Source organism: Ascaphus truei, chromosome 2 (genome assembly GCF_040206685.1).
Source record: "Ascaphus truei isolate aAscTru1 chromosome 2, aAscTru1.hap1, whole genome shotgun sequence".
NCBI lineage: Eukaryota > Metazoa > Chordata > Amphibia > Anura > Ascaphidae > Ascaphus > Ascaphus truei.
Window position 1 is genome coordinate 102,479,094 of NC_134484.1, and position 72,089 is coordinate 102,551,182.

Here is a 72,089-nt window from a genome sequence, read left to right on the forward strand (position 1 = left end):
GCAGGTGAATCCATTTACACAGCAGAACGGAGGAGACTGCGCAGGTGCACGGGTGCGCACTGCGCAATGGTGGTGACGTCACCGCGCGAGCGAAGCCTGGAGGCGGGACCAGCGGAAACGGCATTTAGTGCAGAGTGAGGTCCGTGAGCGCCCCTAGAAGGTACGTTGGTAATGGCTGGTCTGCGACATGTGCTGCAGAAGGCAGCAGAGGCAGGACACCCGTTCGCGGGTCTGGGTAAGCTGGGAGCACGTCGGAAGGAGTGCGGATGACGGATCCTTATAGTACCCCCCATTCAGGAGCAACCTCCGGGCGACTCCGGGAAGGCTTGTCAGGATATCTCAGATGAAAGAGACGGAGGAGTCTGGGTGCATGGAGACGATGATGAGGAATCCAAGACCTTTATTCGGCTCCGAAGCCTTTCCAGTTCACCAGGTACTGGGTTGATCCTCTGGAGGACATGGAATCCAGGATAGATTGTACCTCATACTCCTGTTGGCCTTGTACGAGGCAAGGAAGAGGAGGTGAAGACGAGTCGGGAGAATAAGAGTTCAGGGTAATCGGCTTCAGGAGGGAGACGTGAAATACGGAAGGTATTCTCATAAACGTGGGAGACCTAGCTGTTAAGTGACCGGGTTAACTTTCTCTGTAATAGCGAATGGTCCAATAAATCTAGGTGCCAGTTTCAGCGTAGGGGCCTTAAGTTTGATGTTTTTAGCTGACAACCACACCGTGTCTCCTTGTTTAAACTCTTGGATCCTTCTTTGGTGACGATCCGCCTGCGCCTTTTGTTTGGTAGTTGCCGTCTTGAGGTTCTCTTGAATCCTTCTCCACAGCTTTTGAAGATTCTTGATACTGTCGTCTGCTGCTGGTACCCCGGAAGTGGAGATGGGTAGAAGTAATGGGTGAAATCCATAATTAATGAAGGGCGACTATGTGGTGGATTCGTTGCGCAAATTGTTATGCGCGAACTCGGCCCAGGAAGGAGCTCAGACCAGTCGTCCTGATTATCAGAAACTGATACTGCTCCAGGGACAGATTGGTTCGCTCGGTCTGGCCATTGGTTTGGGGATAATACCCTGAAGAAAAATGTAGCTGAGTGCTATGTGCAGGCTTACAAGCTTGTTAGAATGTCTTTCTCCTGGTAAAGGGGAGAGCTGGTTGCTCACATGGAGTGATATATGTGAAAAGAAAAAATATATAATAGAATAGCCAATTAAAATAAAGGCCCTATCTGTAATACAGGCATACCCCGGTTTAAGGACACTCACTTTAAGTACACTCACGAGTAAGGACATTATCGCCCAATAGGCAAACGGCAGCTCGCGCATGCGCCTGTCAGTACGTCCTGAACAGCAATACCAGCTCCCTACCTGTACCGAAGCTGTGCGCAAGCGGGGAGACTATAGAGCCTGTTACACATGCGTTTGTTTACATCAGTTATGCACGTATATGACGATTGCAGTATAGTACATGCATCGATAAGTGGGAAAAAATGGAGTGCTTCACTTTAAGTACATTTTTGCTTTACATACATGCTCCGGTCCCATTGCTTACGTTAATGCGGGGTATGCCTGTACAGCGATGGTCTCACTCACAGACTAGATGAAGAGTAAAGCGTAAATCAGAGATTATTCTCTCTCTGATAAGAGCCCTTTATGAATCCTCACACGTGGAGTTCTGCATGTAGGTCAGTGTTCTTATATCCCTCAGGTGGTGATCCACTGGAAATAAAAGGTAGAGAGAACCCCAATAGTATAATATTTCTACAACAGCAGATGTATTTAAAAGATATATAAATATTGCACTCACATTTGTAAAGAAATAAGGTATATGGGAGAGAACAAACTAGGAGATGCCGCTCGTGTATCGGGTCATACCGCCACTTCACTTCCTCATACGTCACTACCGGTGACGTCTCGTTCTCGGGCGGAAGTGTCCTCTGTGATTACTGCGGTGTCCTCAGTTCCCAGCTCTCTGCGTCTCACGTCTTGTGTCTCGCATCTCAATCTCCAATCTCCCTGGTCCTCCCAGAAACCCAGCTGATCCGATTCAACGCGTTTCACACTTGCTTCCTCAGGAATCGTCAAAATAAATGATGTGCCCCATGTGAGTGTAACGCATGTATGCCCGCAGACCTGGCCAGTCCCCAGTACTGAGGTGGGTAAGGGTATAACACGCACCCACAGCAGTGAGGACATGCCCGGAGTGTGGTAAGATGCGTTGCCGGGCCTGGTGAGAAAAGGGTTAACGATATACTTGCTGAGTCCGGGGTGCCAGAAGTCGGAGGGTTAATGTCCAAGAGCCTAGGGTCAGGGGCAGGAGAAAGCAGCGTAGTGAGGTCCAAAGCAGAGTCCAGGGGTAGAGAGGTACACGTAGTCAAGCCGAGCCGAGATCAATCCAAGGGAATCCAAACAGGGGCAGGGACAGGAACAAGAGCTGTACCAGAGAGCAGAGCTTGGCAAGACACTGCACACAGGAGCCACAGAGACGCTATGCTGAGCGATGATGGAGAGGGCAGACTGGGGTTATAAAGGAAGGAGGACCAATGGTAGCAAGGGGTGGACGGAGGCCTGGCTGAGTGGTTGCAGTGATAGGTCCAGGTAAGCAGGAAGGGAGACAGGGGAGTGATACCTGGTAATAGCCTGCAGCCGATGAGGGGCGGCGCCAGCAGCACGGGAGGGCAGGTAAGAGGATCGGGTGCGCGCGCCTTCTGTAAGGCAGGTAAGCACGCCCCGATCGCGTGCATGCATATGCGGCATGCGCCGCGGAGGAACGGCTCGGCGTGGAGGAGGTAAGCTGTAGAGGGAGCGGAGAAATAGGGCAGGAAGCTGCCGTGGGGCTAGAGGTGAAGGGGACCCGCTGAGAGGCGCGTGTCCCCTGATCCGTTACAGTGAGCTTGTTATAACCCTGTTTTCTTATGGTGGTAGGTGGATGAAGGATGGTGTGTTGAGAAGACGTTGGTATGAATAAAAAGCATGACAGAACATTGAGTTTGATACATACTAATTCCTCTGACAACTACTTCAGCCTTCAACAATAGAAGATTAGATAATTTCATTAAATGATTTATTAATATAAACCTGTGACGGGAGGGTGTAACCAGGCTACACAATAAAGGTTTAAGCCCATCAGGTTACCCCTGAAACCGTGGGGTCCTTGGCAGCTACTTAGCACCATAAACCAGGGACCTGAGATTATACATGTAAAAAATAAAGTGACCCCTGCTTTTCCTGTTTACATGTTCCCTTTGCCCTAGAAACAATAAACTTCTTGTGTGTGAGTTTTATGTGGGATATTTGGTTCGAAATAGCAATTATTTTGTTTGCAGGTGTTCGGTGGCCGAAGATACTAATAGTCCCCTAATTCTCCCCGACGTGCAGGCACTATTTGCCGGTACGCGAGTGGAATTACACCGGGGCTGCCCAGTGTCCCCCAGACTCCTGGTTTTCAAGCCCAGATATTCCAGATCCATCTCCCGCACAGATATGGGTCTCCCCAAGAGTTATTATGTAATAATAAGTTGTGCATTTACTATAAACGTCTATTCAGCCAGCCCGGGCATATACCAAGGTGCCGGGATGTCAGAATAGACATCGTAGTTCAAAGAGGAGATGGGATGTTGAGAGGTGTCAGGGTGCTAAGTGGCCGGGGCAGGGCGGAGTACTGAGTCCGGAGAACAGAGACCCCCTGTGGGGAGGACACTCTGGTCTGCCAGACTCAGTGGAGCCTGCCCAGTAGGTGGCAATGGGTTGACTGGGGAAGCGGCAGAATGTCGGCGCGTTTCCCATTGGTCAATTGATATGTCCCACCCACGGGGCATCCCGACCCATCTTGGTACGCCCCCTCCTCTGACATCAGCCAAAGGACGAGCCCCTATTCCTATTGGCTGGTGGGAATTCCCACGGTCTGATTGTCTGCTCCTCCTTCCTCCATGCTGAACCTAGCTCAGCGGAGGCTATGTATGGAGAAGCCCCAGAGAACCAGGCCATCCAGTGATTTATGTCGAAGAAGCTAGGGCGGGTTTTTCAAAGTTGCTCTGTTACAAATAGCAGAGCAACTGGCTTCCTTTTGAAGCTAGGAAAGTCTGCCTCGCAGAGATTAATGCCGTATTTTGCGGCCAAGTTCTACAAATTGAAAGTAGCGGTCGCGGTCAGGATTTTTTTTACCAAAATCAGTTCCAGGACGATCAGGACAAGGTCCCGGTTAGGATTTTCTGACGAATTTCATTCCAGGACATCCGGGACGCAGTCCCAGTCCAGGTAAGCCCTTGCAAGCGGGTGCCCTACACCTAGGAAAGGCTAGATCTCAACCCCCAGACCCAGATCAGTAAGTGCATATATTTCTTTCTTTTGTATTTCTGCTGTGTTTTTTTATTTTTATCCAAATAGACCCCATTTTATTTCTCTACTGTGTTTTGCCTATTGAATGATCCCGGTATAAATTTGTTAAAAGACGTGGTCTTCTGTGACAGAAAACCAAACAGCCATTTTGCTACGTTGGGGACGCTATTGGACAAATATCATTAAATTTATGTTTAAGTGATGTCATTTGTTTTAGAAATCATTCTGTAGTGCGTCCCGTTTTTTACTTTTTACAATCTAGTCACCTCAGGTTGATGGCGCTGAAAGCAAATGTTTCTCCCCTGCATTTAAAGCTTATATTGTCGTTGCAGAGGTAAAAGTTATTAACTACATACTTTACTGAGGAAAAGGCTATTAAATGTTCTTTTTGACATTATTTCAAATTCATACTTAATGAGTTTCATGTTTTTGTAACTCTGAACTGTGACTAATCAGGCAGTTAATGAGATTTTCAATAGAAATATCAAGACGTTCCAAGTCAGGAGGTGCATTTAGTGAGTTTTTGCCCAAAATGCAACACAACAAAATGAAACACAAAAATATTAATGACACATGTACGTGTGCTGTACTTTTTGATTGTCTCACTTTTATATGTGCGATTTCAGTCATCTTTAAAACTTTATTTTTCTGAGTGACCATGAACCCTCCCGACCCAAAGGCACCTCTACACACGCAGCTGCCCACACCAAACATGGCGGCTGCTGGCTCTGCCACGTGACTGCCGGGGGGGGGCTGTTTCTGGCAGCCGCCCGTGCAGCCAATCACCGCCGTCTTTAGATCGAGGCCGACGATTGGTTGCCAGAGGAACGTTAACGACTGGCGAATAAGAGAGTGGATATGCGTGAGGTGCCGGGGCCGCGGCAGCAGAGGCCGGGGATCGGAGCTCGGTGAGTGTCTCCGTGTCTGGTCTCACCCGCTCTCCCGGGGGACGTGTCAATGTCTTTCCCGGCTGACGCTGTCCGTAACATCCAGGCATTCCGAGACATGCCGCTGTATCCTGTCGCACGGGCACGGCTTTGAGCCCCGGGGTGCACATATCGTCCTGTGTCTCAGGCCGGGCAGCTCCCGCACATAGGTGCTGATGGGAGATCATGTGTAACCTCGCTGCTGTCAGACAGACTTGCTGTGTATGTGTGTCTGTGTCTCAGGCCGGGCAGCTCCCGCACATAGGTGCTGATGGGAGATGATGTGTAACCTCGTCGCTGCCAGACAGACTTGCAGTGTGTGGCTGGCTCCTCTCTCTGGCAGCGAAGAGGTTAAGTGATGTCGTAGACCCCTAATATATGAAAACGCGGTACATTGCAGCTCTCTCCCCTCACAGGGAGTGTGGGGGAAACGGGGGTCCTCCTTGCTGAGACATAATGAAAAGGAGGGCGAGGGCTAAGATGAGGCGCAAACCTGCCCCTAGCAATGAAGTGGCTAACGGGTAGCAGCCAAAGGGGTTAAAACGGGTCATGGGAGCGGGTTGTAACTGGGCTTCTTTTGTTGAGGTTGAATTAGTTGTATTTTATTTCTAATCGTGGGATCTGTAGCTCTTTTCCTCCAATGAGAAATGGGGAAACAAACTAAAGTGGATCACTCGGGACGCATGGAAACAATAGTGAAAGGTGGAAAGGGGTCGTCGTCTGCTCCCATTGGCAATGCAGGGGTTAACATTGGGAATTACCCTCCCCCCCTCTCCCAGTTTATGGCAGCAGAGATTCCAGGACTTCTCCCTCCAGGCAGGGATGTGGTTAAAATGTTCAGCTTCTATTCAGGTAGACCTATGTCATGACTTATTGGACCACATAATGACCGCTTTTTTTGAAAACAGGTCAATTTTTGTCGTCATTGCTTTATAATCGTAGTTTAAGCAACACAGACACCTGTAACCTGCGAAATTGGTTGGCCGGTAAGGTCAGGGGTTAATTAATATAGCGACAACAATGTATACAGATCTTTATAAAATTACAGTACAAGGCAAAATACATTACAAACAATGGGGATCAGTGCAAAAGGTAAATGGCAACATAAGGCAAAGGGAGACCCTGAACTGATGGACTAAAAATCTAAGCGGTATGTTGGGAGTCTAACAGACACAGTAGGAGTAAAAGTGCATTCAGGGGGGTCAAGTGCACTTTGAGTTTGTAGTAGAGGTGTTCATCATTTAATGAAATAATTCTTTTAAGAGACATTTTTAGCTGGGCTATGTATGGGTAAAGTTAAGGTGCTTGATGAATGTTGAGTGGAAGAGGGGAGAGATGAATGAAAAAGGTTTAAATTGGGAGAGGACTGTAGATTGTTTGGTTGTTGTTTGTGAAGCGCCAACATATTCTGCAGTACAATGGGGTACAGAGTTATGTATATTACAAAAACCTAAACAATTTATATACGAATGTGCAGGGTGAAATTGAATCACGCTACGTCACTTGGAGCAGGTGGACCGGCCCAAGTGCAGCAAAACGCCTCACAGCCCAGCATAGGGGGAGTGTCCCAGAAGGATTAATGCAGCCGGGGTCTCTGCTTCTGAATGGGACTCCTGCTGCGTTAATCCTACCGGGCCACTACCAGTCTGGAAGAGCTGTGCCGAGAGAAGTGGTCCCTCTCTCCGTCTCTCACCACAAAGCTCTTGACCAGGACATTTAAAATTACAAGAGATACTGGCACCCGATACAGAGGCCTGTACCTCAGGAAGGAGCGGGTTCCCGGGCCTGACGGTAATGCCGTCCAGCTCTGGAGACCCCCTGCTTCAATCCTAATCTTAATATATAAATTTGAAATTTGTATGGTTGTTGTTAGATGTGGTGAATCTGATTGGACCTCAGCCTCTGGCCAATCAGATTGATGGCTCTATGACGTCACCCAACTGCCCGCCACACACACACACACACACCACCAGGTAAGTAAGTAAATGGCCCTGCGCCTCCAGCCTCCCCTCCCAGCTCACACCCCTGCCTTCGGCCCGCCGCCTCAAACCCCTGCGCCTCCCCTCCCAGCTCACACCCCTGCAGCCGGGGCCTCAAACCCCTGCGCCTCCAGCCTGTGTTCCCGCCTTGCCTCCCAGCTCACCTCATACCCCGGCGCCTCCCGCCTCAACCGGGCGGGACCAAGCGGTGGAATGGACGGCCGGGAGAGGGAGGGGGCAGCCTGAGGGAGCGCGAGCTGAGGGCCGCGTGCACGGGAGCGGCGGTAACGGACGGCCGGAAGGGGGAGGGGGCAGCCTGAGGGAGCGCGAGCTGAGGGCCGCATGCACGGGAGCGGCAGTAACGGACGACCGGGAGGGGGCAGCCTGAGGGAGCGCGAGCTGAGGGCCGCGTGCACGGGAGCGGTGGAACGGACGGCCGGGAGAGCTGAGAGACCCGGCGTTGCCCTGAGTTAAATTTCCTGCTCCCTCCTCTCCCCCTATTTCTGTGCTCCCCCTCTCCCACCCCCCAGAGGGAGGGAGGGACAGTGGACAGGAGGGGACGACGACAGTGGATAGAAGGGGGGGGACAGACCGTGGATAGGAGGGGGGGGGTGGACAGTGTGACACACAGTGTCGCACACAGTGTCACACACACACACACGCTGTCACACACACACACACACACACTGTCTCACACACACTCACACTCTCCCATACAGACACAGTGGACAGGAAGAGGGGGTGGGAGGATAGGGAGAGTGGAACGTGCTCCCTCAGGTGCAGGCTCCCGTGCACGCGGCCCTCAGCTCGCGCTCCCTCAGGCTGCCCCCTCCCTGCCGTCCATTCCGCCGCTTGGTCCCGCCCGGTTGAGGCGGGAGGCGCCGGGGTGTGAGGTGAGCTGGGAGGCAAGGCGGGAACACAATGTAGACAAGGGAATATCCCTAATTGGGTGCTCTATATCCTTAGTGTTGCCTATGAGCATAACAGTAATAATGCACAGACCAGGTTACATCCTCTTAAGGCATAAATCAATCCCATCATCCCAGCGTGGAGTGAGCAATAAATATAATAATCCATGCAGTGAGGGGAGAAGCCATCTAACCTGTTCCCGGTGAGTATGTTGCTCCACCCGGCGGTCCCCCTCTGGGCGGGCTTTTCAAATCTCTCGTTGTCTCACTGACTGTGAGCACATTTACTCACGGTTGGTAGTAAAACTCTTTTCCACTTCTCCGGCTGGTGTATTGAGGTAGCTCCTGGTCCGCTGCGTGCCTCTCGTTCCAAGGTAAAGTAGAATAGGAAAAATTGGTGGGACGGGCACAGCAAGTCAAAATAGGCTGGAGGCAAAGTGCTATAGGAAAAAGTACTTTATTGCGGCATAATAGCCAATTTAAAAAGACATAAGGAGGGTCCTCTGACGCGTTTCGTCCCTTGCGGGAACTTTATCAAAGATAATCACTCTTTGATAAAGTCCCCGCAAGGGACGAAACGCGTCAGAGGACCCTCCTTATGTCTTTTTAAATTGGCTATTATGCCGCAATAAAGTACTTTTTTCTATAGCACTTTGCCTCCAGCCTATTTTGACTTGTAGTGCCCGTCCCACCAATTTTTCCTAAGGCGGGAACACAGGCTGGAGGCACAGGTGTTTGAGGCCCCGGCGGCAGGGGTGTGAGCTGGGAGGGGAGGCGCAGGGGTTTGAGGCGGCGGGCCGCCGCCAGGGGAGTGATTGGCGGTGGCTCCCTCTGCAGGGTGTCGCCATGGTGGTGTGCGCGCACGTGCAGCGGAACGCCAAGAGTTGCGATGACCATTATCAAGGTCCGCAATGGAGCACTCGGAGGCAATAGACAGAGGCTCCGCAAGGGACTACAAGCCCCATGGTGCATAGGGGCATATGACCACATGGGCTGCAGCAGCCAATAGCATAACCAGGTTCCCCTGCTCACTGTTGGTTACATTTGGCACGTTTTGAGAGACAAGTCAGTCGGTGCTGGGACAGGATAGGGGTAAGAGGTATGTATGCAGGGGTCAGTTACCCTCTGCACTAGGCCCCGACTCCCCTCGGGCAGGCGGGACCAAGCGGCAGAATGGACGGCCGGGAGGGGGAGGGGGCAGCCTGAGGGAGCGCGAGCTGAGGGCCGCGTGCACAGGAGCGGCGGTAACGGACGGTCGGGAGGGGGAGGGGGCAGCCTGAGGGAGCGCGAGCTGAGGGCCGCGTGCACAGGAGCGGCGGTAACGGACGGTCGGGAGGGGGAGGGGGCAGCCTGAGGGAGCGCGAGCTGAGGGCCACGTGCACGGGAGCGGCGGAATGGGCGGCCGGGAGGAGGAGGGGGCGAGAGAGAATAAATAGGGCAATAAATGGATGAAAGGGACAGTGAGACACAGGACCATCCATCAGCAGTGTGCAGGGGGTAGAGAGGGATAATTGTAAAATTCACAGAGGCAAGGAGAAATATTACAATTATGGTAGTGGGTTAAAAACCTAATATCTGGCTAATAGTGCTTTTTCCCATTCAAAAGCAATCAATAGCCACCCTATATTAAATAAAAGTAGTACTTACCATGCCTGGCTGAAGGCCGACCTCAGTGGCACCAACATGTAAAATACGATCTACTGGCCAGTAACCTCTTAATTACCGTGGTGCGTAGTAACCGCTATGGTAATTAAGGGGTTAACCCCTCCTGCAACCCAACTTGGAGGCCTAACCACCCTCCCTAGGGCAACTACACACTGACCTACCCCCATCACCACACACAGACATGGGCAATATCCATATTGGCCAAATACAGATAGTAGTCCATTTGTGACGCATAAAAAAAACCCCCCATAAATTAAAAAAAAATACACCTTGCAATACAATAAATCCATTGGTGGTCACTGGTTATCTATGCCCTCAATGGGGGAACATATTGGCAATCATTGGCCACCCTTCAACCACCATCACCCACCCCTCTGTCCCCAACAAAACACACACAGTAATGGCAATAACCCTATTAGCCATATATGGTTAATAGGCACTTTTGCTCAATTGTGAAGCATCAAAAAAACATTGTAATACAATAAAAACAAACAGTAACCAATAAGTCCATTGATTTGTCACTGTGGTTACCTATGTCCTCAACGGGGGCACAGATTGCCAATGTGGCTATCATTTGGCACCCGATAGTCAATTAATGTGTAACTTGCCCTTGCCGAGATGAAGGCTCATACTCCTCATTGAACTGCGGCACCAATCAACTCTTGACCCTCGAAGGAATGATCCTCCCTGGACCCGAAGGTTAATGCACAGAAGTCCAGGATCTTCCGTTGCTTGAAGAGATGTAACGGTGAGTAGATCTTTTCTTCTTTCTTCTACAGGTACAGCAAATGTTGCCTTGCCATCTCCTTGTCAAATGAGATGTGACAGGCCTTGTATAAGGCCTGTGACGTCACATTTGACAGACACATGGTACATCCACGAATCCGATTGGTGGATGTACTTTGTGATGACTTCCTTTTTTGGGTGATGTGACATCACCTTAAAGGGATGGAAGCATATGGTACCTGATTGGATGACATCCCTCCCTTAAGATAACTTCCCCCAATCACCCCAAAAAGGAAGGCATCACATGGTACATCCCCCAATTGGGTTGGTGGATGTACCTTGTTATTCCATGAAGTTTGGTAGAGAAGTCATTGTCTGCCAAACATGATGCCTGCGCACATGGTACAATCGTATTGGTGGATATACCATGTATCTGTCAAATGTGACGTCACAGGCCTTGTATAAGGGCTGCCACGTCTCATTTGACAGGAAGGAGACGGCGACGCAACATCTACTGTACCTGTAGAAGAAAAGATCTACTCACCAGTGACTTCTCTTAAAGCAATGGAGGATCCTGGACTTCAAGCTGAGGATCATTGCTTCGTGGATCAAGAGTTGATTGGTGCGGCAGTTAGATGAGGAGGATGAGCCTTCATCCCTGCAAGGGTAAGATACACATTTGACTATAGGGTGCCCATTGATTGCCAGTGTAGCTATCTGTGCTCCCGTTCAGGACATAGATAACCACATTGACAATCAATGGATTAAATGGCTAGTGTTTGTTTTGATTGTATTGTAATTTGTATTTTTTAATGTGCAGTACTGTGTACTTAAATGGGCAAAAGCGCTTTTAGCAATATTTGGCTAATAGGGCTTTTGCCTATTCCTGCGGGGAGAGGGGGGGTGGTTGTGTGAAGGGTGTAGTTGCCACAGGGTTGGTGGTTGGGCAGTTGGAGGGGTTAACGCCAGAATTACCTTAACCGTTACTACCGCTAAGGTAATTAAGATGTTACTGTTGTGTGTGTTTTAAAAAAAAAAAAAAAAAATTATTTGTAGTCCACACTTTTTTAAACAATTAACATGTACATTACAGTACAATACAACTCAAAAACAAAAAACATATCAGAAAACAAAATAGTTTTACACTCTACCCTTCATACTCAGCAATACTAGGGCAATTTTAGGTCTTAATCTTGAATCAACATAAGAAACAATGCTACAGAACTCTGCATCGCTTCCCCATAATCAATCGGATCATAAGAGTGGACAATATTGCATAATATAGCATAGAGAGTGAGTTATACAGTAGAATACATACTGACAATTTTTAAATAATACAAAATACAATCACAAAATTAAAAAAATGAAATCTAGAAACAAGTCAAACCCATATTTAATCTCCATTGTCCCTATTATTCCTACTTTGGCAGATGTTTCCTCTTTCAAATCTTTTCACAGTGTTCTATTACCAGTGAACTCTGACCATGGCCGCCAGAGAAGCTCAAATTGTAACCTTGTGTCTGTGGTTATATACAATAGTTGTTCCATCCTCATAACCTCCCATATTCTCGATTTCCCATTGTTCAATAGTGGGTGCCTCCCGCTTTTTACAGTTGGCAGCGATGGCACATCTTGCTGCGCTTAGCATGTGTAGTAATAGAGATTTCCTAATTCTATGTCTTTTGATCCCTTCTCTGTTTAGCAGTGTAATACTCAGGTCTTTTGGAATTCTAATGCTGGTAATATTGAAAATCTGTTCCACTATCATATTCCAAAAACACTTTTTTTTATTTTCTTACACTTCCACCAAATATGAAGCATTGTTGCCCCCCCCCCCCCCTCACAACCTTATTAGACGTTCCTGGATAAGATTCTTTCAGTTTTTGTGGTATATAATACCACCTGTACATTATCTTATGTGTTTTCTAAAATATTCGTTGACATCGGGAAGAGCCAGCAATGCTCCACATTTGTGTCCAGTACTCCCTGCCCATCTTTTTTTCCCAGGCTAATACAAACCCTATGTGCATATATTGCCATCTCTCCCCTTCTTTAAAATCAAACCGGTCCTAAAAGTGTTTAAAACATCTAGTCTCTACCACTTCCTTCAGATCTCCTAGTCTAATTAGACCCGGTTGAATCCACTTTTTAAATATTGTTTAAACCAACCCTGGGGAAAGTCAGGTTCCCACACATTGGAGTGAGAGGGGATGGGAAAGTGAAAACTCTCTCGTCTTTACATATTTCATCCCATGCACATAGTGCTGCGCCGATAGTAGGGTGTTCGTAAAGACCTTTTAGGGCGATCCGTCTTCCTGAGCCATGGAGCCTTATTTGTGTCTTTCTTTGCAATAATTATTTTCAATTTCCACCCAGAGTTTATTTTTAAAACCATGAAACCCCTCAAAAAGAGGTTCACTTGTGTGGAAAGATAGTACTTGTTGATATTTGGCAGACCAAGTCCACCGTGTGATTTTATGTCTGCAATGTTTTAATGTTGGGCCTCGTTTTTTTTTTTTTTTTTTTAATTCCCAAATGTATTAATTTTACTTTGGAGCGTAGTAATATACTGCTTGGAAACTTTCACGGGGATAGTCCAGAACAGATGCATAAATCTCGGCAATATATTCATTACAGGCATGCCCCACATTAATGTACGCAATGGGACCGGAGCATGTATGTAAAGCGAAAATGTACTTAAAGTGAAGCACTACCTTTTTCCCACTTATTGGTGCATGTACTGTACTGCAATCGTCATATACGTGCATAACTGATGTAAATAAGGCATTGGTACCAGGCTCTATAGTCTCCCCGCTTGCGCACAGCTTCGGTACAGGTAGGAAGCCAGTATTGCTGTTCAGGACGTGCTGACTGGCGCATGCGTGAGCTGCCCTTTGCCTATTGAGCAAGATGTACTTACTCGCGAGTGTACTTAAAGTGAGTGTACTTAAACCGGGGTATGCATTTAACTCTACCTATCCACGATATGATACTCTTATTCCACCCTTTTTTAAACTGTTCTCTAATTTTGCTAATGGGATATAATTGGCCTGGAATAAATACTCTACTTTTGGCGTTATATTTGTACCCAGATATTTTATAGTTCTATTCTTCCACTCGAAAGGGAAATTTTCCTTTACTTGAGCCGCCAACTCTGCTGAAAGATGTTTATATTAAGAGCATCTGTTTTTATTAAGTTAATTTTAAAATTAGATGCTACACTATATATCTACCCAGAACACCCATTATATTTGGCAATGAGACCAGTGGATTAGTTATTATCAGAAGAATATCATCCACATAAAATGCAATCTTATGTTCTTTCGCACCTATTTTAACTCCCACAATGTCTGGATGATTCCTTATTGATACTGCTAACGGCTCAATTATTAGGGCGAAAATCCATGTTTCGTACCATTGAGTATTTTAAATGAGTTCAAGACTTGTCCATTTACCTTGACTTTTGCCGACGAATTACTATAGAATGCCTTTATATACTGTCTAAACATATCCTCCGTTCCTATACGCTCCAGCATTTTAAACATAAAATTCCATTGCACTCCATTGAATGCCTTTTCTGCATCTATAGACAATATCATAGCTGGGGTCTGTGTTTTATTAATCTGATTTAATATATTTATAATTCACCTAGTGTTGTTACCTTTGGCTTCCCTTTTTGGTATAAATCCGGTTTGATCCTTCTTTACCAGATCCGGTAGGCCATCATTAAGTCCGTTCACTAATATTTTGGTGAGAATTTTGACATCTAAATTTTATGAGCGATATTGGACGATAACTTGCACAATTGAATTTGTCCTTGCCTGGTTTTGGGATAACCGTTATATGAGCTTCTGACATATCCCGGGACAGGTTTCTCGTATCTCTCAAAGTGTTAGACATACCCTGAATGTATACTATCAGAGAGATAGTATGTATGCAGCAGCCCATCAGGACCAGGACTTTTCCCATTGGGCAGATCTTTTATTACCTTTTCTATCTCATCCCATGTTATAAACAGATCAAGTTTATCTATCGCCTCGGGTGTAATTGTTTTAATTTGAATATCCTTCATAAATAATTCTATGTCTTCCTCCTATATATTCCTTTTTTTCCTATTTTGCATGGCTTCTATACTGTATTGTATAACTTCTCGTAGAATAGCCTGAACTCTTCTTTAATGACTTTTGGATCCTGTGACACTACTCCATCCTGTTTCCGAATTTTACTGATTATTATACTGGCTCTGTTTCTGTTTTAACTGGTTGGCTAACAGTCTATCCATCTTATTACCTTTCTCATAATACTTATGTTTAAGTCAAGTCAGCAACTTTTTTCTATTTTTTGGGTTCCTAAAAATAAAATTTTCCTTTTGCTGTTAGTTGTGCTAATATCTCTATCAGCTGCCCTGTTATGTTTTATTTCAAGGTCTTGGATTAGTTTGCTTAATTCTAAAATGTCTTTCTCTTTTTTTTTTCCCCCCTGAGGGAGGCTTGTTGAATAAACGCTCGCTCCCCTTATAACACTTTTTATGAGCCTCCCACAATATTGCCGGGGATATATTTCCTACATTATTTTCTGCGAGATAGTTTTTAAGAGCATCCTCAATTACTAAGACTACATTACTATTTTTCAGTAAGGACTCATTCAGTCTCTATATCCACTTGCCTTTCTGTGTATATCCCACAGCCAAATCAATTTCTAAAATTACTGGTGTGTGTGATTTGACCACATAATATCGCCAATGTTAACGTTTTTTATTTTACTCAGTTTGGTCTATGAAAAGATCATCTATCTTAGAATAGCTATCATGTGGTTGTGAGTAATGCGTATTATCCTTCCCTGACGGATTTAAGACTCCTGGCATCAACCAATGCCTGCTGGTCTAATGTTTTGTTTATACATTTTGTCTGGGTTTGTTTTTTGCTCACTTTTGTATATCCTTTAGAGGGGTCCAACACCGGATTTAGCGCCATGTTAAAATCACCATCCAGATACAGAGCTCCTTCTCTAAATACATTAATTATTGACAATACTTTCTCTAAGACATCTGCCTGCCCAACGTTGGGGGCATATATATTTGCTAGAGTGACCTTCATCCCCTTTATCTTCCCTTTGATCATAATATATCTACCTTCTAAATCTTTCTTCGTGGTGATATCCTGCAACTCAAAATTTTTGCTAAGCAGAATTCCCACCCCGTTTTTCTCATCTCTTGAGGAACTATAGAAATTTTGTACAATATGTTTATTGATCCGTCTCTGTTCTTTTATCTCTTTAAAAGTGTGTCTCCTGCATAAACATTACATCATTTTTTTATCTCTTCATGGGCTCATTTCCTTTTCACTGGTGAGTTTAGTCCCTTTACATGCAAAGTGTCAATCCTATATGTCATGTTTATTGTGGTGTTTGGGTTCATAGTTGATGGATACCAACCTTAATTTGTCTCTTAACTCCAATCTCTACCTCCTTTAGGCTTAGTCCATAGAGACTGAAGCCGTGCGGAGGCGCGCTGAGGCTGAGGGAAAGCGGTGCTTTCCCTGTCATTAGAGCACGCACTGTCCGTGGGCGTGTCTAGGGGCGGGCCAGTGACGTCACGGAGCTGGTTCGCCCTCATTGGGTGAACCGCTCACGTGACCGGCCCTGCGCTCCGGCAAGCGAAGAAACGAAAGATTTCTTAAGACACGCTTCCGCATGCGTGCGGAAGCGTGCGCGAGCCCCTGCTAAAGCCGCTCTCATTGCGGCTGCAGGGGCTCAGTGCCGAGCAGCAGCGCGCCTCAGACGCTGACCATGTCTGAGGCCTTAGTGTCGCCTTTTCCTCAGACATCACCTGCCAATTAAGGATTTTGGATACTTTCTCTTGTTTTGACTTGTTATAGAAAAAAACAAACAAAAATACACAAGTCTTCACTCGGTGATCTGTTTCCTCCTATCTCCGTACTGTTGCATTGAAGCTTTCATTATTAAGCATTTTTATAGTATGCACATCATTTAACTTTATTAGGAATCTTGAGTGGTTGGTTTCCTCGTCTTGAAATTGAAACACACATCACTAATAAATCACTTTAATCTACAATGCGTTGCTGACATGTCTGGCAGCGAAGCCGTTAAAATGCTAGTCCCAATACATGGAGTTAAAATAAAGCCATTTAACATCTACATAACTATATTTAGTGGCAGATTATAAAACAACTGTATATCATTTTAAACCGGTTGGACAAAAAAAAAAAAAAAAAGAGGCGGTGACGGACATTGTAGAAGCTGGAGGGGGAGTTGGTGGCTGTCATGGCACTCAACTCCCCACCTCAACGTGCGTGTGCAGCGTGTGCAGCGTGTGCAGCGTGTGCAGCGTGTGCAGCGTGTGCAGCGTGTGCAGCGTGTGCAGCGTGTGCAGCGTGCAAATGTTAAAAAAAAATGTTTTTTTCAATTCGGGGTCCATGCTCAAATTGCGTTTTAGCGGGTTGAGCTGTTTTTCTTGCGCTACTGTTCAGTATCAATGATGTGGCAACACTGACCTGCTGTGCACCTGTGGCTGCAATTGAAATTATCGTTTTTTTTTTACTGTATATTGATCTGTTAACCCAGCAACTACAAGACCTGTTATCTGTCAAAGTAATGATGCAGTATGGTTGGCCAATGTTGAATATCATAAAGTCCACAATTTGCTGTTTAGAGCAGTCCCTCCTATGTGAAAAGTGAACTAATGGCAGAGACATGTTTATTTTAGATGAATAATCAAATCGTGTATTTTAACAATGTAACAAAAAAACTTTAAATGATTCCAAATTAATTGGAGGATTTTTGTGGAAAGATTATTTGTCGGTCTTCAAATCTACAGGCAAATGTTTGTGTTTTTTTTTTTTTTATTATTTTTTTTTTTAAATTTATATATAAAAAAAAAAATAGTAGGTAAAATGCGAACTTTAGTCCAACAGATAAACGTAAGTAACTTTCATTTAAATTCAGCCGCCCCAAACAAAGTAAAAGCATATTGTTTTTTTCCAGGATGCAAATAAATAAAAATGATTCCCTTTTTAGGTGTAATGAATCTTTCTAAGGTAGCCAACAGATTAGTCTTTGCACCTTGAACAAGTAATGGGAGACACGTATTTGGCACATTGAGGAAAGTACTAAATGTGCTGTCCCAATTAGGGCCAAAGTAAACTATTAACATGAATATGTAATAAGTGTTTTTACAGTGACATCCATTATGTGCACTAAGGTTTACACAGGAAAACGTAAAGATTTAAATAAATAAATGTTAAATTATATGTATCTGTCATTGTCTTGAACAAACCATTTTTTTAACAATTCAATTTTAAAGCCGATTTGCTTACAGCAATGCCAACTGGTTCACAAGTTAGAGCACATGACAAAAATACTCATTTGGGAATAATTAATGTATAGCAGGTTTGTGTGTAGCCAAAACAGAAAAATAAGCAATTTGAAGTATGCTTTATACAGGAACAATTCAGCCAGGCAAAACCCCCTTACCGCTAACTGCTATCTGCCCCAGGCGTCTCCGTAGAGCATTTTTGCGAGTTAAATAAAAAGTTGCGTTGCCTTTCTGAAAAGGTACAAAAGAAAGCTGGGAAAGTCATTATCAAGTTAGTGCAGCGTGCGCTTCTCGGTATAATGAGGGTTTCTGTTGGACTTTCTGGCATCACTAGGCTATTAACAACTGGAAAGCAAAAACCAATAAGATAATTTTTTTCTAGATGACTATACATATTTTTTTTTTTTTTAGCCTGTGATGCCAGGTGTATTGTATAGCCAGCCGCATGCAAGTTGTTATCCATGTTTAATATCTTATGTTTAAATATATATTTTTTTATTTGGTTGAGGTATAGGAGCAGTAACTGTTGTGTTCATCTTTCTGGATTAGGTGCCCAACATGGCTGTAAATTATTTATTTTACTCCTTTTTGGCAGTCTACTTTTTAATTCTAGGTGCTGAGGAGACCGGATGAAGTCCCTACTGTGGCCTCCTTTATCTTAAACTAGGCCTGCCCAACTCGTAAAGTGAGAAGGGCCGAACTGCTCCAAGGAAAAAAAATTTGGGCCGCACGGGTTAAATAATCATCATCATCATCTCTCCTCCAGCATCTCTCATAATCATCATCATCCTCATATCTCCCCCAGATCCCCTCACTATCAACCTTTACGATACTCCCCATCTATCTCTCATACCCCCATCTCTCCCCCTCACCCACACAATACCCCCCTCCACATCAAACACACAATACCCCCTCCACATCCTCCCAGCCCATTCCATGTCAGCCGCCCCCCCCCCAAGTCAGCATCCCATGTCTGCATCCCCCCCCCACAAGTCAGCATCCCCCCCATGTCTCTCTTCCCTCAATATAACACTCTCCCCCTCCCCTAAATCACACCCTATCCCCCTCCTCTCAATATGACTCTCTCCCCCTCCCCTCAATATGACACTCCCCCTCCCCTCAATATGACACACTCTCCCCCTCCCCTCAATATGACACTCTCCCCCTCCCCTCAATATGACACTCTCCCCCTCCCCTCAATATGACACTCTCCCCCTCCCCTCAATATGACACTCTCCCCCTCCCCTCAATATGACACTCTCCCCCTCCACTCAATATGACACTCTCCCCCTCCCCTCAATATGACACTCTCCCCCTCCGCTCAATATGACACTCTCTCCCCCTCCCCTCAATATGACACTCCCCCCCTCCCCTCAATATGACACACTCTCCCCCTCCCCTCAATATGACACTCTCTCCCCCTCCCCTCAATATGACACTCTTTCACCCTCCCCTCAATATGACACTCTCTCCCAATCCCCTCAATATGACACACTCTCCGCTCAATATGACTCTCCCCCTCCCCTCAATATGACACACTCTCCCCCTCCCCTCAATATGACACACTCTCCCCCTCCCCTCAATATGACACACTCTCCCCCTCCCCTCAATATGACACACTCTCCCCCTCCCCTCAATATGACACACTCTCCCCTTCCCCTCAATATGACACACTCTCCCCCTCCCCTCAATATGACACACTCTCCCCCTCCCCTCAATATGACACACTCTCCCCCTCCCCTCAATATGACACTCTCTCCCCTCCCCTCAATATGACACTCTCTCCCCTCCCCTCAATATGACACTCTCTCCCCTCCCCTCAATATGACTCTCTCTCCCTCTCCTCAATATGACACTCTCCCCTCCCCTAAATGACACTCTCCCCCTCCTCTCAATATGACACTCTCCCCTCCCCTAAATGACACTCTCCCCCTCCTCTCAATATGACACTCTCCTCCCCTGCAACTCACATCATACCCTCCCCCTGCAACTCACATCACTCTCTCCCCCCCCTGCACCTCACATCACTTCCACCCCCCCTCACATGCCAGCAGCCCACCCCCCCTCACATGTCAGCAGCCCACCCCCCCTCACATGCCAGCAGCCCACCCCCCCCACATGCCAGCAGCCCACCCCCCCCACATGCCAGCAGCCCACCCCCCCCACATGCCAGCAGCCCACCCCCCCCACTCACATGCCAGCAGCCCACCCCCCACTCACATGCCAGCAGCCCACCCCCCCCCACTCACATGCCAGCAGCCCACCCCCCCACTCACATGCCAGCAGCCCACCCCCCCCCACTCACATGCCAGCAGCCCACCCCCCCCCCACTCACATGCCAGCAGCCCACCCTCCCACTCACATGCCAGCAGCCCACCCTCCCACTCACATGCCAGCAGCCCACCCCCCCACTCACATGCCAGCAGCCCACCCCCCCCACTCACATGCCAGCAGCCCAACCCCCCCCCTCACATGCCAGCAGCTCACCCTCCCCCTCACATGTCTGCAGCCCCCCCTCCCCCCTCACATGTCTGCAGCCCACCCTCCCCCCTCACATGTCTGCAGCCCACCCTCCCCCCTCACATGTCTGCAGCCCACCCTCCCCCCTCACATGTCTGCAGCCCACCCTCCCCCTCACATGTCTGCAGCCCACCCTCCCCCTCACATGTCTGCAGCCCACCCTCCCCCTCACATGTCTGCAGCCCACCCTCCCCCTCACATGTCTGCAGCCCACCCTCCCCCTCACATGTCAGCAGCCCACTCCCCCCTCACATGTCAGCACCCCCCCCCTCACATGTCAGCAGCCTACCCCCTCACCTCTGCACCAGCCCGTTTTTCCCACCCACCCCCCACCAGCCCGTTTTTCCCACCAGCCCCACACACACCCCACACACACACCCCACACCTCTCTCTTTTAGATCAGCACATCCTCTCCCCGGTACTAAGACCCGCCCCCCGGCATCCTGCTATTGGAAAAAAAAAATACTCACGGCTGCCGCATCCTCCTCATGCTGCTGCCCCTGCAGGAGGGGGGGTGGTGGAAGGGGGGGGGGAGATGAATCGCCGCCATTTTTTTAAACTTTTTTTTTAAACTTTTTTTTTTTTTTAAATTTATTTAATTAATTAACTGGCGCCCGGCCCGGGCCGCACAGAGGCCAGACGGGCCGCATGCGGCCCACGGGCCGTATGTTGTGCAGCCCTATCTTAAACTATTAACCTAATACAATACCTGGAGTATTACCATAAGGCTTCTGCAAAATATGTAAAGTAACATTTTTTACAATAAAATACTTGGCATAATCCTTAAAGCAGCAATCCAAACAGGGGTCAGCACTTAAAAATAATAAGACTTAATAAGACTTACAGTCTCCTTTTTGGTCTCACCAATTTTCACCTTTAATGTATTAAAAAAATCAGCACACAGAGGGAATGGAAATGTCAGCAGAAATAGAGCAATGTTTCAAGTCCTCCTCGCCCCTTCAGAGCTGAACCATGGGTTTTGTTTTGTTTTTTGCTCTGGGGAAACCCCTGGTTGCAGAGATACTTGCCTGTGTAGTTGCTGGCATCCTGCCAGGGCATTTAAATGGGCCGAGTGCTTTCTAGTAGCCCGCGGGGCCCTGTGACATTTGGTGACCGTATTGAACTCCGTCCGGAAAGTATGTCAGAGACCTGGGATCCCCAGAGCAGAAAACACCGTTCAGCTATAGAAAAAAAACAATCCAAAAAAACAAAAATGAATGGCGATGTTGCTGCTTTTTAGATATTGTTCTAGAGCAGAAGCTGCCGCCACATGTCTGCTACTTCCATGCTGACGAGGCGCACATTTTTCATTTTGGATGTGACTTCCTGCTATGGAAAATATCAAGAAAGCATGCCTAATTCTGAATATTGACATTGTCTTTTCACATCAATAAATTAATATTTACCCTAATATTCCCGATTTCCTTTCTCCTCCCCCCCCCTTTTTTTTTTATTTTTAGGTTTTCTTTGCATATGGCATAGAGATCCCACCTGCTGTACCATGAGTGGAGAGCCTGATGCACTAGCAGTTGTCAACCAGCTGCGGGATCTGGCTTCGGATCCCTTAAACCGGCGAGCCATCGTACAGGACCAAGGCTGCCTTCCGGGCCTTATTTTGTTTCTGGATCATCCCAACCCTCAAGTTGTCTACTCTGCATTACTGGCACGTATTTTCCTTTTTTGGCAGGGGGTGGGGCGGGAGAGAAGCCCAAATAAAAATATTAACCCCCTTTATGGTTGAAAAGGTACATTGTGGTCTAAATCACACACGTCATTATGTGCATATTTCTTGTGACATGTCATGATATACTGTATGCACAATACCAAACCAGAACATATATAATAAGGGTATGAGTAATCATTCTTTTCTTATAAAGAACTGTGGGGCTATACAGCTTTGTGCATAGAATTGTGCCTGCACAATGAGTCCATATCCCACAGAGCTTACTGCCTGGTTTTGGTGCCTGAGGCAAAGGAAGATTTGAGCGACATGCCCCAAGGACACAGGTGAGCGGACACAGGGATTCATATCTGGTTCACCAAAATCAAAGGCAGTGACATTACCACTGATCTATTGTTTCAGTCCCCCTTGGTGAGTTACACAGTTGGTAAAGACATCCCCATTTTCAGTACTGATTATACCAAGATAAATCACGCAGATGTACTATTCTCATCTCCCCCACACACTTTTTTTTTTTTTTTATTATACCTGTGTTTGCTTGATATGTTAAGTATTTTTTTTATAACGTGTGTGTATGTATGGTATGTATTTTTCCCTAGAAAAATACTGTATAATAATAATGCGGTTTGGGGTAATTGATTTACTGTTTGCATTGGTTTTTATTTTGATTTGTTTCCTACATTTTGTCTGATGCTGGCAATAGGTCTCTGAGGTCTTATGGATTCTTGGATATTGGAGCTATTTTTTGTGGTATAATGTTAATGACGCTCTCCAACCTATTTTAATACAGTGTGCTAGAGCAGACGTTTCTGTAGGTATGTGGCTTGTTTACCATGGCAACTTGATCTAGCCTGGGTTTTGTAAGTTCTTTTTCTGGTATAATCTACATTCTTTTTAACCCATTGGTGTTGTGCCAGTATTTTTTGTAGTGTATCTACTCCTGTATTAGCAGTAAAACGTTTTTAATAAAATGTATTCCCTTGATATGCAATATATGTTCTATTCTGCAGGCATATTTGAAATGGATAATTTTGTGTAGGATCCTAAAATGTATTTATTTTCAATATAACTTGCTTCTAATATTTTTGTGTGTTCTGATATGATTATTTTTTTTTTTTTTCTTTTTAAGGCTGTCCGCTATTTAGCAGAATGTCGCTCCAACAGAGAAAAAATGAAATGCGAACTGGGTATGATGCTAAGCTTGCAAAATGTAACACAAAAGTAAGTGGCCAGCAATTTTCTTAAAATAAATTATAGAAAGATGTCCAAAACCAATACCCATTTTTTGATACACTAAGGCAGTTCAATACGGTAAAGTTTGGCATTATTGTGCTGATTCTGTTGGTACAAGGATATCGGTGACCGGTGCATCAGAGGTTGATTATATCCCATAAACGTATGTTTCTCCGCTAGGACCACTCTACTGTATCTTAAGTATTGGTACAGCCTCCCCCGCCAGGGATAGGGGACTAGTACCTAGTGCTCACTGGCACACATATGTAGTACACAGATTGTCCCATATAAGGCTGACTTAATAGCATAAAACCACAGGTATAACGGACTGTTTGATTCCAGGATCCTTCAGTGTGGTCCTATTGCGGTTTCCAAACAGAGTGTGATCCACTAAGCGAGATGAACAGGAAAGAGGCAGAAAAAAGGCAGCGCTCTGCCAAAAAAGCAGGAGGAGGCTCACAGATAAAATAAAGTTATTTATTCCATAAATGGATCAGACTTGACACCTAGAGCAGCAACAAAAGCAACAGATCTACGCGTTTAGGGCCGTGTGCCCTTTATCAAGGTGACCTGCTGCCTTTTTTCTGCATCTTTGCTGATTCTGTTGCACTGGTTTTGAGGTGTGTGTGTGTGTGTGTGTGTGTGTGTGTGTTCATCATCATCCCTTGTTGATCCACTGCTGGATGAAGGGCCTCCCCAATTATATTCCAGGTACTGCGTGTCTTCTTCACATTGCTCCAACAGATTTTCTGATTTCATCCTCCAATCTTACTTTTGGTTGTTGTCTTGGTCTTTTAATCTCTTGAAATCTAGTCAATTACCTCTTCTTCTTTCCTTCTTTCCTTGTCACTTCAGGTAATACCCAGCACACATCTCTCCATACTTCTTTGCATTATCTGAAGCTTGGGAATTATTTACGGACCAAGGTTTTCATCCATACGTGAGCACGTGCAGAATACACTGGTCAAGAACTTTCCTCTTAAGCCTTAGTGGAAGGTTCCCTTGAAATATTGTCTTGTTTCTTCCAAATGCCCTCCATCCCATCTTCATTCTATTGTTTTCATTCAAAAGGTTCCCATCCATTACTTGCTGGCCAAGGTAGATAGTCTCCGACTTATTCTAGTTCTATTCCGTTTATTTGAATCGTTGTCGGGTTGACCCATTTATTGATCACTTTGGTCTTGCTGAGATTAATACGGAGGCCCACCTTCTTACTTGCTTCAGCGAGTTCTCCAATTTGTTGCTTTATGTGTTTTTGGACTTGTGGCAAAAATGCCTCTTGCAAATCGTAGGTGATTCAAATATTCGCCGTTCACTTTGTATTCTTTTTTTTTGTGTTTTTTTTCTTCCAAATCTAATGTCTTGACCAATTCTTCAATTGTTGCAGTGAAAAGCTTTGGTGACATGGGGTCTCCTGACGCATTCCTTTTGTGATCCTTATCTTGCTTGCATCTTCATGTAATCTAAGGCCTTGGCCATGTTTGGCGCTTGCTGGCGGAAGCGTGCTGACGCGCGCTCCCGCTCAGCACTGAGGCAATTAGAGCGGCTTTAGTAGGGGCTCACCTGCGCTTCCGCGCGCTTGCGGAAGCGCAGGTCTTAGGGGAATTTAAAATTTGCCCGCGAGACAGGCCGGTCACGTGAGCGGTTCTCCCAATGAGGGCAAACCAGCTCCGTGACGTCACTGGCCCGCCCCCGGCCAGTGACGCTCCCGCCCCCGGACTGCCCCCTGACGGCCTGCTGAGAGCGCTTGCGGTAAGCAACCGCAAGGCCAGGGAAAGCACCCGCTTTCCCTGAGCCTCAGCGCGCCTCAGCACGCCAGCGGTAAGCGTGTCCAAGGCCTAATGAGTAATGTGGCATTCTTGTAAATGTTCTTTTATAGTATCAATGTGCGCTTCTTCAACATTTAGTGTTTTTAATGCATCTAGGACTGTTGAGGTGTAAACGGAATCAAATGCTTTTTTGTAATCTACGAATCCTAAACTGAGTGGTACTGTAGATCGTATTCATTACTTCAGGAAATCCCTTCTTGTACGACTTGGTTGTGTTGTATCCACTGTGATATCCTGCTTGTTGCCTAGGCTGGGCAAAGTCCAGGGTCTGTTGTAGCCAATTAGGGATAATCTTATAAGCGATTGGAAGTAGACTGATTTGGTCTGTAGTTCTTGAGGTGTTTTGTTTCCTTTCTTGTGGATGAGGATAACTATGGCACAGCTCAAATGGTGTGGAATTTTCATGTTCTTCAAGCAGCATGTAAAGAATTTTGCAAGGATTTTATTCAACTTCCCCAGCTTCATTCAAGATTTCCGTTGTAATTCCATCTTAACTGGGAGCCTTCCCATTCTTCATGGATTTTATTGCTTTTGCCACTTCTGGAAGGACGCATAGTAAATCATTTGTGGTTTCTTTTCGCTTGTCCTCTGCTTGATTTTATGCCCTGTTTTTGCATACAATTTCATGTAGAAGTTCTCAACTCTCTTTATAAGTTCAGTGTTTTACTGTTGATCTTGTTTGAGTGTAATGATTTTGCTTCCTTCGAACCATAAGTCAAATCAAATGAGCTTTATTGCCATGACAGAAAAACATTTCAGTATTGCCAAAGCATGAATAACAGGGGTTGGGGTATAATGATTGCACGGTACATAGTGTGCTTCACAAACTAACCCAGCGCCCATATTATAAATGGGCTAGAGCTTATAATTGCTTGGAGGCAGTGAATATGTCAATGCCTACATCTAAAGAAGTCCACAACACAATAGTGGATAACAAGCCAGAGGCTCAAAACATATACAGGCATACCCCGGTTTAAGGACACTCACTTTAAGTACACTCGCGAGTAAGGACATATCGCCCAATAGGCAAACGGCAGCTCACGCTTGCGCCTGTCAGCATGTCCTGAACAGCAATACCGGCTCCCTACCTGCATCGAAGCTGTGCGCAAGCGGGGAGACTATAGAGCCTGTTACAAATGCCTTATTTACATCAGTTAAATAAAGGTAGTGCTTCACTTTAAGTACATTTTCGCTTTACATACATGCTCTGGACCCCTTGCGTACGTTAATGCGGGGCATGCCTGTAGTGTAGTCACAGTATGGAACTAATCCACAGCTCAATCTGTTAGGCTGATAACAATATTAGTCTATGATAAATGCAGGATGCTATATGCAGTTGGCAACTAATATTGAAGACACTGATCCTAATTTGTAGCTCAATAGTACTACCTGTCTCTAGAATAGTGTATTTGGCAGACTAACCCAGAGCCTATATTCATGAATGGGCTAGAACTTTAGATAACTGGGTACAATTATGCCACTTGTATATACTCCTATAGAGAACAGTAGCCACACTTGTACATATACTTAGAAATAGGTTAGAACAATGTTGCCCTTGCACACTCTGCAAAGGAGAGTGATATACAACCGTTACAGTAACATGTATAGGCTCCCTCAAGCAGTAGCGGGGACCCGCTGCTGATCGCTGTGCGAATGAAAGTGCTGCGGTCAGACAGTCTGCCCTGTGCGCGCCCGTGAATGAGGGTGCCGACGCGTGCATTTCGCGTAACGAAACGCTTTCTCAAGGCTGTGAGTAGAGAGGGCCCATATAGTAAGATTTCAGCCTATGCATTATTGTTCCAAGAAGCTGCTACACGTTGTAAACTGCTCATTAGCTGATTTACAGAGAGAACTGTGGATCAGTTCCACATAGGGACAACACTATATGTATCCGGCCTCGGGCTCATTACCTACTATTGAGCTGTGGATTACTTTTAGGCACTGAAATACTTATTGCCTCAAAGCATATATAGCCCATTCATTCACATTTGGGCTATATCCTCTGAACAAGCTGTCTGTTCATCTATATACTGGTTATTACATTTAGACTTTAACTTTGCCTTTCTGCATTCTCTACTAAGGGATCATTACATTAGCTATCCCCTTAGTGTTAATTGATCCATCAATCTCAATTAACTCTTTTAAAACTATTGATTCAGGGTACTATACTATACCCGACATAGGAACAGTAGAGTGCGTCCTTTATGTCTAATTTTTAACCACCTTTATTTTAACATTTATGATTATTAAAGATTACGTTTTTAATATTGACATTAATCATTTTGATCAGGATTGTGAGTGCCACATGTTGGGTTCTGTTTTTCTTAGAGTATCATTTGTCATGGGTGGTTGCTGGGTTTAAAAGAGCTTAATTGGGGGTGCCTATCCTGTATGGCCCACTAAATATGCCAGATGGGTTGCATGTTATTGTTAGTCTGGAGATAAGGGCAGAGGTGGGCTTATGCGGCTCATGAGGAAAGAATGTATTTGTCTGGGAAAAGATTTGAAAATTAAATGTCTACAGAGGTGTATTTGGGACCAAATATGGGCTATCTCATCTTCTCTTGCCAGTGACCTCTCTGGGAGAAAACATATGACCTATGGTGATATATAGCGTTTTCTTTTGTTATATCCTTTTTATTTTGAGAAACTGTTCTGTATTTTATTTGTAATTTATGTTCTTGTAATACTTTTTTCTGTAATCTAAACACTGTGAATATTTATGTTTATATTAAATGTTTTAATAAGTAATGCTTTGGACTTTGAATGAACTGTTGCAGGCTCTTGAGTATTTACGTTTTCGGACACATTTTGCTACACCTGATTTTTGTGTGTTAAAGTGCATAGTTTTTTCTATAATACAAATTGTTATCCCACCGCTGTGCCACCATTTGTCATGTACGCACATGACCTGCATATGGTACAAGGTTTAATACACTCACTCGCAAGCGCTACCACTTTTCAAATTAGTTAACATCTCTCCTAAATCCGTCCCAATATATCTAAGTGGGCACGGGATTTAGATCTAATGGGATGGATTTAGGGGAGATGTTAACTAATTTTGAGGGACCTTTGCGAAGGTGACGGGGTGGGTTATTTCTCAACAAATTTTGATTATTCTGATTAGCTTTCAAACTCCACTATGTTTCTCCATCCCATATTAACGATGAAGCCTACGCCCACTGATTTCTTCAATTACTACTTCCTCTGTAATGAATAGGTGTCCGCTTTTGAGCTCAGTGAGGCCTTCATCTTTTTCTTATTTCACCATGACCAACAATATCCCATTAAATCTTTTCAAGTTCGAGTTCTAGTTCTTGCAGTGCTGCTTCACTGGAGCCTGGCAGTTGTAGGTTGCCACGTTTAGGTTTGAAGGAGAGCTTTCATTTAACCTCCAGAGATTCAGGTCACCCTCTGCCTTCTTCCAGAATGCTGTCAAGCCTGGTGACATTCCAGCCTTTGGTGAATGAGGGCCTTTGCTATTTGGTGTATTCCATATTTGGGGATTGAGGCCTTACTGACCATGCCGGCCTCATTTGCATGTTCCGTACCTTTCCCACTTAAGCCGGGTATATTGTTCAAGCTTCCATAGTATGGTTGTGCGTGAAACAGTAACTATAGCAAATGGAAAGCGGGTATTTCAGGACTTAAAAATGAATAAGCCTTTTTTGTATTTAGGTGTCAGAGTGTGAATTTTGGGGCTGACAGTCTGCCAATACACTTATTTTTATTAAATTAAATCTTTTGCACCCTTACAGTAAACATTAATGGACAACAAATTTGCAAAAATCTCATCCAGTAATTAAAATTCACTCAAAATTCTGCATGCGGAGATGAGCGAGTCAGGAAAGTGCAGCGCCTAATCTAGTGTTGCTTTTCACAAATGCTGTGAGGTACATTTAGGAAGATTTGCCAAAATTGTTGGCTTGTGTCAAATTAGAGCCAACATGTTTGAAGGATTCTGTAAATGCACAACTCTCTTCAATAATTTAGTTAGGCCTCGGGCATGGAGTCTTGGGCCGCGCTAATCAGCGTTCCTGCTCTGCCGCGCCTGCTCAAACTGGAGCTTTTTTGTGTCCTGGCAGGTGAGGCAGTGAGCGCGCTTTGGGGGCGGGGCGGAGGCAGGCCGGGGGCATGTCGGGGGGGCGGGAGGCGGGGCTAGTCCCTCTCTCCCATTGGATGTGAGCGGTCACGTGACCGCTCCTCCGCTTCCGTGAGCGGCAAATTTTTAAATTTGCCTGTCTCTCCAAAATACCTGAGCCTCTGCACGCATGCGGAAGCGGCTGCTAATGCCGCGCTGATGACAGATGCAGGGGGTAAGTGCATCTGCTCAGCGCGGCTCAGCAAGGCTCACCGTACTATGTCCCAGGCCTAAATCAGTATTAGCTGATGCACCTTTTTGGTGGGGGGGAGGGTGGAAGAGACTAATGATATTATAAGACAAGCTTTGGAAAGTTCTCCTCTCTTCCTCAGGTCAGCAATATTGATTTACAGAGATTACATGAGCTTAACGTTAGGTCCCCATTGCAGCCGGCGGCGCGTGGGGCTGTGCGTGCGCCTCTCACCAGCCCCATAACTGCTCCCTGGCTGTCCCCAGTGGCGCCTCGCTCACTGCGCACTGTGACACGTCAGCCGGCAGGGGCTACAACCAGTTTGTGATCTCGAGCGGCGAGGGGTCATGTGGTGTGGCAGGGAGCCAATCAGAGAGGCGGGAGCGGGGGGGAGAGCGAGAGATGGAAGGGAGGTGTGTGCGTGTGCGTGTGTGTGTGTTTTTCTTTGGCTGGCAACGTGGCCACACCCACACAGCCCATTTTGGCCACGACGCTGTGCCTCAGAACGCCGCCTGCAGATCATGGTATAAACGCTCTGCACCCGCCGCCAGGTCGCAAGGCAGGCGTGCAGGCGCGTGCAGTGGGGCCTCAGCATAACACAGATGTGAAGACCAAAATGCCTTAGATTATCTTGTATCTGTGCAAAATGCATGGATAATGTTTCGCAACTGGGCTATCATGACTATTTCTATTTAATAATTTACAAAGTTTTTGGACACATCTGTATAGGCCTACAGTACCCCAACTTAATAAAATATTGTTTTGTTTCGCCAGTACTTTTGATTTCAGTTTTTTTTCTCCCTCAGTGGCACAAACCTCATACCAATGCATAGTAAAAGCGAGCGTTACAGGCCTACTTGCCTCACGCGAGTTTTCCTCTCCTGCGATGTGTGGACTGTAGGTTTTTAGAGTGAAGGAGTGGGGGGACATGTCAAGGAAGTGTCATGCATTAGAACACCTTTAGCAAATAATAAAATGCATAATGCCATGCAATTTATAGAAGTAATCTGCAAAAAAATATATATCTTTCAGTCGCTCACACACTGTTATGCATGAAACATGCCTTGTTTAAAAAAAAATCCTGTTTTGTTTCTTACATCCCAGATAACTTTCTATAAATCCTGTGCTGTACACTACAAAAAAATAAATAAATGAACAATTATATGCAAGTAATGGACAATACATCAGAAATTTCTCTCCATAAATTATCATTGAAATTTCTGTCATGGTATGAATTAAAGGTTCACGTTTGTAAACCCCAGAAATAACATTTTCAATAGTTGAGTTGTCCATATTCTCACACAAAGCAAGCACAACTCAACTGACAAAAAGTAATTTGAACAGTATCCAGGCAGAATAGCTTACTAAATTTTTATTGGCTGTTAGCCGCTCACATGACCAGGCTGTCTCGATGCAATAGCAAACAAGTTTCTATGTAGCTCGCTCCGTATCTTGCACTATGGATGAGGCCTAATATATCGTTTTAACGTAGCAAATCTCGGATTTTCCGTAGGATTCATTGGCAGTGATGATGCAGAATATCTTATCATAACTTGCCTGTGGGTGCAATAACCCCTGCTACTTCTGTAACAATGTAGTCACCTTCCCCTCCCCCCCCCCCCTCTTCTTGATATGTGGAAAAGCATGTGTCTGGCTGCTAAACAGCATCTCATAAATTCTGCGAAGTGCTGCTGCCCCCTCCGATGGTGAAAGGGTTAAAGTAAGACCGTGCTATGTAATCTCTATTATGAATACTGACCATGTTGATGACTGCTGCTCATAGCACTGGCTTTATACACTGACCTTTGAAGTGATGTACTTGGCTGGAAGATGGCTGTTTTTACGGTTGGCCCTCCTTCATAATGTGGGTTTTACGCCATTAAACAAGGTGGGGCTTCTCATTTTATCCAGAGTGCATCGCCCATCTATGAATGTTTTTTTTTTTTTTTTTTTTGTAAGAACTACTTTTTGTCAATCTTTTTAATAATGCCTTTGCAAACGTTTTGCAATCCCATGACTTGCACAAAGATCTCCCCCCCCCCCTTATTTATTGCATCGGAAAAGTAAGAAAATTCTGTGGATTTCATGCACGTTTTTGGCAATCCTTTGGCATGGCGTGGTCTGTGGCCCATGTAGAAATGAACCTGTGAAGATGCCCAGTTCTGCTTCATTGTTTCAAGTTTGATCAACTGTAACTGCAGTCCAATTGCTATAAATTTTCTGCATTGTGTTTTTCACTGGTCTCTTAGGCCGCGCCTATAGTGCCGTCGATGGCGACACGACGGGTGACGTCACCCGTCGCCACAGGCGACCGTTATATTTCATTGGGCGGCAGCGTCGCGGGTTCCCTGACATTTGATTGGTTCAAGAGCCCTTGAAAAATCAAATTTTGCCGGCTACCAGTTTTCGCTCCATTGCTCCGTCACATTGTCGCCGTCGCGCTTACTATAAGCGCACGTGGCGGCGGCAATGCATTTGTTTTCGGGCGACGTTGCGTCGCCGGCACTATAAGCGTGGCCTTAGGCTGCATCCATAGACGCAGCAGCCGTGTGGAGGCGCGGGGAGGCTGAGGGAAAGCGGGTGCTTTCCGTGGCATTCGCGCGTCCTCCGGGGGCGTGTCTATGGGCGGGCCAGTGACGGCACCGAGCTGGTTCATCCTCATTGGGCGAACCGCTCACGTGACCGCCCTATCACGCGAGAAATCAGTTTTGACTGATTTCATGCGCGCCCGCACGCTGTATAGACGCGATAACTGCCTTTAGGCAGTCTGATCACGCAGCGTGCGGACGCATCAGCGCGGTCTGCCCTACTATGGCCGCAGCCTAAGTGTTTAACATTTTTGGTGGTGTAATGTCTGGCAGCAGAGTACCACGGGCCTTCTGACTCCAGCGGCACGTGGCTGTTGCTGCAGAGATCACGTGGCCCTCCTTACTCTTCTTGCGTTCCAATTAATCATAGCTGCAATCATTTTGAAATTCAGAAAATCATTGGAGCCATAACCAAAAGGCCATCATAAAGGTTACATTTAGCAAAATGTGTACGTAAGTTGAAAAGGCACAAGTGAGGGGTATTCAGATTTTTAATTAAATTTTTTTTTTTTTTTTTTTAATGTGATGTAGCTCAAAATTACGGTTGTATCACCACATAACATGCCTCCGCTAATTTGTGGTGAAAAGAGTACACATTTCTAAGCCGTCTCTTCCCTGAGGCACGAAATAAAGTGCATTAACCCTTCCGGTTCCCATGAAGGCACAGGGTTGGCTGTACTTCCTGGCATGCAAATTCTTTGCAGCTCCCCCCCCCGGCCGTGAAGGGCTGATCTGGCTTTCACAAGGAAACTAAACTTTAAAGACATTTATGTTCTGTCAACTTGGGAGCGCTTTGTCAGCAGAAACATTAAAATGTCAACTCTGACTTCTAGTCAAGCTCAAAGACATATTTACGTGACTTTTCAGGATACTAGAAGTGACACATTACACAGTTGCATGTAAGAATAACACTGAATGCATACGATGCTGAGCATAACCGAGAGCCGAGGAGTTTATCAGTGCTGGTATTTATGCATGGTTCACACATTTTAATGTGTCCATATGAACTACATTAAAACTAGCAGCTTCAACTGTTGTTTAATAATTGAATTTTATGGCGTGTAAAGAACTGTTATTCCTCTTGGCAACGATTTTGTGTTGCGGTCCAAAGGCCAATGTTGATGGGTTTTTTTTCCCCCTCTATCCACGTTATCAAAAGCAGTATTGATTCTGTTTCAATCACTAAAGATATTTTTAGTATATAGTCAGTATGACAAATATTACATTTTGCTTCTAATAAAATGAAAATTTACTTTGCTTTTCAAGACGTCTTTCTTTGCCAGGTTATCTGCCTTTTAACAAGCTGAACTAAATCCTGTGCTTTAATCTGTTCTTCCAATGTATTATTCACTTAAGAAGATTAGGGTAGTCAATGCAACTTTAATGTAATTATCCCTTGCAGGTGCAGTATGTCTATCTCTTGTTAGTAATACATATCAATTTTCTTTAGTGCCTCGTATTAGTGCATTGATGCCTATTCTTCTAAATCTCACAAAGCTGGTTTTAACGTTTGCAAATAAACACCCAAGTTTGTTTAAGATGAATATGAAGCACTGTTAAATTAATCTTTACCATGATTTTTACACGTACAACATCTTGTAGTCTTCAGTTTCAAAGTAGAATATTCTGTAAAATCATCAATACATTAACTAAAGCGCCATGGCCCAGATCCACAAAAGGGTGCTAAACTTTAGCACGCGTTTAAGCCCATTCATATGAATGGGGTTAGGAATCTGAGGCTTGATAAAAGCTTTAGTACCCTCGTCCTGTGCACAGTAAGAGATAATGTTATAGGCGTATGTAACTTTTGCATACGCCTATAACACCATATATTATCTCTTACTGTGCATGCAATGTCTTGTGTATATAATGTATAACCCTGCTCACTTAATGTAACCATGTATCTGTCATCATAACTGCGCCCAGGACATACTTGAAAACCAGAGGTAACTCTCTATGTATTACTTCCTGGTAAAACATTTTATCAATAAAATAAATCACGCCTCAGATTCACAAAGGTTTGTGGATCTGGGCCTGTTTGTTGTATTAACCCTTAGGGGTTCCCTTATGACACTGGATATCAGAATAGACTGATCATCCATTTGGACATATTAACAGCAAATTGTTCAATCCCCACACCCATCCTCTAAAAAGAAATAGGCTTGATATTTGTGAGGAACAAAGGGCCAAAAGTTATGAGGGGTAATTAAAGGGGGGTGGGTGGGGGAGAGAAACCCTCTGCCCTCCAAAGTACAGCAATGTTTGCATGTCTCCCAGCTTTAAGGCTATCCATGGAATACAGTGGTTTGGAAACGAGTCTTTGTCTGTAGTTTAACCGCTGTATGACATGTGAATGATTTTAATGAAGTTGATTTGAGAACACGTGGAAGACCATGTAAACACATTTATGGGTATTTAATCTTTACTGGGATCACAAAGTGTTGGTTTCAAAAACGTTCTGGTATTCCACAGCCAATTGTGATTTCTTTTTGTTGCTCTGCCTGGGCATAATTGCAGTTTCGTGATTCTTGTGAAACGTTGCTGTCCCACATGGTAGAAGTTGCCTAATGGCAGCAGTATGTTTGCTTGATTTTAAAACTACACCTACATAACAGTCAAAAGGATTTTTCAAACACTTTTGTTAACGGTGTAACATGAAGTTAACGGTGGGTTTTGCTTATCTTGACATGTAAGCCAAATAAGCCTTTCACTGCCCCGGTACCTGCAAAGAATGTCTCTGTTATGAAATGCAGAACTCTCTTTCTTTCAAGTTTGAGCTTAATTCCTATCATTGTATCTTGCTACCTAAGCATATCCTGCCCTTTTTGTTTTTTACATTTATTTTTTTTATTTCAGTGTTAACGATCATGAACGTTCTAATTTCTTGCTGCACTAGGCTTTCGGGCGACCTCTATTTTGATCTTCCAGACACTTTAAATGGTTTTATCACCCAAAAGGAGCAGCGTATTAGAAAAAATATATATAAACTGTCTGAAAGGACAGGAATATATCTCTTAAAAAGATTAGCAGCACAGGCTGCTGCTTCAAAGGGATTGTCTCGCACACAAGAAACATCCGGACTATGTTGTAAACAATGCTTTAAACCATAATTGCAACACCTTGAAGAGCTCCTACACCAAACGTTTAAAAATGTGCATTCCCTCAAAATAATCCCCTCCCCCCCCCTCTCTCCGTGTGTGGGGAGACCCGGAAACTGGGAAAGTAAATGTGATTTATTAACATAACAGTGCAAATTATATGGACCTAGTCAGTGGAATGGAATATTTATTTGTGTGCCACCATGGGCTTCATTTTTGTATCCACAAATTACCACTTAATGATATCTCAGTCTGGCCTTTTTGTGATATCCCTTCTATGTTGGCATGTTGTAAAATTATATAACCAGCAAAAGAGACGCCGTACGAGCCACCAATGACTGAGCTCCTGTCCCTATACCATTTTATATTGCTTCTGCAAAGAAAATGAGGTTCTGTTTAAGAGAGCCAGTTATGTGTAAATGTGAGCTAAATGGGATTACCTTTTTTTTTTTTTTTTGAGCACAAGCTAATTTGAGACCATGGCTTGTTTTCAGGTCTACTACACCAGGAGAGACGCAGCTTCTAGCCTCTGAAATCTATGATCTGCTTAAGTCGTCCAGTACGGCAGATGGCGACGGAATGACCGAGATGAACTCCCGGCGGCGCAAGGCACAATTTTTCCTGGGAACTACAAATAAACGTGCCAAGACTGTGATTTTGCATATTGATGGCCTTGATGATACAGTAAGGACTGGGTTTCTACATGGCTCTAACTTTCTGGGATGTATTTAAATATGTGAAGAGCAATGCATTATGGTCAAGTTAACATTTGCGTTATATTCTATTGGAAAGAAGAAAGAATGGAGATAAATCTCCTAGTCCAATGCTCTAAGCGATATTAAAGATGTGCATCACATAGTATCAAGTCTTTTTTTTCTTCTATAGCACAGATATTTGACTGGTCCAGGTATATAATATATTCACACATAAGTCATTATGGCTCAAAGAGTTGGGTATAATATTAGTAGATAAATCAAATCTAATAAACCATAACCCCTAGAGCTAGACCTGGTGATTCATTCCCATGAATGTACTCACGACCTCCGTTGATAGTTCCTGGATCCTGCGTGCTCTCAGCCCGAAAACGAACCATGCAAAGCTTCCTCCTGGCATGGGAGGGATGATGGCGGTGCACTGCGTGTCAAACGCTGTGTGATGCGTTCCGGATGAAGGAAGTGCAGCTGTAACTGGTTACGTTGTAAAAAACCCCAGCTTTTATTGAACGTAGACAGGCATAATAAAAAGCAAGAGTCAGGGAAGAAGCCTCTGACGCGTTTCATCAGAGGCTTCTTCCCTGACTTGCTTTTTACTATGCCTGTCTACGTTCAATAAAAGCTGTTTTTTTTTTTACAATGTAACCAGTTTCAGCTGCACTTTCTTCATCCGGAACGCATCACACAGCGTTTGACACGCAGTGCACCGCCATCATCCCTCCCATGCCAGGAGGAAGCTTTGTATTGGAAAGAAGAAACTTCAATTCAAGTCTACAAAATGGTGGTGTGTTTTTAATGTGCTCCCAATTCAACTAATGGGTAAATGTTTTTTTCATGAATGCTAATTCTTTCTCCCTAGTGGATTTGATGACCATAATTCTTATAAGCAAACTCCAGTATATGCATACTACATAAATAATTAGTTGGAGATTTGAGGATAATAATGGCCTATTTTGTGTATAAAAGAGCAGTGTTTGTTTGACTCTTTTCTGCTACAAGAATGCACCTGGTATATGGATTTGTCACTAAGAGGCAAGATATGATAAATATTTTATTGCATTTCTAGACTAAATATACACATCTAAAAATGCATGTTGCATTGGTTCCAGCGCAGAACGTACAGTACATGCCACACGTTGGCATGCTTTTCACTTGCTGGTGGCACATTTTGACAGCAACTTCCAATAGTTTTTTTTTTTTGTTGTTTTTTTTATTTTTTATTAAAATTATATCTGTAATACTAGGAGATTTGTGTAAATGATGATGTGCCCATTGTCGAGACAAATGTGATTTGGTGATAATAAACAAAAAAGAGGGATCAGGACAGGGCAAATTGGGATGCCCCTAGGTAGTGGGCACTGGGGGGAAGATAGTATGGTGCTTCAGGCAAAAAACCTTGTCCAGGAGACAGCGTAGTAAGCAAGTGGGGGGCCGAGCGCACCAACAAAAGATGCAAAAAAAGGTTCCTGCACAAAAGATCATTTATTGACACTGCCATTCAAACGCATCCAATGTTTCGGTGCTAAGCACCTTCATCAGGGATCCCGAAACATTTCATGTGTTTGACTATCACAGTAAATAAATTATCTTTTGTGCAGTAACCTTTTTTTGCATCTTTTGTTGGTGTGCTCGGCCCCCCCTTGTTTGGTGATAATATCCATTATGTCTGACATTAAAAGGTGCTGTTCCAAGCAGGACCAAAAGCCACTGTTGTGATCTGTTTAATAGCTTAAATATACATAAGTGACTCCTTTTTTCAAAAAGATCAGACAAGTCAAAAAAAAATTAAAAAAAAAAAATGTTTAATCGACTTGTGGTAACCAAATGCTTTTACAATGTTTACTCTCTTCTGTGATATAACATTTTGTGGACCCTTGTATCAATTTGTAAATCCAGAGTATTTTATGAAGCCCTCCCTGCCTGGCTCCAAGGAAGGTTACATTGAGGTTATTGCGTGTTGGACATCAGCAATGATTTGCCTTGTATCTGTGTGCTGTCTGTGGTCAGCTGAGCGGTGGAAATGATGGGCGCCTGGAGTTTTTATAATACAATTTCAATCCTTTTATTAATGTCCCCATGCATAGGAATATTGCAGTCAGTTACATGTAGATTGCCATAGTTGTACTTCATTTCATTCATATCACTATCACTCTTGATACTTGTCTTCCCTGAGTGCCCACTCTTAAAACTTGTGGGAGGCACATTAAATTTATATAGTAGCGTCTATATATTGTGGCCCGGACCCCCCCTTATATAATACCATCTTGGAGATCCCTTTTATTGTGGGCCCCTGCTGAAATCCTGGCCTGTTCCGTGTAACGTTAGTTACTTTCCTGCCCTGTTCTGGAGTTGGCACTTCCTCAGGGGGTACTGAGTACTGTGGATGGGGATCTGCTTGTAGGACTGATTCCCCCAGATATCTTCGTGGCTTTTCTGCCTTGCCCACTGAGGCATGTCTGCATTCCTGTTACTGGGACATGCTCTTCACATATGGCCAGCCGATGGGATTCTAATTGATGGGACACTATCCCTAACTGCAACACAATTAAAGGGGGGGCCTGACCTATTCTGTACTTTAAGGAACACATCCTTAGCTCTACGCCCCAACGCTCCTCTCCTTGCATGGTGAAACATAACTCCCAAAAGTCGCTGCTTCCTCCTTTTTATACTTCCTGTGACACCAGTGTGGAGTTTAGTATCTGGTGCATTACCATTAATTCCTTGTAGTACACTAGTAAACCTATGAAGGGGGGAGGAGTTACACTTTGTTCTATTATTTTGTGTAAAGTAATTATGATGTACAAAGCTAAAAGTTGGGGGTCAATAACTGATCAGATTAATTTAACAGGACTTGAATCATCTAGCACTAATTTCTACCAAGCCTCCTCAATAGCTACAAAAACTGTTGGTAAAGTTATTAGGAAAATTGTTCAGCTTGGCTTGAGACCTCCGAATTACTCAAATGAATGCAGTCCGTGCTGTTTCCGATCTGCCAGTGACTATTGCTGAAGGGATACAACATCTGCTTTGATGCATTCCGTCAGTGTGTGTACAAGGTGTCTGATAAATGGGAACCTAAACACTAACTGCTCGGCAATGAGCACTTCAGTCAGTCAAAGCTTAACCAAGGGGGAATGTTTTGCTGATCATATGGAGCAAAACGTTCTTGGCTTTTCAGCAATATTTTCTTCCCATGATTTACAGTTGATTTCATCCCAGGTTTTTTTATTTATAAAGCGCATTGTGCCTTTTATTTAGTCAGAAGTGGAACACACGTCAAGGCTACTTTCAGTTTAGCACACTATCCTATTATTTTGCTTTAAATGCATTGCTGTGTTGTAGTCCCATCTGAAGTGATGGGGTATTTGGACTAAAACCACAATCTAGAATCCATATATATATATTAAAATCTATTTGCTTGAATTCACTCTTGTTTCCAGTCTCGCAGGAGTCTTTGTGAAGACGCCCTTTTGAAAATCAAAGGCGTCATTAGCTTTACGTTTCAAATGGCAGTTCAAAGATGCGTGGTCCGAATTCGATCAGATTTAAAAGCAGAGGTAAGATCTTTTGCTACCAATACAAAAAGGTGATGCCAAGATAGTCTGACGACTTGATCTGCTCCCTGAACATACACAAGCGATCTGTTTTTGTAGATTGGTTTGAAAGATTTTGCTTTTCATTTGTAGTAGTAAATTCCTATCTTTTTGAACCGACATTTTGCTGACGCTGTAATTTTTCAATGCAATTACATGTAACATTCTATAGGAATTAGATACGAAGTCTTCGTTTTCCATGACTTATTGTAACTTGAATTAGCCTTCTTGATGATTGATGGTATTTCCCATCAGTTTAAGTCAAATAATGTCTCTTGAAGGTGTGGGGGGAAAAAAAGCAAAATACTACGATAAACCCTGTTTGAGCATTTATTTAATGCTACCTACTCGTGATTTTCTTTCAGGCTTTAGCGTCCGCTATAGCATCCACCAAAGTTATGAAAGCGCAGCAAATTGTGAAAGGCGATGGTGGTGAAGAGGTAAGATGCATTAACTCGTTGTTTGGCATCATAAAGACAACACTGGCCCTTTTATATTATCAATGTTTCTTAGCTTTGCAAATGTGGCAGCAACCATCTAAACAAGCACAGACCGTGTTGCAGATCAGAATTAAACAAACCAAAAAAATAAATATGCATGTAAAGACACACCTGCTATATCCCTTTCAAGTATACAATGTTACATGTATAGTATTTGTGTATCGCATAATATATGCAACCCACATTAGACACTACTCCAAGAGCAATTTAGAACTATTTGATTTTGGTCCATCCATGTTCTGGAATGTCATAGTACAGAGTGCTAAACGGTTGTGGTTGATATAATCCTGCCTTGTTTTTATGTTTCTTGTGGATTACTGCTTTCAAAGTTGCAGTATCGGAAACACATATTGGGGTACACAGACATTTTAAGCACACAAGTTGTATTAATTGGGCTCCTGCATATACAGTGTATATATATATATATATATATATTTTTTTTTTGTACGAGTAAAGAAAACCGGTGGAAGTTTTAAGCCTCTGTATTGGTTATCAAGAAAAATTATTAGCGGAGCAACTCAACTTAATTTTCCTTTTCTCTTATTGGTCCCAACAAAAGATATTTTAAGTCTTAACGATTAGGGAGATTGCTCTCCAAGTGCATACTTTACCTTCAGTCCCATGATTGTAACTTAGGTGTCATTTTATTCATAAGCATAATCGCTGGTTTAAACTATTCTGCCCTCCACGAGAGAATGTAACTCTCTTTTTTTCCATTTTATTTCCTGTTGTGTAAGATGTTGGTTCCATTCCAAGATACTTCTGTGGATGTTGAGCAGAATACAGATTTGCCAGACTACCTACCTGAGGATGAAAGCCCTATGAAGGAACAAGATAAAGCTGTGACCCGTGTTGGGTTGCACCAGGACAGTGCGAGCAATTGGCTCAGCACTGCAGCAAACTTTTTATCAAGGTCCTTCTACTGGTGACCTGGGATTGGGACTAGAGGACTACGGATCTGTTTGAGGACAGTTTTCAATCAGCCTGGTGAACTGCAAAGTGCAATTTGCAATAAAATATCACACATTTGTTTTAAATCACACAAATTATGCGGTTTTTACATTTACATGGATAGCTCTGCTTGTAAAGTTACTTTGAGGACAAAGGCAACTGAAAGTGTTGCTTTGTTATTGCCTCACTTTGTAAATGGGTCCACAGTTTGCTATTACACTGTCATGTTGTAAGCCAAATAATTTTGATTGTGAACATACAGAAGTGTCTGAGGCAGCCTTAAGGTTGTTGATTTGTTTAAAGACACAGGAAGCCCATTTTCACTTCAATTCTCAGGATCTTTCTTCTCATTTAAATTAGATGAGCTGTGCATGAATGCCTCTAAGATACATTTTTTTTTCTTTGCCTTATTTTGTTATAAAAGTGCTTTATTATTATTTTTTTTGTGACTTGCTTTTGTCACCAGCGACAACTTTATTTTGTTTGCCACAAAGTGAAAACTACAAAAAACTGAAAGTTTTTATGCCTTCTTGATCATATTGCAGTTATTCCTTTACGTACCGCAAATGTGCCATTACAGGGAGAGTAAATATAGATGGCAATGAATAATAGAAAGAGAAGGCCTGGATTTAAGCACATTATGACCTTAACTGAAAAGTGATGGGACAGTCATTCTAGCATTTTTGTACAAATACCCAGAAGAAGGGCTCTGCTCACACTAAAATGCTGGAATGATGAATGGTAATAAGATTCAATAGATGTATTCAGTATTGAGAATCTGCAAGCATATGGTTGTATGAGCTTAGTGTGCTAAAATCTGTTAATGTAGAGTTGCATTGGTAACCTTTTTTTAAGCGTTTTTATGCACTTTGTAAATTTAAGCCACCATGTTGTTGAATACAATTTTACAATGTTAAGAGAAGAGAGAGAGAGAACAAGCAATTAATTAATTGGTCAAGGTAAGGTTAGTGTTGTGTATTTACTATTACAAGGAAAAAAGACCACTAATTGTCATTAAAAAGACTACTTGCACACAAGAAGTAAATCCTTCTCTTGCCGCTATGCCATGGTGCCACATTCTGATCTGGACCTCATAGTAATATTAGTTGGAAGAAAACTGTGCTTTTATTTTATGTCTCCGTTTCTTATAGAAAATGAGTGTAGTGGAAAGGGTAAGATTTAAAACTTCTAATGGCTACCATTTTCTAACCATGGTTGTTTTAACCCTTTTCATTTTGAGCGGTCCACAACATATTGGCACCCTTTGGCATAAAAAGCAACTTGTGTTTTGGGTTCTGGCATTGTAAGCAGTAGTGTGTCTGCCATTGCAACTGGGGCACAAATGACGACAGGGTATAAATAGTTTTAAGCATGAGCAGCATAATTAATAACATTATTTTAACTACTGCTTACAATTGTGACCAATTATTTGCCAGACCGGTAATGCTTTGCTCCTATGACAGGTAAGGACTTAACACTCCGAAAATAAGCATCAGCCAATTAAATGACTTTACAATGTGTGGCTGTATCAAGCAAAGAACTAAAACAGTGTTTTGGAACTACATATGGTTATAATAAGTAAAACAAATTCTGGAATTGAATGAATTTCATGTTATGGTTACAATTGTGCTATTAGCTTAATTTCTCGCATGGTTTCCTATTGAGCGTATCGGCAGTTTTGTGAAAGCCTTTGGTTTAACATCCGTGTCACCGCCTTAATTTTTTAAAAACTGCGTTAGTGTAGATTGGGGCATTATCGAATGTAAACTCCTGTTGACTTTTTAATGCAAGTTTCCGTGTGATAGTGCCACAATTGGCATTACTGCAGCTTAATTAAAAAACTCTGTAGATGGCAGAAATGCAACACTCCAACCCCTGCTATACACTAACGGGGTAAATCTATATATACCATAGTGACTGAAAATCTACATCGACCTCCTTAGGGATTTTCATCCCCATAAGAGCCAGAGAGACTGCTCGTGGATATATAGAATAAGGCCCTAGGTATTGGAGATGAAGGTTCTGCAAGCACTGAATGCTGGATTACAGTCTGAAGATTGAATATCAAGCTTCCAACAGGAGAATTCCTCAGCCTATGCAACAGTAGGGTTACATGTTTGTTGCTTTGGCTGAATTAAAGTAATGTTTCTAATTGGCTTCAATAGTTACCTACCTGAAGACGCAAGTAAATCAAGTTCTATAACTCACTGTTCAGCCCTTCAAGTACCTTTAGCTTACATGTCATCTTTCCCATACCACAATAAACTGGAAGCAGTGAATGTTGTCCCCTTTCATTTTTGTGAGAACCAAATGGTTAGGTAAGAGAAGAGCTGATGTGATACTTTACAGCAAACAGAAGTCTGAAGGAAAGCAGAATTTCTGGTTTTGTGTCCTACATTTTATAGAAAACTTTGGCTGATGTATCATTCAACCTTCAGGTCCTTCAGTGCTTAGAGAGTCTTCAGTGCATTGAAGGTAGTACAGTCATTGGCAGTACAGTATAAAGATTACAATCCATAGGAAACCTGATTTCATTTGTTTGAATGCTTGCTGGAGCTTCCTGTTACATACTGTAAGTTGTCTACTGCATCTTGGTGCAGATAACCTCCTATTTTGTTAAGGCTACTTTTTTTTTTTTAAATGAACAATGCAAGTGGTTCACCGACTTAAAATAAGCTACTACAGGACACTTGTTTGTATATCTATAGGTTTTGGTTCAAAAATATACGCACAGACTAAAGGCAAAAGCTTTACGAAGCATGCATTGCTTTTTAAGAATGCCTTTAAACGAACATGTTACATTTAAGCCTATAACTTCTTCAGTAGACTGACATTTTAGTCTTGTATGGCTATTACAATAATACATTATACTTCTTTGCAGCAGTGCACATCGGTCTTTTAATATAACTACAGCTATTGTTAGTGGTTTATCAAAATAGTGATATTAACAGTTGTAAACATATATATTTTTTGCCCCAGTCACCAAAAATGCATTTTTCTGATATTGCTGCTCTTAGGATAATAAAAGCAGTCTGTAAATTCAACTTTTAAATATGTTGTGTAAAATAAAATAATATAACAATTGTGCCTTTTTTCTTGGTTTTTACATTTCTGAAAACTACAGCACTGGTAATCTTGTAAAAACAAAAAAACAGAAGCTACAAGTTTACATTTGTAATAATTTTTGTTTGAGATCCAGTTCGCCTGCAGGATTTTTTTTTTTTTTTAATTTTAAATTTAATTTTTTACATAAATGTGTTTATATAAAATACTCAAATCCTTTCACTCAAAATAGGACTAAACATTTGAAACAAACATCAAAAAGGAGCGGGGGGGGGGGGGGAGAAGCACTCACTCTATATTACAAGAAAGGGAGGACACCAGACTCCAACAAATACTTTTTTGAATTGCAGTATACATGCACAGAAAAAGTAACAATTGCAATAGATAGGTATGCTGTACACAAAAATGGAAAAAACTTACATAGCTGACAAACTCGCCCGAAGTGACTCGACGTTTTGGGCAATGGCACTTTAGGAGTCTTTGTCAATGACTCAGTCGAGCCTCTGCTGTGTGTCAGCTATGTAAGTTTTTTTTATTTTTGCATAGTGTCTATAGCAATTGTTACTTTTTCTGTACGTATAATGAAATACAAATACTTTGATGGTCACTGGTGTCCACCCTTTCTTGTAATATAGATTGAGTGCTTTTTTTTTTTTTTCTCTCCCCTTGCTCCTTTTCATGTTTGTTCCCTGGATTCTTTGATGGAAGGTTCCATAGGGGGAGTTAAGACTTGTCAGTCCTCAGTGCGCATAGTAGGAATTTTTCTGTCTTGAGCATAGATGTACTTTTAGTATGCTTAAATATGTACCTGCAAGGTTTTAGCACCAGCAGGTGAGTTCGCTTATCTAGTTTCGTCCATAAACATCTGAAATAGCCACAGAAAAGCTACCAGATGTGCATGAAATTAATGGGTTGGGGGGGACGAGGAGGGCGGAGAGAAAATATCACCAATGGCCCAGTAAAAATGAAAAATGTGTAGTTTAGAAGGCTAGGGACAATAGCCAGATCCTTGGCTGTTCACCTCAAACAAAACGGTAACAGTCTTGAATTATCACTTGTGCATCCCAGGGAGAGGTGACAAACAGGTCACCACTTATATTTCATTTATTAAATATATTTAATAAAGTTGTCTAAGAAATTATGGCCCTGACAGCAGTTCATAAGAGTAACAAATGCATATCTGTCACCATTGCGATTGGACAAATCAAATCATACCACACACTGCATGGGCAAGAGGTGCAAAAGACAGATAACTGTTTCTCCTGCAAAAATAGACGGGCTGTGAAATTTTAGATGCAGTTGTGCATTGGAGCACACACACAATCGTGAAGATGGCGTCTAAGTGTTTGGGAAATGTATAAGTTATGAGCGTATATATATTGAGTCAGATTTTAAACGTTAGAAGAAATAAGTTTTTTGTTTTTTTTCCCCTAAAGTCATAAGTGCCAAGTAGCTGATTTACGACGGGGTGGGTTTTGTGTGTGTTTCAGTGCAAGAAGGTCTGGGCATAAATGTTGGCTTGTTTGAATAAATAAAAAAAATAAAAATTTATCAGGCATGTGTTTTTGGGGATAAGAACACATGAATTATCTTCTATTCCAGTGACCTCTCTGGGACAGGAACTATGATATATGGTAATGTACTGTATAGGGATTTCTGTTTTTGTTTTATCCTTTTAGTTTAAGAAACTTCTGCTTTTATTATAACTGTGTGTTCTTGTAATCTTTTATATAATCTAAGCACTGTCTTTGTATATTAAAGCCAAACTTTAAGTGATGCTTTGTGCTCTGATTGAACTGGTTGCACACTTTTGTAGAGAGTAAAGTACATTCTAAGACACGTTTTGCAACAACAGATTTTTGTGTGCCAAGTGCATTGTAGTTCATTAATAAACAGAGACCGAGACCCTTGCAGATATATAATTACATATATTTGCATATTTTTTGGGTGGTGGCAGCAGATAGATATGATTTTCAATCTAGTAAGGGGTTAATATTAACTCATTGAAAGTACCTTGCGCAGGAGAAAGGTGAGTTGGCTAGAGTAGCCATGTGTGTTAACCCTGGTTGAAGATCCGTCACATGCTCACTAGTGTGCTGTTCGTGACAGATGGTATATTGGGATGGATTGAATAAAGATATTGTTTATTTGAGGGGCCTTTTGCAAAGGTGAAAAGTGGATGAACTAGAGAGCTGTGTATTAACCCTTGTCATGTATGCAGGTCACATGCTCACAGGTGTGCTATATGTGACAAATGGTGGCATAACTGTGGGACAACAACAATTTTTTTTTGTTAATAGATCTTTTTATTGGTTTGTATTTATGTCTGCGGGACAAACAAAACAATAAAAAGTAATTGACCTGTGTTCATCTTGTGAGAGATCATGGCTAAGTACCCCAAGGCTATTGCTCAGTGCTACATTTTTTTATAAAACATACAAGCAGACAGTTTTGTACCCTTCCCCCTCTTGTTTTTCTTTGGCTATGTTTTTATTTTGAGTAAGTGTAGTGAACATGGCTGCTTATACCAACGCCAGACGAAAGAGGTGCTGATGACTCCATGTGGGGAGCGTAAAAAAAAAAAAGAGGTGATACAAATCTTGCTGAAAAATTATAGAGAGCAAGATTGCTACACTGGGCAAAGATGACCAAAGTAGTGGAACTGTGGCCAGCTCAGCTGGAACCCATGAGGATTCCAGCAGTTGTCAGCCTGCCAGTGCCCTTGATGTGTACATGCAAACGTCTCTGACGTACCTGGAAGCAGTAGATGACGCAATGATGTTGCAGATCATCACTCTGTTTCAGCAAGAGGAGAGCCAAGCAGCGAGATATGCTGCAGAAAGAGAAAGACAAGCAGCTGCAGAACCTACAGCACCAGCTGGAACTTGCCAAGCTCCAGATGGCATTGCCAGCACCAAGCAGCAGAGAGTCTAGCTCTTCTAAAACCCATTTTGACCATTTCCCAATCTTACGAAAAGATGGGGACCTGGGCACTTTCCTGCATGGTTTTGAAAAAACCTGCAGGCAGCATCAATTTTCCCGTGATCTGTGAGCAACGTATCTTGCGCCCAAATTGAATGAAAGCCCTGGATTTCTTCGCTAATCTTCCTACACAACTTGACAACGATCATGAGGCCATCAAAGCTGCATTGCTGCACCATTTCAATATCACCCCTGAAATCTACAGACAAAGGGTCAGAGCCCTTCAGCAGGCTGGTACCGCCATTTTTTCTGAGCTGATGTGGCATCTGACATCTTTGTGCAAGCAGTGTGTTGGGGGGCTGGAAATTGAAATCTTTGCTAGGTTATTGGATCTCGTAATTCATGAGCAATTTTTAACCCTATGCCCACCTGACGAGACAGTGGATTAAGGACCGAGGTCCTATGCCTGACACATAGCAATCTGCAAGCTGGGTAGCCTATGTGGCTAACAGCAATCCAGCCATTAATAGGAAGGCCCAGGTAAGAAGGGGGGTAAATCTGAAAGAAAAACCACGACCTCTTGTTATACCTACGGAGGGATCTTGGTGGAGGTTGCCGGACAGGGACACCGTCACTGTTTTTCCTGCAAACAACTGGGGCATATCGACACAAACTGCCCAGAAATGAAGAGGCCTGCAACTGCCTCTGGAGGGGATCGCCCCTCAGAAGTGCACCTAGGACAGTGATAGACCAGCACGGGCCCTGACTGCTGAGGGAGAGAAAGAGGCAGTCAGAGTAAGAAAAGCAAATGGAGGCTGGGAAAGGTAGAGATAGAGACAGCAAGAGGAAGAAAGAGAAAGACTGGAAAAGAGAGAGCCAGCAGAAGAAAAAGAGAGAGGGAGAGAGTACAGAGAAGAGGGACTGCTAAAGCAAGAAAACAGGCCCAAGAGACCACAACAAAGACAGTAAGGAGGAAAGAAAGCAAGGCTTTCAGAGGGAGATAGAGAGCATAAGAGACAGTTAGAGAAAGAGATAGCCAGTAGGGACGTGGACCCCTGACTGGGACGATATGGATGGTTCATCACGCCAAAGTGAAGGCGATAGTTAAGTGAGCATGGAGAATGGCTTGTAGCCCACCCCCTTCTGTCATTTTAAGAAGGGAGGTGTCATCATATCATGAAATATTGTGTGCAAACAACACAACCTTAGCGCTATTATAATCTTAGTCACAGTATTGCGTATACACATAATGAATACAATACCAATAAGTATAATGTCCAGTAGCCTAGAAGACTTTTTTGTCCAAAAACCTTCTTGATAACAATGTGAAAAGAAAAAGTCCTCCTTGCCACTTGAACTCTGGATGGTGATGCAGATGCTCTCCAATGGATTTAATAATAATAATATTATGTTCTTGTATAGTGCTGCTAGTTTTACGTAGCACTTTACAGAGACATTTACAGTGGAGCTTACAATCTATGTTTTGGTGCCTTAGGCACAGAGAGATAAAGTGACTTGCTCAATGGAATAAGGTGCCGACTGTTGAATTGAACCAGGTTCCTCTGCTCCAAACTCGGTGCCATTTAGTGTCTTTACTCACTGAGCCATTCCTCCCTTCTCCTCCACTATAGAAAGAAAACAATACAATATTGCTTCAATAAATTTTACAATCTGTTTTCTTATCACCTCATTGTTCACCCATTTAGATGTAAATTCTCCTAATCCATATGAATATAGCTCCATATGTTCCTTAAAGATTGTACTTTAATACAATCTATAGTATTGGTCAAATATCCAAATACAATACGATAGTATTATTATTGGATCCACTAATGGCCGAATATTAGTGTCAGTATAAATGACCTATATGGCGCCAATGATGACAATCATAAAAAAGAGTGTATTAAGCCAATCAAACCCTTAGGTGATTCCAGGTGTAATTCGCGAAATTCTAGTGTCCAAACGTATCTTGTTGTCGTCTCATCCAATCATGAAGATATGTGGATGACAAAAGAAAGCACATGCAAAGCACCAATGGTGCATTACCTTTGACACTAATGGAGATATCTGTAATCTGGATTAAACAAAATGCTGACCAGAGCAATATGGCATTATAAAAGCTCCCAGGAGATACAATTTATTCACATTTATAAAATACAATAAAATGCTGCATAAGCTAAAAAGCTTGGAAATGGGCTGGAATGTAACAGCCCAAAAAGATCCTAATAGAATCGACTTCTCCAAGTGATAATTCAAACTGGAATCCTACTCACGATCAGTCCTGAGGACTTGTGCCTGTAAGTAGGAACCACTGTGCGTGCGTTCTCCCCGGCTGTCTCTCCACATGTAGCGGTGATGGTATACAGCGGCGTGTGGCGGCGTTCAGAGGCTGGTACCAGCGTTTTAGGATTGCCTGCCCGGCTGTCCGCCCAACTGCTGCTGGTGTTGATGTCACTGCTCTGAAACCAGCTACGGGGTACTTGAAGGGTTAAAAAGAAGCCCTATGCATTTCAAGACCTTGTCAGGGGACCTACAGTTGATCTGTACTGGATGCTATTTATACAGAATGCCAAACTGCTGTAATTGTCACAATAATGTCCATTATAAGTCCTTTCGTGAATTAGTTCTCATGATATGTAAAAAAATGTGATAAACATACAATGGGACACTAACTAATGGATGGAAATGTAACAAGTTAAATAAGCAACAATTCAATCCTTTATATCTAAAGAATTTCTATGATCTGTAAGTAAATTCTAAATATATGCTAATATACTGATGACTTGAACTTAATCTCTTTGGTACATCAAACGCCAAAAATTCTGACATTCAGAGAGAAAATAACATCATCCAAAAACACTGATGGTTGCAATAATATTTGAACAATTTAAAAACTGCAAAGCACTATACCCGCACTTCATTCTCTGTAACAGCTTTTATCCTTCACTTCATTAAACATGAAGTTGATTATGATTACCCTCTTCATGAAAGATGTACCAAAGAGATTAAAGATATTTCAGGAATTGTTGCTTATTTAGCTTGTTACATTTCCATCCATTTGTTACACACGGGAAGGATAGTCTCAATTAGGCAAACAGTGTCTCTTTTTATATTTACCTATTAAATCCCATTGAATTTTATGCCAATGGGACATTTGATGTCCGAATTATATACCTTTGGCATTATATATACACTTGAATATACAACACAAGTGTAAATAAAAAACATAGTATGGTTTTTTTTTCAAAAAATGACTACCATTTAATTGACACTTTTTTTGCTATATGTCCGATTCCCAGGTGTAACAAAGTGATAACCTGAGAGTTAATAATCCCTCACATATCATTGGTTGCTTCACAGCAAGTGATTTTAGCTAATAGGAGACAGCTTGTTTTTTTCACAGGTCTTCAGGTCTTTTACATTTGTATTGAGTCCATACCTCTACTCCGAGACGAAGCGCCCTTGGTGGTGTGAAACGTGTCGAGGGAGGACACGGCAATACCTGTCCATGTATGTGCAGCAATAAAGCCTTTTTTTCTATATACCTGGGTTAATTTTCACTGATTGTCGGCACGCTGCAGTGGGCTGCAGTGGCTCCGGATATTTCTTCCTTTCCTATTTGCTTAACCACTTCATCCAGGACGCCCACCAGGAGAGAGTGTGTTCGGGGAGTCTTTACAACGGTGGAGTTGCCTGCTGACCACTACATGGATCGGGGAACTGATACAGGCATAGTGGACCTTTTGCCCAGATCGAAGAAAGTCTCTAGATGTAAGGACTGTATAATATACCTCTGAGCCCCGGTCATTTAAATTGACGCAGTCCGTTTTTCCCCTATCTCCTCTCCACACAGACGACAGCCAGCAAGATTTCTTAACACTGCATTGTGTATGAGCACATCACTAGAGTGCAAAACAGCAATAAGATCTCCATCATATCAATGAGTTTTTAAGCTAAGTAAATGAAGAATACTTTTCACTACATATTCAAACACTTAGAGCTAGAGTATATATATGTAATACACTGACACACACTAATATTTGGACATTAGTGGCTCCAATAATAATACTATCATATTGTATTTGGATATTTGACCAATACTAGAGATTGTATTCAAGTACAATCTTTAAGGAACATGTGGAGCTATATTCATATGGATTAAGTGAATTTAAATCTAAATGGGTACACAATGAGATGATAAGAAAGCACAGATTGTATAAATTTATTGAAGCAATGAAATAATGAGTATATTGGTTAATCTAGGGTTAATATTGTTGCCGTTTGTCCTGGAAATACAATGTGTTGGGTTTATGACAGGTCAAGACTCTTCCAGGGTCTGTGCAGATTTACAAACAGTGCTTAATTGGTGGGTTATCAGTTATGGCCCACTAAAAGTACAATATGTGTTGTATGGGACTGATAGAATCTAAAATCTACAGTTATTTACATTTGTTTTGCCAGAGATGGGATTCAATTATGGCACCCTGACATGTTTATAAACAATCCACTTTCAAAGGAAACTGTGACAGTCTTGAATGATCACTTGTGCATCACAGAAAGGGGCGACAACAATGCCACCACTTAGTTGGAGGACTTTATTAACATGAAGAAATTATGGGCCTAACAGTAATGCACAAGAGTAAGAATTAGAGATTTGTAATCGTTGCAAGTAGATGGATGCAATAAAGGGTAGAAATGGTGGTCACTGCTTCCCCGAATCCCCGGAATCAACCAAGCGCTAAGTAACTAAAAATATTATTTATTCATGAAATAACGAGAAAGCATACAAGGTGTACAGCTCTAACGCGTTTCGTCTCCACAGAGACTTTATCAAAGAGTGATTTTGATGGATGCAATAAGGCCAAATCCTTCATTTCTATTAGGTGATAAGGGACAGATATCCATTTGTCACTCAAATTTAGGAGCAAGCCGGTCAAAATTAGTCTTATTACATCCGTCATAATTGCCTGAACCTATTGATATGACTCACGTATCAGGGCCACAAAGTTTTAAGGTCTTTCATATATCTAGGCAGCCTTTTAAACTTCCAAAGGGGAGGTTTATTTTTTCTAAGTACTGTATGTTATTGTAATAATCTTTTTTCTGTAATCTAAAGCAGGGGTGTGCAAACTTTTCCCCTGCGCCTCCCTGTCTGCCCCTCCCCCCCTGCTCACACCCCCTCCTTACCTTGTCTTCAGCGTCAAATAACGCCGCAGGGTCACATGACCTGCGGTGTCATTTGATGCTACGTTGAAATGGCGATGTGTCACTGAAGATGAGGTAAGGAAAGTTGCAGAGACCTCGCGCGATCCCCCGGCATTTAATTTAAATGCCTTGGGGAAGAGTGCGGGGCATCTGTAACCGTCGCGCCCCCCTGGAAAATCTTGCATGCAATAATCTAAAGCACTGTATTTTTATATATATTAAAACATTTAATAAGTGATGCTTTGGGCTCTGAATGTTGCACGCTCTGTTGAGAGTAATTTACATGTTCAGACACATTTTGCTGCAACAGATTTTTGTGTTAAGTGCATAGTTTTTCTATAATAAGCAGAGACCTAAGACCCTGGCAGATATATATTAATGACATATTTTACATATTTCTTGGGTGGTGAAAGCAGATAGATATGATTGCAATTAAGGGGCTAATATCAACTTATTGAAATTACGTTCCGGAGGAGAAAGGTGAGTTGGCTGGAGTAGCCATGTGTATTAACCCTGGTAGCATATCTAAGTCATGGGCTCACTTTTGTGCTGTTCGTGACAGATGGTATATGGGGATTGAGGGAGATATTGTTCATTTGAGGGACCTTAGCGACGGTGATAAGTGGACCAGCTTGAGAGCTGTGCATTAACCCTTGTCCCATATGCAGGTCACGTGCTCATGGGTGGGCTGTAAGTGACATGAGTGTTTATATATTGAGTCAGATTTTAAACGTAAGAAGAAAAAGTTTATTTTTATTTTTTTACTCAAATCATAAATGTCACCCAAGTAGCTGATTTATGACAGGGGTGGGTCTTATGTGTGTTTCTATGCAAGAAGGTCTGGGCATAAAAGTTGTCATGTTTGAATAGAAAATCAGAATTCAACAGAGGTGTGTTTTAGGGATCAGAACACATGCATTCTATTCCAGTGAACTCTCTGGGACAGAACCTATAACATATGGTAATGTACTGTATAGGAATTTCTGTTTGTTTTGTCCTTTTATTTTAAGAAACTTTTCTGCATTTATTGTAACTGTATTTTCTTGTAATAATCTTTTCTGTAATCTAAGCACCGTCTTTTTGTAGATTAAAGTCAAACTTTAAGTGATGCTTTGGGCTCTGATTGAACTGGTTGCACGCTTTGTAGAGTAACGTCCATTGTTTTACCCATTTCTCTACAACAGATTTTTGTGTGCTAAGTGCATAGTTTTTCTTTAATAGACAGGGACCAGAGACCCTTGCAGATATATTTAATGACCTATTTTTGCATATTTCTTGGGTGGTGGAAGCGGATAAATATGATTGCAATCCAGTAAGGGATTAATATTAACTAATTGAAAATACCTTGTGCAGGAGAAAGGTGAGTTTGGTAGAATAGCCATGTGTATTAACCCTGGTTGCATATCTAAGTCACATGCTCACTTGTGGGTTGTTTGTGACAGATGGTATGTTGGAATGGATTGAGGGGAGATTTTGTTCATTTGAATGACCTTTGCAAAGGTGAAAAGTGGGCCAGCTAGAGAGTGTATTAACCCTTAGCCCGTATGCAGTTCACATTCTCACAGGTTTGCTGTACATGACAGGTTTTAGATCAGAAGAAGCTCTTCGAGTCTAACAATTTTTATTATACGTCTAGTGGTTATGCTGTTTCTGCCATTGGGGAGACCCAAAGTACCAGGTTAGGACAACAGAACTTCTGCAACCTTCTCACAATACTGAAATATGTGTTCCTAATTTGAGAACTGTCACGCTATCATTATATTTTTGTTTGGACTGCAATTGCATTCACCCAGACCTCATTAGTATCACTATGTTGTTACTACTCTTCTACATTGTTTCTTGAGGCATAATCTAAGAATAATGCATATAATATATTATTCAAAGCATGTGTAGCAATGTGTAAAATTGGTGTACATATCTCTTTCTCATGCTGGCAGTAAACCTGGTAAGTATGCAGGATTGCCAGCAACAATCATGGAGGTTTGCCCTCAAACCCTGGTGAGGTGTCATATGTCCCAAAGGAAGTGACAACATGCTTTGTGTCCACGATTAGTGACACAGAGGGTGTCTGTTTCCTGGAGGTGATATAAGACACAGCACTGCCTAAAGTTAGCAGTTCAGTTCAGTTGGTGTTTTGACTCTGTTCAGGAGAGTCATGTGGAGGTCTGCAACAGTGTTGCAAAGGCTGATGCAATAGCTGTGAGTCTGGGCAGCTCAAGAGAGACAAGCTGGTGAATCTCCCTGAGGGGAGAGGTGGAAAGCAACTCCATTAGGCGAAGGAGGAACCTTCCAGATGGAGTGCAGCAAAGAAATGAGCGGCTAAGCTGTTTGCTGCGAGGGGCAGTCTGCCTATACCATCATCAATAAAGATGCCCTTGTTCACAAGAACCCCAATGTGTGAGTGTGAAGTTACTCCACAGCGGAAGGCACCACCAAGAAGGAGTTCCTCATCAGAACCATCTCTTTGCGGACACAGAGATCCTGATGAGGTGGAGGCGTGGCACTGTATGTAGGTAGGACTCTAGCACACTACCTCAGCTGCCTGTCTGGGTTGATATTTCCCACACAACATCATGTGGGAGACTCAGGAGTCCTGTTGCCAACAGGTGCACCACCAGACACGACCATGTAATGGGGACTGGATAGACCACAGGGGCCAATGTGAGATTGGGTGGGTCAGGAAGGTCCAGAAAATCCATCACACATGTATGTAGGTGCAAAAAATCTCAGGGTCATGTTTAAAGTAGATTAGTGCATTTTTTCAGACAGATGACCTGAATCTCCAAATATGAAAGGTCCTCTAATAAAGCTTGATAATCAAGCAAAGCGTACAACCATAGTGTGATACCTTACACAACAATGCTAATAGTGGTTGCACACTAAAAGTGATTTACTTACAGACCATGCTACATAGGGCCTGATTTGGAGTTGGTTAGGTAATGCACTAATAGTGGTGGTGTACAAATATTAGCGATGCGCCTACATTATTACTATGTCTTTATTTGATTGAGCTAGGCACCACAAAGTCATTAGCATCTGATCTAAAATTATGTTAATAAGGTCTTCGATTTGGGCAATTGTCCATATATAGGCGTAACATTAAAAGGCTGGATTCTTTTTTCACTTCTCCTGCCTCTTGGGCTGGTAAAGTACGGTTAATCAATATCCATGCTGAAATGCATGTGTGCAATGATGATCACCTGGTCCACGTAGCTGACAAGTCACATGCCTTCCGAAATGAAGAGCAGATGCTAAATGTACTCTAAATTTGACACTGAGGCATCAACAGTGCTATTTAACAGGTGCCTGATATTGCCCTAGGACTCCACACACATTACATTATTTTTTTTTTGGTAACATTTTTTATTTAAGTATTTGGTACACATAGGGGAAAGGGATACAGAAATAGAGAATAAAGGGGGGCTGAGGTGAAGGTACCACAAATTTAACATCGGAGTAAAAAAAACATAAATATAACCGCTGGACAACCACCCCTCCATACATTACACAGGGTAACCAACTCTCTGAGAGAAAATACAGCCCTCGGACGACAGTATCACAAGAATTCACCTATTCCCCATGGAGTGCGAGTGCGAGTGCTCCCAAACTTTTTGGAATTTTCTAAAATTGTGTCTCACATAACATGTTAGTCTTTCCATAGATTGCACCTCGTTTACTCTCGAGATAATCTCTCTCCTGGAGGGGGTGCATGGGCTTTTTCCAGGCCCCTGTGATTGCATGTCTCACCGCGGTCAGTATATGTAACAATAATTTATATTTGTTGTCATTTAAATTATCTAATGGCTTACCCAGGACCATTATAATACGGACCTGGGGGGGGGGGGGGGTCTTATCCCAATAGTTTCTCGAACCAGGTTCTGCACTATTCCCTAAAATCTCTGTTTTTTGGGACAAAACCACCAGATATGGGCCATATCTCCGACACCACTGTAACCGCTCCACCAAAGATTTGTGGTCGCTGAATAAATCTGCCTCAACCTCTGAGGCTTAAATACAGGACAGAACATAGAACACAGACAGAGCCCAGTGCTACATCCAATGACACAGATACACAGTAAAGTACCTTAATAGATATATATATATATATAAAATAAAAACATTTGGTCATTTAGTTTGATTCTTTGGCCAAAGCATCTTAAGCTTGCACACCAAACGCCAAGGTAGACCAAGCCTGTACAAGTCCTAACACTAATCAAAATTCTTAATAACCTGTATAATACCAGGAAGAAAACTTTATAATAAAGCTGTTGTGATTAGCTGCATAGTTCTTAGTTTGATTGAAGCTCTTATTTACCTGTACAATACTAGGAAAAGCAATCTGAATTAGATTTTGTCGCAAACTAACTGCATGCAAAGACCTGCTTGTGTGGAAGGTGAAATGGAGTGATCATAACCATTTAGAAGCAAGGTGGGATGGGGGTGAGCTTAGAACCTGGGAAGGAGGAGCCACCCTCCCAATCAGCTGTGACCAGCTGGACAAGATTGCAGAACAGAGATACCCAGTAAGCTCCTTGTCATTAGATGTAGCACTGAGCTCTGTCTGTGTTCTATGTTCAGTCCTGTATTTAAGTATATATTGCCATGCCCAGTAGAACTCCGATTTGACACACACATATATATATATATATATATATATATATATATATATATATATATGTTGTGGTTACTTTGGGGGTTTAATAGGAGCTTACTGGGTTTCTCTGTTCTCAACCTCTGAGGCGTCAAATACCATCTGAACATAACTTTATAAATATTCTCTTTAGCTATTGCGCAAAGTGAAGTATTCGTTGCATTGACCCAAATATCTTGCCAATCTTCCCAGGGAATCTCTACTTGGAAATCATGGACCCAATGGTCCATATAGCGGTGTGTGTAGGGGGCCTTAAATTCCCGAGAAATTAAAACTTGGTACAGTATTGAAATAAGACCCCACTGATAGCTTCTTTGTCTGCATAGTTCTTCAAATACAGAACACTCTGGGAAAGACCCACCCGGGGACAGCTGCCTATGATAGTGGGAAACGTGTAAAAATCTGAAAACCTCAGCCCCCGTGAAGGCGTATCTCTGGCAAAAATCACTAAAATTCCATAATTTACCGTTCAGAAGCATATCCCCCACAGCTCTAACATTTTTACCTTTCCATAGATCAAAAGTACCAGTAAACCAACCCAGCCCAAAGTCTGGGTTGTCAAATATAAGGGTAAATTTTAGGGGAAAATTTTAATTCTGCCGAATTAAAAAGGACTGGTCTAGAGCACTTTGCTGATTTATTATTCCACAGAAGGGCCGGGATTGCTGCGGAGCTATTGAAAATATTTTCTAAATCTACCCATTGATATGAATTTTCTTGGGAATACCAACAGATTATCTGTTTTAAATGGGAAGCTAAGTAGTATTTCCTAATATCAGGGACCGCCAGACCTCCTCTTCCTCTGGGTGTGAACATAACTGATCTCGGGACTCTTGGTCTTTTGTTACCCCATATAATCTGCATAATTGTATTCTGTAAATCTCTCAAATATTTTATCAGGATGGTGACCGGTAGTGTCTGAAAACAGTAAAGCAATTTCGAGAGAACATTAATCTTGACTGAAATAATACGACCCATCCAGGAGAATTGATGAACTCTCCAAAGTAAAAGATCTCGTTTTATTCTAGTGAAAAGCTCTGGGTAATTATATTTATACATGGCTTGATAGTTTTTTGTGAGAAAGATCCCTAAGTATTTCAGTCTTACCTTATTCCAATGATAATTGAAATTTAACTTGATTAGTTTTATCTAAATATCTGATAAAGTTACATTTAAAGCCTCTGACTTGGCAGAATTAATTTTTATAACCTGAAAACAAGCCAAACCTAAAAAGCTCTTCTTGTAAATTAGGAAGAGAAGTCAGAGGATTAAAGATTGTCGAAATAATATCGTTGGCAAACAAACATTTGAAATTTTCCTGGCCGATATTGATATCCTGAATGTTGGGGATTTTCCTGATTTTAATTGCAAGCAGCTCAATTGTTAAAGCAAAAAGCAGGGGGGACAGTGGGCAACCCTGCCTGGTACCATTACAAATCTTTATTTGGTTTAGTTCCCCCCCCCTGGCATTTTCAAAGAAGCCGTAGGTGCATCATATAGGGCTTAGACCCCTTTTAAAAATGGCCCTGAAAAACTAAACTCCTGCATGGTCCTATCCAGAAAATAGACAGAGGATGAGACAAGCACTAAATATCAAGGGTAATAGAGGTGGGGTACTTAGCTGCCGGTGCACTGGTCCTGGGGAGCTCCTGTAGTCCCAAATGTTCCAGTACAAAGAAGAACTAGCAGGCACACAGTCTTACTCAAAAGGAGGTTTAATATGCCAGAAAGTCCAACGTTTCGGCAGTCTAATACTGCCTTTCCCTTGAGAAAGGCAGTATTAGACTGCGGAAACGTTGGACTTTATGGCATATTAAACCTCCTTTTGAGTAAGACCGTGTGCCTGCTTCTTCTTCTATCCAGAAAATCCCACTTAATTCTATTGAACGCTTTTTCGGCGTCTAAACGCAATAACATCGCTTTAGGTTTAGAAAACTGTACATAATCAATTATATTGATGATCTTACGTGTATTGTACGAGGCTTGCCGCATGCTTATAAAGCCGTCCTGATCGTTATGAATTTGTCGGGGCAGAATTGGATTTAATCTATTAGCCAGGATTTTACTATATATTTTTAAATCTGTATTGAGAAGTGAAATTGGCCTGTAGCTAGTGCAACTCATTGGATCTTTTCCTTCTTTAGGTATTACTACAAAATTTGCTTTTGACATTTGCGAGGGGATCTGGGAACCTGGTAAAAAAAACCTTTGAACATATCTAAAATATATGGTGCTTATATTCCCCAATAATTTTTATAGTATAGATTTGAAAATCCATTCGGGCCTGGATCTTTTGAAGGTTTCAGTCCCTTAATAACCTCTTAACTCTGTGATGTTTATTTTGGTGTTAAGTCCCTCCAATTCTTCTGCCGACAGTTTTGGGAGTTCGCATGCCTGTAGATAGCTATCTATTTGTTTCGTGGAAGTTTTATTAAAATTGGGGTCTGATGAGTTATATTCTTATTATAATATTTAGAAAATCCCTCAGCAATTTGGAAAGGATTATGTGTAATTTCACCGTTACCCTGTCTTATCGCTGAAACTTGCGATTTAGTTTTAACACCACTTAACTTGCTAGCGAGCAGCTTATCTGCTTAGTTACCCTTATCATAGTAGGTCTGACGGGTCTACTTTAATGCTTTCTCAGTATCTTTCATTCTTCATTTTTTAAATTCCCATCTAGACTGGTAAAGAAGCTTATGCAGGTAAACCCCGTTATAACGCGGTCCTCGGGGTCCAACCCGAGACCACCGCGTTAGTAACGGGGTCGCGGAAAAAAAATGGCCGCCGCATCGGCGCATCTTTACCCTCTCCCACCAGCAGCAGCCTTCACCCCGCGGGACAGGAGATGGGAGCGGGGATGTCCCTCCGGACCCCGCTTCCTCGTGTCACCGCGTGACAGCCTGCGGGGAAGGAGATGGGAGCGCTGATGTCCCTCCGGACCCCGCTTCCCCGTGTCACCGCGTGACAGCCTGCGGGGAAGGAGATGGGAGCGCTGATGTCCCTCCGGACCCCGCTTCCTCGTGTCACCGCGTGACAGCCTGCGGGGAAGGAGATGGGAGCGCTGATGTCCCTCCGGACCCCGCTTCCCCGTGTCACCGCGTGACAGCCTGCGGGGAAGGAGATGGGAGCGCTGATGTCCCTCCGGACCCCGCTTCCCCGTGTCACCGCGTGACAGCCTGCGGGGAAGGAGATGGGAGCGCTGATGTCCCTCCGGACCCCGCTTCCCCCTGTCACCGCGTGACAGCCTGCGGGGAAGGAGATGGGAGCGCTGATGTCCCTCCGGACCCCGCTTCCCCGTGTCACCGCGTGACAGCCTGCGGGGAAGGAGATGGGAGCGCTGATGTCCCTCTGGACCCCGCTTCCCCCTGTCACCGCGTGACAGCCCGCGGGGAAGGAGATGGGAGCGCTGATGTCCCTCTGGACCCCGCTTCCCCCTGTCACCGCGTGACAGCCCGCGGGGAAGGAGATGGGAGCGCTGATGTCCCTCTGGACCCCGCTTCCCCGTGTCACCGCGTGACAGCCCGCGGGGAAGGAGATGGGAGCGCTGATGTCCCTCCGGACCCCGCTTCCCCCTGTCACCGCTTACCTTCTCCCCACCGTTGTCCCCGCTGCCTGCGCGGGAGGAGGGGGGGGGAGCGGGTGGTGGTGCTGGTCGTGGTCTTTCCTCTGAATTGAACTCCCCCCCCCCCACCCCTTCTGTGTAAAGTGAGAGAGTGTGTGTGTGTGTATGTACAGTATACAGTATATGGGAGAGAACCTGTGTGTGTGTATATGTGTGCTGTGTGTGTGAAAGTGTGTGAAAGTGTGTGAAAGTGTGTGAGTGTGTGTAAGTGTTTGAAAGTGTGTGTGTGTGTGTGAAAGTGTGTGAAAGTGTGTGAGAGTGTGTGAGAGTGTGTGTAAGTGTGTGTAAGTGTGTGTAAGTGTGTGTAAGTGTGTGTAAGTGTGTGTAAGTGTTTGTGAGTGTTTGTGAGTGTGTGTAAGTGTGTGTAAGTGTTTGTGAGTGTGTGAAAGTGTGTGAAAGTGTGTGTCGGTGTGTGTTTAAAACATCACCAGTAGAATGAAAAATACAGAAAATGCACAATCGTACAGTATTAACACATTTATTGATGCATTGAACAATAAAGTACTGTATCTAAAACACCAATTGTCGTGTTCATTTCTCATAAATACTGTATTGTAAATAAAGTACTGAACACACAAAAAACACATATACTGTAGTATGCACTGTAGATACAGCACATACTGAAAACCGTGTAATGCACTCTGTGCTCATGTAACAACCATGGGCGTCCGCAGAAATGTTTTCAGGGGGGGGCATAATGTTAACTAGACAGAGAGAGAGTGGTTGTGGGGGTGTGCGGGTGACGGGGTGGGTGACTGACACTTTGACTGACTGACTCGCATGTGACTGACACTTGGGTGGGTGACTGACTGACTGTGGGTTGGTGTCTGTATTCATTCACAGACAGACAAACACAAACACAAACCCTCCCCCTCTCGGACTCTCCCCCTCAGACTCAGACTCTCCCCCTCAGACTCAGACTCTCCCTCTCAGACTCAGACTCTCCCTCTCAGACTCAGACTCAGACTCTCCCTCTCAGACTCAGACTTCCCTCTCAGACTCAGACTCAGACTCTCCCTCTCAGACTCAGACTTCCCTCTCAGACTCAGACTCAGACTTCCCTCTCAGACTCAGACTCAGACTTCCCTCTCAGACTCAGACTTCCCTCTCAGACTCAGACTCAGACTTCCCTCTCAGACTCAGACTCAGACTTCCCTCTCAGACTCAGACTCTCCCTCTCAGACTCAGACTCAGACTCTCTCTCAGACTCAGACTCTCCCTCTCAGACTCAGACTCTCCCTCTCAGACTCAGACTCAGACTCTCCCTCTCAGACTCAGACTCTCCCTCTCAGACTCAGACTCAGACTCTCCCTCTCAGACTCAGACTCTCCCTCTCAGACTCAGACTCAGACTTCCCTCTCAGACTCAGACTCAGACTCTCCCTCTCAGACTCAGACTCAGACTCTCCCTCTCAGACTCAGACTTCCCTCTCAGACTCAGACTCAGACTTCCCTCTCAGACTCAGACTTCCCTCTCAGACTCAGACTCAGACTTCCCTCTCAGACTCAGACTCAGACTCTCCCTCTCAGACTCAGACTCAGACTCTCTCTCAGACTCAGACTCTCTCTCAGACTCAGACTCTCTCTCAGACTCAGACTCTCCCTCTCAGACTCAGACTCTCCCTCTCAGACTCAGACTCTCCCTCTCAGACTCAGACTCTCCCTCTCAGACTCAGACTCAGACTCTCCCTCTCAGACTCAGACTCAGACTCTCCCTCTCAGACTCAGACTCAGACTCTCCCTCTCAGACTCAGACTCAGACTCTCCCTCTCAGACTCAGACTCTCCCTCTCAGACTCAGACTCTCCCTCTCAGACTCAGACTCTCCCTCTCAGACTCAGACTCTCCCTCTCAGACTCAGACTCTCCCTCTCAGACTCAGACTCTCCCTCTCAGACTCAGACTCTCCCTCTCAGACTCAGACTCTCCCTCTCAGACTCAGACTCTCCCTCTCAGACTCAGACTCTCCCTCTCAGACTCAGACTCTCCCTCTCAGACTCAGACTCTCCCTCTCAGACTCTCCCTCTCAGACTCTCCCTCTCAGACTCTCCCTCTCAGACTCTCCCTCTCAGACTCTCCCTCTCAGACTCTCCCTCTCAGACTCTCCCTCTCAGACTCTCCCTCTCAGACTCTCCCTCTCAGACTCTCCCTCTCAGACTCTCCCTCTCAGACTCTCCCTCTCAGACTCTCCCTCTCAGACTCTCCCTCTCAGACTCTCCCTCTCAGACTCTCCCTCTCAGACTCTCCCTCTCAGACTCTCCCTCTCAGACTCTCCCTCTCAGACTCAGACTCTCAGACTCAGACTCTCAGACTCAGACTCTCAGACTCAGACTCTCCCTCTCAGACTCAGACTCTCCCTCTCAGACTCAGACTCTCCCTCTCAGACTCAGACTCTCCCTCTCAGACTCAGACTCAGACTCTCCCTCTCAGACTCAGACTCAGACTCTCCCTCTCAGACTCAGACTCTCCGACTCAGACTCTCCCTCTCAGACTCAGACTTCCCTCTCAGACTCAGACTCTCCCTCTCAGACTCAGACTCAGACTCTCCCTCTCAGACTCAGACTCTCCGACTCAGACTCTCCCTCTCAGACTCAGACTTCCCTCTCAGACTCAGACTTCCCTCTCAGACTCAGACTTCCCTCTCAGACTCAGACTCTCCCTCTCAGACTCAGACTCTCCCTCTCAGACTCAAACTCAGACTCTCCCTCTCAGACTCTCCCTCTCAGACTCAGACTCAGACTCTCCCTCTCAGACTCAGACTCAGACTCTCCCTCTCAGACTCAGACTCTCCCTCTCAGACTCAGACTTCCCTCTCAGACTCAGACTTCCCTCTCAGACTCAGACTTCCCTCTCAGACTCAGACTTCCCTCTCAGACTCAGACTTCCCTCTCAGACTCAGACTTCCCTCTCAGACTCAGACTTCCCTCTCAGACTCAGACTTCCCTCTCAGACTCAGACTCTCCCTCTCAGACTCAGACTCTCCCTCTCAGACTCAAACTCAGACTCTCCCTCTCAGACTCAGACTCTCCCTCTCAGACTCAAACTCAGACTCTCCCTCTCAGACTCAGACTCTCCCTCTCAGACTCAGACTCTCCCTCTCAGACTCAGACTCAGACTCTCCCTCTCAGACTCAGACTCTCCCTCTCAGACTCAGACTTCCCTCTCAGACTCAGACTTCCCTCTCAGACTCAGACTTCCCTCTCAGACTCAGACTTCCCTCTCAGACTCAGACTTCCCTCTCAGACTCAGACTTCCCTCTCAGACTCAGACTTCCCTCTCAGACTCAGACTCTCCCTCTCAGACTCAGACTCTCCCTCTCAGACTCAAACTCAGACTCTCCCTCTCAGACTCAGACTCTCCCTCTCAGACTCAGACTCAGACTCAGACTTCCCTCTCAGACTCAGACTTCCCTCTCAGACTCAGACTTCCCTCTCAGACTCAGACTCTCCCTCTCAGACTCAGACTCTCCCTCTCAGACTCAAACTCAGACTCTCCCTCTCAGACTCAGACTCTCCCTCTCAGACTCAGACTCTCCCTCTCAGACTCAGACTCAGACTCTCCCTCTCAGACTCAGACTCAGACTCTCCCTCTCAGACTCAGACTTCCCTCTCAGACTCAGACTTCCCTCTCAGACTCAGACTTCCCTCTCAGACTCAGACTTCCCTCTCAGACTCAGACTTCCCTCTCAGACTCAGACTTCCCTCTCAGACTCAGACTTCCCTCTCAGACTCAGACTCTCCCTCTCAGACTCTCCCTCTCAGACTCTCCCTCTCAGACTCAAACTCAGACTCTCCCTCTCAGACTCAGACTCTCCCTCTCAGACTCAGACTCTCCCTCTCAGACTCAGACTCTCCCTCTCAGACTCAGACTCTCCGACTCTCCCTCTCAGACTCAGACTCTCCCTCTCAGACTCAAACTCAGACTCTCCCTCTCAGACTCAGACTCTCCCTCTCAGACTCAGACTCAGACTCTCCCTCTCAGACTCAGACTCTCCCTCTCAGACTCAGACTTCCCTCTCAGACTCAGACTTCCCTCTCAGACTCAGACTTCCCTCTCAGACTCAGACTTCCCTCTCAGACTCAGACTTCCCTCTCAGACTCAGACTTCCCTCTCAGACTCAGACTCTCCCTCTCAGACTCAGACTCTCCCTCTCAGACTCTCCCTCTCAGACTCAAACTCAGACTCTCCCTCTCAGACTCAGACTCAGACTCTCCCTCTCAGACTCAGACTCTCCCTCTCAGACTCAGACTCTCCCTCTCAGACTCTCCCTCTCAGACTCAAACTCAGACTCTCCCTCTCAGACTCAGACTCTCCCTCTCAGACTCAGACTTCCCTCTCAGACTCAGACTTCCCTCTCAGACTCAGACTCTCCCTCTCAGACTCAGACTCTCCCTCTCAGACTCTCCCTCTCAGACTCAAACTCAGACTCTCCCTCTCAGACTCAGACTCTCCCTCTCAGACTCAGACTCTCCCTCTCAGACTCAGACTCTCCCTCTCAGACTCAGACTCTCCCTCTCAGACTCAGACTCTCCCTCTCAGACTCAGACTCTCCGACTCTCCCTCTCAGACTCAGACTCAGACTCTCCCTCTCAGACTCAAACTCAGACTCTCCCTCTCAGACTCAGACTCAGACTCTCCCTCTCAGACTCAGACTCAGACTCTCCCTCTCAGACTCAGACTTCCCTCTCAGACTCAGACTTCCCTCTCAGACTCAGACTTCCCTCTCAGACTCAGACTTCCCTCTCAGACTCAGACTTCCCTCTCAGACTCAGACTCTCCCTCTCAGACTCAGACTCTCCCTCTCAGACTCAGACTCTCCCTCTCAGACTCAGACTCTCCCTCTCAGACTCAGACTCTCCCTCTCAGACTCAGACTCTCCCTCTCAGACTCAGACTCTCCCTCTCAGACTCAGACTCTCCCTCTCAGACTCTCCCTCTCAGACTCAAACTCAGACTCTCCCTCTCAGACTCAGACTCTCCCTCTCAGACTCTCCCTCTCAGACTCTCCCTCTCAGACTCTCCCTCTCAGACTCTCCCTCTCAGACTCTCCCTCTCAGACTCTCCCTCTCAGACTCTCCCTCTCAGACTCTCCCTCTCAGACTCTCCCTCTCAGACTCTCCCTCTCAGACTCTCCCTCTCAGACTCTCCCTCTCAGACGCAGACTCTCCCTCTCAGACTCAGACTCTCCCTCTCAGACTCAGACTCTCCCTCTCAGACTCAGACTCTCCCTCTCAGACTCTCCCTCTCAGACTCTCCCTCTCAGACTCTCCCTCTCAGACTCTCCCTCTCAGACTCTCCCTCTCAGACTCTCCCTCTCAGACTCTCCCTCTCAGACTCAGACTCTCCCTCTCAGACTCTCCCTCTCAGACTCAGACTCTCCCTCTCAGACTCTCCCTCTCAGACTCAGACTCTCCCTCTCAGACTCTCCCTCTCAGACTCAGACTCTCCCTCTCAGACTCTCCCTCTCAGACTCAGACTCAGACTTCCCTCTCAGACTCAGACTCTCCCTCTCAGACTCAGACTCAGACTCTCCCTCTCAGACTCAGACTCAGACTCTCCCTCTCAGACTCTCCCTCTCAGACTCTCCCTCTCAGACTCTCCCTCTCAGACTCTCCCTCTCAGACTCTCCCTCTCAGACTCTCCCTCTCAGACTCTCCCTCTCAGACTCAGACTCTCCCTCTCAGACTCAGACTCTCCCTCTCAGACTCAGACTCTCCCTCTCAGACTCAGACTCTCCCTCTCAGACTCAGACTCTCCCTCTCAGACTCTCCCTCTCAGACTCTCCCTCTCAGACTCTCCCTCTCAGACTCTCCCTCTCAGACTCTCCCTCTCAGACTCTCCCTCTCAGACTCTCCCTCTCAGACTCTCCCTCTCAGACTCTCCCTCTCAGACTCTCCCTCTCAGACTCTCCCTCTCAGACTCAGACTCTCCCTGTCAGACTCAGACTCTCCCTGTCAGACTCAGACTCAGACTCTCCCTCTCAGACTCAGACTCTCCCTCTCAGACTCTCCCTCTCAGACTCTCCCTCTCAGACTCAGACTCTCCCTCTCAGACTCTCCCTCTCAGACTCTCCCTCTCAGACTCTCCCTCTCAGACTCTCCCTCTCAGACTCTCCCTCTCAGACTCTCCCTCTCAGACTCTCCCTCTCAGACTCTCCCTCTCAGACTCAGACTCTCCCTCTCAGACTCAGACTCTCCCTCTCAGACTCTCCCTCTCAGACTCTCCCTCTCAGACTCTCCCTCTCAGACTCTCCCTCTCAGACTCTCCCTCTCAGACTCTCCCTCTCAGACTCTCCCTCTCAGACTCTCCCTCTCAGACTCTCCCTCTCAGACTCTCCCTCTCAGACTCTCCCTCTCAGACTCAGACTCAGACTTCCCTCTCAGACTCAGACTCTCCCTCTCAGACTCAGACTCAGACTCTCCCTCTCAGACTCAGACTCAGACTCTCCCTCTCAGACTCAGACTCTCCCTCTCAGACTCAGACTCAGACTCTCCCTCTCAGACTCAGACTCAGACTCTCCCTCTCAGACTCAGACTCTCCCTCTCAGACTCTCCCTCTCAGACTCTCCCTCTCAGACTCTCCCTCTCAGACTCAGACTTCCCTCTCAGACTCAGACTCTCCCTCTCAGACTCAGACTCTCAGACTCTCCCTCTCAGACTCTCCCTCTCAGACTCTCCCTCTCAGACTCTCCCTCTCAGACTCAGACTCTCCCTCTCAGACTCAGACTCTCCCTCTCAGACTCAGACTCTCCCTCTCAGACTCAGACTCTCCCTCTCAGACTCAGACTCTCCCTCTCAGACTCAGACTCTCCCTCTCAGACTCTCCCTCTCAGACTCTCCCTCTCAGACTCTCCCTCTCAGACTCTCCCTCTCAGACTCAGACTCTCCCTCTCAGACTCAGACTCTCCCTCTCAGACTCAGACTCTCCCTCTCAGACTCAGACTCTCCCTCTCAGACTCTCCCTCTCAGACTCTCCCTCTCAGACTCTCCCTCTCAGACTCTCCCTCTCAGACTCTCCCTCTCAGACTCTCCCTCTCAGACTCTCCCTCTCAGACTCTCCCTCTCAGACTCTCCCTCTCAGACTCTCCCTCTCAGACTCTCCCTCTCAGACTCTCCCTCTCAGACTCAGACTCTCCCTCTCAGACTCAGACTCTCCCTCTCAGACTCAGACTCTCCCTCTCAGACTCAGACTCTCCCTCTCAGACTCAGACTCTCCCTCTCAGACTCTCCCTCTCAGACTCTCCCTCTCAGACTCTCCCTCTCAGACTCTCCCTCTCAGACTCTCCCTCTCAGACTCTCCCTCTCAGACTCTCCCTCTCAGACTCTCCCTCTCAGACTCTCCCTCTCAGACTCTCCCTCTCAGACTCTCCCTCTCAGACTCTCCCTCTCAGACTCTCCCTCTCAGACTCTCCCTCTCAGACTCAGACTTCCCTCTCAGACTCTCCCTCTCAGACTCAGACTTCCCTCTCAGACTCAGACTTCCCTCTCAGACTCAGACTTCCCTCTCAGACTCAGACTTCCCTCTCAGACTCAGACTTCCCTCTCAGACTCAGACTTCCCTCTCAGACTCAGACTTCCCTCTCAGACTCAGACTTCCCTCTCAGACTCAGACTTCCCTCTCAGACTCAGACTTCCCTCTCAGACTCTCCCTCTCAGACTCAGACTTCCCTCTCAGACTCTCCCTCTCAGACTCAGACTCTCCTCTCAGACTCTCCCTCTCAGACTCTCCCTCTCAGACTCTCCCTCTCAGACTCAGACTTCCCTCTCAGACTCTCCCTCTCAGACTCAGACTTCCCTCTCAGACTCAGACTCTCCCTCTCAGACTCTCCCTCTCAGACTCAGACTCTCCCTCTCAGACTCTCCCTCTCAGACTCTCCCTCTCAGACTCTCCCTCTCAGACTCTCCCTCTCAGACTCTCCCTCTCAGACTCTCCCTCTCAGACTCTCCCTCTCAGACTCTCCCTCTCAGACTCTCCCTCTCAGACTCAGACTTCCCTCTCAGACTCTCCCTCTCAGACTCAGACTTCCCTCTCAGACTCAGACTTCCCTCTCAGACTCAGACTTCCCTCTCAGACTCAGACTTCCCTCTCAGACTCAGACTTCCCTCTCAGACTCAGACTTCCCTCTCAGACTCAGACTTCCCTCTCAGACTCAGACTTCCCTCTCAGACTCAGACTTCCCTCTCAGACTCAGACTTCCCTCTCAGACTCAGACTTCCCTCTCAGACTCTCCCTCTCAGACTCAGACTTCCCTCTCAGACTCTCCCTCTCAGACTCAGACTCTCCTCTCAGACTCTCCCTCTCAGACTCTCCCTCTCAGACTCTCCCTCTCAGACTCAGACTTCCCTCTCAGACTCTCCCTCTCAGACTCAGACTTCCCTCTCAGACTCAGACTCTCCCTCTCAGACTCAGACTCTCCCTCTCAGACTCAGACTCTCCCTCTCAGACTTCCCTCTCAGACTCTCCCTCTCAGACTCTCCCTCTCAGACTCTCCCTCTCAGACTCAGACTTCCCTCTCAGACTCAGACTCTCCTCTCAGACTCTCCCTCTCAGACTCAGACTCTCCCTCTCAGAGTCAGACTCTCCCTCTCAGACTTCCCTCTCAGACTCTCCCTCTCAGACTCTCCCTCTCAGACTCTCCCTCTCAGACTCTCCCTCTCAGACTCTCCCCCTCCCTCTCAGACTTTCCCCCTCAAACTCTCCCCCTCCCTCTCAGACTCTCCCCCTCCCTCTCAGACTCTCCCCCTCCCTCTCAGACTCTCCCCTCCCTCTCAGAGACTCTCTCTCTCTCACTCAGACTCTCTCTCTCACTCAGACTCTCTCTCTCACTCAGACTCTCTCTCTCACTCAGACTCTCTCTCTCACTCAGACTCTCTCTCACTCAGACTCTCTCTCTCACTCAGACTCTCTCTCACTCAGACTCTCTCTCAGACTCAGACTCTCCCTCTCAGACTTCCCTCTCAGACTCTCCCTCTCAGACTCTCCCTCTCAGACTCAGACTTCCCTCTCAGACTCAGACTCTCCTCTCAGACTCTCCCTCTCAGACTCAGACTCTCCCTCTCAGAGTCAGACTCTCCCTCTCAGACTCTCCCTCTCAGACTCTCCCTCTCAGACTCTCCCTCTCAGACTCTCCCTCTCAGACTCTCCCCCTCCCTCTCAGACTTTCCCCCTCAAACTCTCCCCCTCCCTCTCAGACTCTCCCCCTCCCTCTCAGACTCTCCCCCTCCCTCTCAGAGACTCTCTCTCTCTCACTCAGACTCTCTCTCTCACTCAGACTCTCTCTCTCACTCAGACTCTCTCTCTCACTCAGACTCTCTCTCTCACTCAGACTCTCTCTCTCACTCAGACTCTCTCTCACTCAGACTCTCTCTCTCAGACTCTCTCTCACTCAGACACACACACCTTGTCTGGTGCCACTCTAATGCAGATAGTCCCAAGGTGTAGCCCCATCTCTTTCTTACCCCCTCTCTTCTTCATTCACTCTCTCCCCTCACCCCTCTCTTCCTCACTTCCTCTATTACACCCCCTGTCTCCTCACTCTCCCCCCTCCATCAATTATCCCCCTCTGACTCAAACCCACTCCCTGAATCTGTCCTCCTCACATTCATTCCCTCCCCCCCTGATCTCTCACACACACACACACACACACACACACACACACTCAGACACACACTCAGACACACACTCAGACACACACTCAGACACACACTCAGACACAAACTCAGACACTCGCAACAATGGGGAATCGGAGCAGGGGGGGGGGAATCGGAGCAGGGGGGGGGAACCGGAGCAGGGGGGGGGAACCGGAGCAGGGGGGACCCGGAGCAGGGGGGAATCGGAACGAGAAGGGGGGACCGGAGCAGGGGGGGGGAATCAGAACAGGGGGGGACCAGAGCAGGGGGAAGATTTTGGAACGGGGGGGATCGGAGCAGGGGGGGGGGGAAATCAGAACAGGAGGACAAGGGGGAAGAGAGAGTGGCATGGAGCAGTACTCACCTGACTTGCTCCATGCAGGAAAGGGCGGGCCTCGCTATGCAAGGTCAGATAGACTCCGCAGGGGTGAGCAAACTTTTTATGCCGAGCCCCCCTTTTCATCCATTTAATTTCTCGGGCCCCCCCTGCTTGACGTAATCAAAATCACATGAACCCCCCCCTTTATTAAATGATATACAATGTAAATACAAATATGTTTCAACAGCTCGCGCTTGCAAAATTGGGCTGCGTCCATGCTGCCGCGGAGAGCGGTGACATCACCAACTCTCCAAGCATGAGCACAGGGTGTCCTGCATAATTTTGCAAGCACGAGTGGGGGGTATGGATCAGGGCTATTTCTGTGTTTGTGTGTGGCTGTGTGTGGGTGTGGGGTTGTGCGCATTGACTGCTGCTGAGCATACTTCAATGTCAATTTTGTTTGTCTCCCCAAGCGCCAAGCTTGGGAGAGCGTACACCCTCCAGTTTGTGCAACGCTGCATTCAATCACAACACCCATACACACACACAATCACAACACAGACACACCACACACACACAATCACAACACACACAACACCCCCCCACACACTAATATCACAACACACTAATATCACACCACACAACACACACAATCAATCACAACACAAACAACACCCCCCACACCACACACAATCACAGCACACATTCAATCACAAAACACACACATCACTATATATAATATATATATATATATATATATATATATATATATATATATATATATATATATACACACACACACACACACACACACACACACACACACACACATCACAGTACATATATATACACACACACACACACACACACACACAAATTATACATATGTATACACACACACACACATCACTATACATATATATATATATATATATATATATACACACACACATCACTATACATATATATATATATATATATATATATATATATATACACACACACACACACATCACTATACATATATATATATACACACACACACACACACATCACTATACATATATACACACACCACTATATATACACACACACACACACACACACACACACACACACACACACACACACACACACATCACTATAGACACCACTATACACACACACATCACTATACACACCAATATACACACTCACATCACCTCACACACTCACACACTCACACACTCACACACTCACACACACACCTGTACTGCTTGCTCGGCTCCCCACGCTTCTGAGCACTGGAGAAGGAAACACAGGAAGAGGAGGGCTTGTGGCTGTGTGCAGAGGGACGCCCCGCCCCCTCTGCAAGCACAGGGAAACAGCAGCACGGATCTTCTGCTGCCTCTGCTCTGCCCCCAGGTTTCGCCGCACAGGCTGCGCCCCCCCCTAAATAATTTGGCGCCCCACAGTTTTGCACACCGCAGAGATAGTTCTTTTTTTTTTGCAGAAGAGCGCGCTAAATCCTGTCACGCAGTGCCCTCTGTTCCCCGCTGTTGGCGGCCCAGGATCCAGGGGGGGCAAGCGCCCCCTCTTGCCCCCCCCTGCGGACGCCCATGGTAACAACTGTACAAAAAAAACATACTGTACTGAACATACTGTAATAAAACCAGCTGGAGATTACACTTTAAAAAACCTATCAAGTGTTGTCTGTTTCAGTGCATCTCTTTTCTTCTTTTTGACGATTTCAATGATTCTTTTTAATTGTAGGATTGTTATTGA

The 72,089-nt window shown here is 44.7% G+C and overlaps 1 protein-coding gene across 1 annotated transcript; it reads left to right on the top strand.

Annotated features, from left to right (window-relative positions):
• The first annotated feature begins 5,140 nt into the window (after positions 1 to 5,140).
• ARMC1 (armadillo repeat containing 1) lies at positions 5,141 to 43,997 on the top strand. The gene is made up of 7 exons (XM_075584023.1): positions 5,141 to 5,249; positions 21,859 to 22,061; positions 23,209 to 23,300; positions 35,653 to 35,842; positions 39,312 to 39,428; positions 39,830 to 39,904; positions 40,702 to 43,997. The coding sequence occupies exons 2-7, from the start codon at positions 21,900 to 21,902 to the stop codon at positions 40,891 to 40,893; spliced, it is 828 nt and encodes a 275-aa protein (XP_075440138.1). The 5' UTR covers positions 5,141 to 5,249; positions 21,859 to 21,899; the 3' UTR covers positions 40,894 to 43,997.
• Positions 43,998 to 72,089: the final 28,092 nt, after the last annotated feature.

Excerpts from the sequence above, each read along its gene's own strand:
- ARMC1 (XM_075584023.1), top strand. The coding sequence starts at position 21,900 with ATGAGTGGAGAGCCTGATGCACTAGCAGTTGTCAACCAGCTGCGGGAT. Across the intron at positions 22,062-23,208 it reads TTGTCTACTCTGCATTACTG|GCTGTCCGCTATTTAGCAGA; the intron begins GCACGTATTTTC and ends TTTCTTTTTAAG. Across the intron at positions 35,843-39,311 it reads TTGATGGCCTTGATGATACA|TCTCGCAGGAGTCTTTGTGA; the intron begins GTAAGGACTGGG and ends TCTTGTTTCCAG.